Here is a 64,246-nt window from a genome sequence, read left to right on the forward strand (position 1 = left end):
AACAAGTGAATCCCTTGATTCAAGATATTATGGCCTTTTGGTTTTTCATTTTATATTTATCATCTTATTGTGTCTTTTTAAGTTTAATACCTAAACCGACTAGTGTGAAAATTCCTCACACTCAATAGCCAACTTAATCGAGGTAGCAGGAAGCAAGGTTTCAAAATATTCTGTAGATTTTATATTCGGGTCTTCCAAAGAATGTAATTCATTATACTTGACTTTTGATTCAATCCTTCATATATAGAATTTCTCAATCAAGTCCCCTGCACTGATCTGCGCAATATTTAGGTGTGTTTTCAATCTATGCTTGTAGTGACAGATTAAACAAGCTTGAAGAAAAATCAAGAGAAGTGGAACGATGAACAACATTCTCATAGATACTTTATTCTTAGGCATTTGCTCTGTTTCATCATTCTGTTCATCAGAAATTCTGTAGCTTCACAGACACGGATTACAATCTTGGCATTCATGGAAATAGGATTTATAATGCGTGATCTGAATACTTTATTTAAGATTTTCTTACTATGATTGATGAAATTGAGAAAGGTTGAATTAATAGAGACAAGAATGAAGTCAATTTCCTGAGCGGTGTAACGAAAACCATCCACATTATTAATTCACAAAAATTTGATATATATTGTTTTTTTTTTCTTAATCAGCTTGGTTCCTTTTGATTGAGATTTGGATCAAGTTTAATTTTTTTGTTAGATTTTTTTTATAATCAATATATGTGCATGTTCATTGATAATTTTAAACTATTAATTATTATTTTTACCAAAACAATTCTCTTGAGGATAAAAGAATTATTATTTTAAACAATCATTTAGCACATTTAACTATTCAATACCAATACGTTTCACTAAAAACAATTTTACTAGTCCTCCTTTTTGACTCGCAGACCAATCCTATCTTTTTGTGCCATTTTCATTGGAGGAATTTATGGGGTTTCAACTTTCACGTGGCTCTTCTCCTAATCGCTTGGATAATATTTGTGTGTGTATTTATTTACTTAAAATTAAAAGTTGAGAGAATTTCATTCTAGGACATGGCAGGCACTCATTTTTCAACTGCACCCACCCAATATTTCTGAAATAACCTTACAAGTTTTGAAGTGCCACACGAAATTAAGTTTGATAGCAAAATGACATTATTACCCCTGTTGTATAATCAGAAGTAAATAACATTTAAGAGTTGTCTTTGCAAGTAACATTATGAATTTGACAAGCAATGTGAGATAATTTATAAATAATATTATTAGTGCAATATTTATTCTATATAAAATTATTAATAATTAATTAAATTACTAACATCACTTGTAAATTGTGAAATTTTAAGTGTAAATTTTCTTATATTGTTTGTTAAGATTAAAATATTATTTGTGCAATGTTTATTTTGTGTAAAACTATTCATGAATTGTTAAATTACTAACATCTCTTATAGAATGTAATATTACTTATAAATTATCTAATGTTACTTGTTAAATCCATAATGTTACTTGTCAATAGGACTTCTTTTAAATGTTATTTACTTTTGTTAATTGCTAGGGTAATAATGTTATTTCACTATAAAATTTAATTTCATTTAAGTCTTCAAAACTTATAATGTCATTTCAAAAATATTTGGGTGTAATTAAAAAAAATATGTTATGGTCCTAGGATGAAATTTATTTGGAGAATGATAAAAATGTCACAAAAAATCAATTAATTCAAGTTAGATGTCACAAAATAATCAATTAATTCAAGTTAGATGTCAAGTGTTAATTTTAAAAATTTACAACTCAATCTTTCTATTTTATAACTGCATTGTGATGAATTATAACTTATTTTTTAAATTTTAATTTTGTTAAAAAATAAGAAAAATTATTTTTTAAAATTTAAATTATAAATTATAAATTTATTATAATAAAATTAAATTATAAATTCTTAAAATTTACCCTTTAAAATCTAACTTGAATTAAACCAAGCAAGAAATGGTTCACGTGAATGCTCTTGAAAAGCAAAAAGCTTTTGGATAAGACTGAGAACTTATCGACAGCTAGTAGTATAAAGTTCTTCAAAAGGCTTCATGTGCAGTGATGCATGGTATTATCTTGTACATTATTTTACTAGATATCTGAATAAATTTATTTTAAAAAAATAACTAAATGTTCTCTTTAGTCTCATAAATTAAAAAAAAAAGTTACCCATTCAATTTTTTTTATAAATTATTTTTATTAATTTTATCAATATTAAGATAAAAAATATAAAGAATAAAAGAGCATAAAATTTAAATATGCTCATGCATAATAAATTTTAAAAAATAAAGTCATATTACTTTTCTCTTTCTTAAATAATAATTTTAAAAAAATATTTTTAAGTATTATTTAAAAAATTACATCATAATTATAAATAAAATTAAATAAAATTAAATAAAATTTTTGAAATGTGATTTATAAATAAAATGAAAAGGCGATTGGGGGGAGAGATAAAATGATAAGACCACTAACAATGTCAAGTGCCACCCAGTCCCACCGCCCAAGCATAATAACTCAACACATCAACCACATGTAGTCAGTGAAAGAATAAAGAGACAAATAGAAAAGAACAGACAATTTTTCATCAATAATTGCTGAATGTTCAATCAATCACACCCAGACTCATCACAATAATTCATCAATAACTTAGCTATAGATCTCTCTCCTATTAGTTATCATATGAAATTGATTAATGGTGATAATGATTCAATTTTCTTTTTTTTTTTAAGTCAAATAGTACAAATTAAAATTATCTCTGTACATTATACTTTTATTACTGAATTTCAACTTTTTATATAATTTGTTTGTGTGAATATATATATATATATATAATATATGATATTTGTCTATTATATTACAAAAAAAAACTAAATATAGAAATATAAAAAAAAGAAAAAATTACATCCAGCCCCTTCTCAAGGAAATTAATTATTGATAAGGATTAATGCAGAATGAATTATTGTTAAAATGAAAACATGACTTCTTCTTCTTCTTTTTAATAGGACTTGTTAGTAATCATTATCTATAATTAATTTTTTTTAGGAGAGGGTTGAATGTGATTCTCACTAAAAAAAACTTGATGGAGGGTTATGACTTCAAACATTGTTGATAAAATGGATAATACATTTGTTGATGAAAAAATGATCCTTAACCCATTACTTAATGCCGTAAATTTTATATCAAGTAAAGCTTTAAAAGATATTTCATATTTTACTATATTGTGATATGGAGATAATATTTTTTGGTATTGGTTCCATATTTATCACTCATTTTTTATTTTATGTCCCATACCCACCTTATTATAAAGCTTTTATAATTTTTTTTATTTACTATATAATAATTTAAAATTACTACAAAAAATATCAAAAGCATTCCACATTATTGTTAATGGTTCATGGTAGGCGGAAAAGAATGGAAGATATATAAAGAAGAAAGAGCCAAGAAATAGGTATTGATTTTAAAGATGTTCACGAGTTCAGTTGGATTTGATTAAAAACAAAAAACAAAACCAAATCAATCTTATCAATTCACTAAAGTTTGAAATATATACAATTTTTTTAATCGATTTAATTCGATTTAATTGACATTTGAATCAAGTTTAAATTTTTTGTAAGATATTTTTTATTAATTAATATATATATTCATTGATAATTTTTAACTATTAATTATTATTTTTACAAAAGCAAATCAATTAGAATTAAAGAATAAATATTTTGAACAATTAATTATCATATTTAATTATTCAATTATACCAATACCTTTAGCTAAAAACAATTTTACTAGTTCATTGTAACAATTCTTTTTATCAGTAAATTATAAATAACTAAATTTTTAAAAAATAAAAAACTTTAAAAAATTTAAAAATATTTATATAATAAATATAATAAAAAATTATTTAATTTAAATTTTAAGAGAGAAAAACCTAAATCAAACCAACTTAATTAATTTTATTAAAAAAAAACCAAATTTTATTTATAATCTATTTATGTTTGGTTTAGTTGGACATGATTTAGTGCAATTAATTTGGACCGGATTTTAAATGCCCTTTACATTGTATTGAATGATTTCTCTTCTTTATTTCACTTCATAGTCCTCGGATTCCCTTCGTCTCTAGTCTCTGCACCTCTCAACGTCATCTATCATTCCTCTGATTGAACTTCTCCTGTCTCCCTCTCCTTGTCGTCGAGTAATGAATGTTAAATTTTTATTATATAATTTTTCTAACATATTAAATTTCATTTTTTTTATTTTTACAATTTAATATATTAAATTTTACTTTTTTTGTAAAAAAATATAAAATATTTTTTAAGACGTTAGATATTTAAAAATGTGAACCATTTTTAATTTTTCAAAATAGAATTATTATTTTTTTTCAAAATACCTTTATTAATAATTATTTTATATTTATTTAGAATATTTAATAGGAATAAAAAATAAAAAGATTGATTAGGTTAAAAAAGTAACTATTTTATTAGAGAATGAGATTTGAGTAAAAAGGGCTTATATTTTTAATGGAAGGAATATGTTATTTTAATTTATTTTATTTTTAACCGTTTCTAATATATTATATTATATATTAAAAATTATAAATTATTATAAATTAACATTTTTTTTAATTATTATATATTTAAAAGCATGTTTTAAAAGCACATATTATTATTAATTTAAACAATTTTTAAATTTCTAATTTATTAAATTAATTTTTTTAAAAAATATATTTAAATATAAATTTTATTTTAACTGATTTATATTAAATAAATTTTTAACAAATATGCTAAATTGAAAACAAACGCACATGAATTGACAGACGTTGGATTGATAAGGATAGACATGAAGTCACATTAATGTTAATGTTTTTGTCGTATGCGGAAAAGAAGAAAGAGCAAGAAGTTATAAAGGAGTTGTTATTCCTCTTCTTTTCATGCTCATGTCTTTCTGTTTTTGTCTCTTAAAATCTGTTTGGTTTAAAAAAAAAAAATAGATAAAGGGAGAGGGGGAAAGGAACTTTTCCTTCCCTTAAATCAAACAAACCTTTAAAAACGATGAGCCACAATTTTATTTTTCAGGACAATTACAGCGATGGCCTTTAGAAGGTAAAACTTGAAAACTTGGTTGTGAATATCATAATATTTACTTGAAAATTTTCTGGACGACTTGTAACAAATAAAGAGCATGGAATAATTATTTTCCACTTTCATACGTCACTTGAATGTTTCAAAAGTCTTTTTTCTTTTTTTTTTTGCCAACGAATTTTTCAAAAGTCACCAACTTTTTTTATATTATTCTTAATTAAATTCATTAAATTTCAAACATCCTATTTTATCGTTTTTTTATAATCAAACATCCTATTTTCTCTATATGTGAAAATGAGAGTATCATTTAGAAAATAACAATCTTTTAAATGATATCTTCATTTTTTGTGTGATTAGTCTCACGATTACTACTTGTAAGAATATTCTAAAAAAAACTAAAACAATATAAATTTCAATTGAAGGACGTTTCTAAGAAAAAAGAACTATATTTTAGACATTTCATGTTGTGATTCAGGCATAGAAAAAGAAATATATTGTCCGTATAGAAATGGTTTTTTCTTGAACAACCGCGAACGGATATTTGTTGATAATCTCTCTCCCCCCTTGCCCATGCCTCCATGGCATTATTTTCTTCCGTTCGTTCATTCTTCGTGTGAGCCCCACCATTTTTGTAAGTGACTTTATTTAATTACATAAAACACGTAATAATTTACTCTAATTAGAGAAAATAAGGGTAGACTATTTTATATTTGCCGGCCTGAAAGAAAATATTTGTTTCAGATGAAATATTCTCCCTCTAAATTAGTAAATTTTGATTTATTATGCTAAAGATCAATGATGTTAACTATTTTCTATGTCAACTCTCTAAATTTATAATTTAACCTTCTAGATTTTACAAGTGTCCTTTATCTTTGTAAAGTTGTAAATTTCAAAATTTATTTTGTAAATTTTTGTAGAATATTTGTAAATATAATAGATTGACTCATAAACATGAAAAATTAAATTATACATTAAGAGATTGAGTTGTAAATAATAATGGATTAATGAGTATTTTAAATCTTGAAGTATCATGCAAAAAGCACCCTAGATCTTAAATTTTTAAAATATGTAAAATAAATTATAAATTTTTAAATTTATAACAAGTTACCCCCTATTGTTAACTCATTCTTAACACCATACTGTTCACCATGGGAGCTAGTCAAATGCTGACATGACAATTTTTTATTGATGTGTCATTTGTTAATGAGCACCACAGACTCTAAACCGTTACGCAAGTAGCATCCTAAACGTTGAACTTTAAAATTTTGAGCAAATTACTCCATCATTTACGTATAGAACGTTGATTATTATGTAGATCAAAATAGCTTCAACGTGGTTTGCTATAGTGAATGCATCATTGGTGTAATAACCTTAAAAAAAATAAAAAAATATTTAAAATTAAAATATGTAATAATGTGTATTGATTATAAATATAGTAATTATTGGAACAAATATGTCGAGAAGGAAAGCTGGTGTAGTGATGGCTGTGCAAGTATTTTCCTGATGGGTCCCAAGTTCGAATAAGCTAGAAGGAGGATTATTTTTGCCCTTTCCTCTGCGAAATTACCAATTTGCCCCTCTCCCAAATCTGATATATTCTCCTCTGCTCCTCCAATTTTTCCAGACTCGCGACTGAGAGAGAGAGAGAGAGAGAGAAGCTCTAATGCTCGGTTCTTCTGCTTCATCTTCTCCTTCATCCTTCCGATTACAACTTCGCCGGCGTGTGTATGTTTGTCGCTGTTCCGTCCGGTATTGATCCAGCAACTCGTGGCTTCTGTTCCTTTCTTCTCCTCTGTTCCAGCTCGCCGAAGCTCGTTCTTCTGCGCTGTCGGTGACTGTATGGATGAGTGTAAGATGGTTTGCTTTCTTTTGTTTGTTTTATCAGTCACCGATCTGTTCATCTCTTCTCTGCACTCAACGACGATCTCCTTTCCTCCTCTGTACAGGCTCGGTTTTTCTTCCTTTCCCTGTTCGTGCGTTTGGGTTTATATGAGGTGAGGAGCTTTGATTTCTTTTCTTTTCCTTGGATAAATTCTGTGCGTGTGACTGGGTGAAGTGATAGAGATGAAATTTCAAATTTTTCTTTTGGTTCTGCCTTCGTCCGTGCTGTGTAGAAAAAAGAAATGAAAATGAAAATGAAAAGTTGAGTTCGAAAAATATCTTATAGGGTCATGATGGTATGTGGGTCTGAATTTTATGATAAAGTAATTTTGTTTGGATTGATTGATTTTGAGGATTTGGTGGGATGAAGTTGGAAGGGAAGGGTTTAGGCATGAGATTGAGATTGGTGCTTATAAGTGTTCGTAAGATGTTTGTTTGAAGAGTTTTGCTAGATTTAGACTTTTCTGAAATTCTATTTAGTAGGATGAGCGGCATGACCGATTCAAATTTTTATTTATATGAGTTTTAACTTGAGCATTGTAAGAAGTTTGATTCTTGAGTTATAGTGTGGTTAGCTGAACTTTTAGGAGATTTATGTTGAGTATTTTATAAATTCATACGAAAAAGGGTGTTTATCATTCGATCTTGAGAATACATTTTAAGATATTTGAGAAATGAGCAAAATAAGTATGATAAATTTAATTGTAGGTGTTTGGGAATTTTACACCCAAGGTGTTTGACACAAGGTATAAGAAAAATTATATCTCATTTAAATAGAAGTTATGATTGGTATGATATGAGGTAACTTGGTGGTAAGTGATGATGTTTGGAGACCATTAAGATATAAATTTTGGTTCTTTTTGAAATTTTGAATACTTCTAAGTGGTTGGGATTGTGTTGGTAATGGAATAAAGTTTATATAACTATAGGAAGCAAACTGAGGTTTCATTTATTTATATAGGGTATGTGGAACATGAGTCTCTTGATAAGAATTGAGGAAGGAAATCATTGGGTTTGGAATTTAACAAGTAAGTGAATAGTATCCTAGTCAACTTGTCAATAAAAGTCTTTCATTGAAATTATTACATTTTTTTATGCATATTATTTTTATTAACAATTATGATGAATATTAGTTATCTTGTTAATTAAATTATGATTTGTGTTAGTACTTTTCTTAAGAGATATACTTAAAAGATTGATGAAAATGATTTTTACAAATTTTAATGTTCCTTTATTCAATAAAGATAATCATGAAAATTGGTGAAAAAGTTTGAGATGTTAGTTATGAATTTTTACGCTGAAAAGATTGATTATTTTGAATTGATTCATGCGAGTTTGGTACTGAAAAGAGGATTTTATATTTTGAAAAGTGATTATTTTCTCGCATGTTTGAAAATGAATTTGAAGGGGACTTTATACAGAACACTGGTTGCTAGCGGCAGCTCCGTTAGCCCTTGGCACGCCTTGGTTAATGACTAGCTAGTTTGGTTTTCGTGAGCTATATTCTCACGTTTGTTATTCGCGAGCCTCGCACTCGCGTTTGTTTCGTGGCCTTGAGCCGCGTTTGGTTACGTATCCTCATGGACTGGTGTGTCCACGTTTGTTTTCGTGGCATAAGCTGCGTTTGGTTATTTTACCCTCGTGGACTGTGTATCCACGTTTGATACTTGTTCTGCAAAAGTCCTTAAAAATGTTAGCTTTTAATTGATTTATGAATAAATGCTTCATTGGTTTTATTTAATAAAGGGTTCTTTTATTTATTTATTTATTTAATTTTCTTTACCAGCACAAAGAGTTGAACTATTTTGTTATTATTAATTTGGTGATTTAGTACTTTGAAGTTATATAGAACTTCTTAATCTTCAAATTCATGATTATATTATATTGATTGTTTTTAGCTAGTATAATTGAATTTTAATGTTTGCAGTAAGTTTGCTATTTTTACTCAATTATGAGTAAATTATCCTCCTTTAACATATCAGATTTGAGAAATTTTTACGCATTCATGTTTTATTATTATAATTGATATTTCTAGATATTGTGAGTTATTAATCTGAATTAATTTCCTTTCAATGATTTTACATAATAGTAAGTTTATTATTTTACTAATTTTACTCTGTTAAATTTTATTTTTGGGGATGCTGTTCACTGGAAATTATTTTGGTCTCAGATTTATTAATTGACGCTGGATCTCTTGCCGACCTTTAAGGGCCTGCAACTATGCTAGATAAATATTTATTTTTGTAAATCCCTTCTCTTTTAAGGTAAATATTCAATTAGATGTTATATAAAAAAAAATTTTGTGCTTTAGGAGCTCTACGTTAACTATAGTTAGGATCTTGATTTTTGTTCTATTATGTTGACTGTTTATATCTGGGAAATATAGTTTCAACCTATTGAACGCATACTATAATAATTTCTGTTATAGAGATTTCGAAAAATTTTATTTATAAAGAAGGTTCTGCCGAAATTTTTATAAATATTAAAACAATCATTGTTAAAGATATCATAATTTCAATAAAAATATAATTATGTTTTTGAAAAGTGAAATTTTACTTAGAGGCTTAAGGGATGTATAATACAATTCACATTTTATGTCGGTCACTCTCTGTTTTAGGGGTTTGACAATTGGCCACGACAAATGACCCATAATTTTGTAAAATGAAGTTTCTGACTTTTTTTTGAAATATTTTTTATACGATTAGTATCACATACTTTTTTATATTTTATAAATCTAATTTTATCTTATTTTGAATAATATATATTATTTAACGGTGAGAATTTAGGATTTTATTTGAAAATAAGTTTAAATATAAGATAATTTTAATTAATCAGTTAATTTGAGGTTTAAATTTGTTAATAAAATTATTAACTTTCATATTCATTGTTTGTAAATTTGTTGATGAAAAAATGACCCTTAACCCTAATGCCCATAAATTTTATATTAAATAAGATTTTAAAAATGTTCTATATTGTGACATGAAGAGAATATTTTTTAGTATGGTTCCACATTTATCACTCATTTTTTTATTGTATGTCCCATACCTACCTTATTATAAAACCTTTATAATTTTTTATTTATTATAAAATTTTTATAATTTTTTATTTTTATTTACTATACAATAATTTAAAAATTACTATAAAAAATATCAAAGCATTCCACATTATTGTTAATGGTTTGATGGTTGGCGGAAAAGAATGGAAGATATATAAAGAAGAAAGAGCCAATAAAATAGATATTGCTTTTAAAGATGTCAACAAATTCAGTTTGATTTGATTTAAAAACAACAAAAAACAAAACCAAATCAATCTTATCAACTCACCAAAGTTAGAAACATATTCTAAGTTTTTTCTAATCAATTTAATTCGATTTAATTGACATTTGAATCAAGTTTAAATTTTTGTAAGATATTTTTAATTAATCAATATATATATTGACTGATAATTTTTGACTATTAATTATTATTTTTACAAAAAAATCAATTAGGATTAAAGAATTAATATTTTGAACAATTAATTAGCATATTTAAGCATTCAATTATATCAATACCTTTAGCTGAAACAATTTTAATAGTTCATTATAACAGATTTTTCTTATCAGTAATTTATAAATAACTAAATTTAAAAAAAACTTAAATAAATTTAAAAATATTTATATAATAAATATAATAATTTTTTTGATTTATTTTAAATTTTAAGAGAGAAAAACTTGAATCAAACCAATTTAATTAATTTTATAAAAAAAATAAACCAAATTTTATTTATAATCTATTTATGTTTGGCTTGGTTGGACGTGATTTAGTGCAATTAATTTGGATCGGATTTTAAAAACCCTTTATATTGTGTTGTATGCTTTCTCTTCTTTTAATGGCTTTCTTTCTCTCTGTGTCAGTGTCTGGTTTAAGCTGAGGGGTCCTCTTCCTACTGCTCTCTCTCTCTCTCTCTCTCTCCCCCCCCCTCCCTCCCATTTTCATAGAAGGAATTTAAGGGGTTTTTCTTCAGCCAAATTCTAATCAATTATTTAAATAAAATTTAAATTATATAATTATTATTTTAACATTATTAACTCCATTATAAATTAAATAATCAATTGAAATTTTAAAAACTCAAATTATATCAAATCTTAAATTTTTTATCATCAAGAAATTAAAAACTAAAGAAAATATGTGATTAAGAAAAATATTTAACATTTATATAGTCTGAAAATGTTTGAGATCATACTCAAGGTATCTATTATGGAATCCCATTTTTAAAATTTTGCTTACTCTCTGTCTTAATTTCTCACCGTGCACTGAGTGAGAGGAAGACAAAAAGAAAGAAAGAGGAAGTGATGCATGCAAAATAAGAAATGAGATTGAAAATAATAAAATAAGTTAGTTGGCTTCACATTTCGATATCCATTCTCTCTTTCTTCTTTGTTTTTTTTTTAAATCTTCTTCCTTTTCTTTTCAAAAATTAATAATCTGTAAACTCTACCCCCACACACATATTATGTGATTTTTATAGTACTTTCTTAACATCTTAAAAATTAAACTCTACTAGTGTATTTTAATAAACACAATTTCTTTGATATTTATATGATTATAAATTTTTTATTTAGATTTGAAGAGTAAAAATAGAGATGTTATAATAACTTTGTGTCATTCATAATATCCTGATTGATAATTTTAGAGATCCATGGTAATTTAGTATCATTCATGGTATAACTTAAAATACGTTAGTAATTTTATTATTACTTATGATGACTTTGTATCACTCAGAACATCTCATTTAATGATTTTAGAGTTTTATGGTGATTTGTTTGATTAATCCAAGCGTCTAATGTTGTATTAGACATTAACATTTTAATTTCAATTGATTAGGAACTTTAATTGATTATTTAGCCTTTAATGGAGTTAATGATATTGGAATAATAATTGTATAATTTAAATTTTGCCTATAATTGATTTGAACTTGGCTGAAAAGAGAAGAGAAGAGATATGTATTTAATTTTTTTTAAATTAAATAGAATTTGGCTTGATATATCTAACAAAAAAACATTGGTTGAAGAGAGAGATGATGGGACAGATGTTTTTTTATATTAAATAGAACTTAGCTTGATAGAAGCAAAGTTTTATGTACGTTTTGACAAAAAAAAATTTGAAACTCGATGCTAATCAAGCTAACTTTTAAATTTATAGTATCTAAATAAATACTATTAAAGTGTCGTATCGTGGGAAATAATTTTTTTTTTATAGTATGAAAGTCAATTTGCCTCAGACGAAAAAACTAGAGAGGAGATAAGATGATGAGAACACTAATTGCAAGCTGGTGCCGCCCCCACCCAAGCTATAGTAACCCATCAACAATATGCAGTCAGTGAAAGAACAACGAGACAAATATAAAAAGAACAGACAGTCAGTGAAAGAACAACGAGACAAATATAAAAAGAACAGACAATTCTTCATCAATAATTCCAGAATGCTCAATCAATCACACCCAGACTCATCACAGTAATTCATCAATAATCTTGATATAGATCTCTCTCATATTAATTATCATATGAGACAGATTAATGGTGATAAAGATTTACTTTTCTTTATTTTTTCTTTTTTAAGTCAAATACTGCAAATAAAAAATTAGTGTCTGTACATTATACTTTTATTACTTAATTTCAACTCTATATAATTTTTTTGTGTAGTGAATATATATATATATATATATATACACGTATAATATTTTTTTATATTATATATTACAAAAAAACTAAATATAGAAAGGAAAAAACTTTGATGGAGGGTTACAATTCAAAAACACCGTTGATAAACAGTGAATCCCATTAAGCTTTACTTGTATAAAGATAAATATTTAGATGTCATTGAATCCATTAAGCTTTGCTTGTATAAAGATAAAGATTTGGATGTCATTGCTATGATTTCAATGTGATGCTATAGAGAAATAAAGAATAATTAAGGATGAAAAGTGAAGTGCAGCACAACAAAGATAAAAACAAAAGGAAAGGAAAATAATTGAAGATAGAGGAGAAGGCAAGAGTTTTATAATCTTTTATTTTTCTAATGTTCCCTATTAAATTCACGAAAATATATAATTTTTTTTGATTAAATTCACGAAAATATATAATTTTTTTTGAATTTTAAAACAATTTCACAAAACTTCTTTTACATTTAAAAATTTAAAATTAACTTTCTTAATTTTTTATTTTATTTTTTTATCATAGACTTCCCTACTAATATTTTTTAGTTATCTTATTAGCAAGAGTTATCATACTACATTGAGAAAATACATATAATATAGGGAAAATCATTCTCAAGTCCCATGGAAGTCAAAATACGCTGAAGTTTTATAAATTCATCAAATAGCTGTCAGATCTCAAGAGACTTAAGAGTGAATAAGTCTGAAAATAAAATTATTGATTTGTCCTCTACCATTAAAAAGGAAATTTTGCTGGAACACAAATATCACAACACCCATGATTAGCAATACTGAAGATTGATGCATATCCATGATTGTTGATCACGATAGGGTAATTTTCACTTCCTCATATCTATGATTACTGCCCTTGTCTTTATCTAAGTGAGGTGCGAGTGTTCATCTGCGACTGTAGTATTTCATCGACAGAAAATAATACAGTGATTGTTGAGTGAGTAAACGATTTTTCACGCGTTAATGATTTCATTGTTATTTAAAGATAGAATAATGCTTTCTAGGTATGCCTGCGATCATTTGATTTGTATAGTTAATTGGTATAGATTTATCTATTGCGACATTGATACGTTGAAAAATATCTTATACGAACAACTCTACATATTGTTAATAGTGTATTCTTGTATTATCAATATGCTATCGATAGTTGTTGATACATTGTATTGTGCAAGATAACTTGTAAGAATGCTTATACCACCGAAAAATATGTATTATGTTTTTTTTTTCATATAAGGGACATTTTATATATTATTCTCAAGCATGTAATGTAAGCTTCTTTTGTTAAAAAATCTCTATTATGAAACAACACTATATCTTGTCAATAGTGGATGAATGTGTTGACATTATACTGTGTGTAGTTGTCAATATATTGTGTGTAGTATAGGTTAACTTGTAAGATGGCAAGTTCTTCTAGAGAACATATATTATAATAGTGGATGAATGTGTTGACATTATACTGTGTGTAGTTGTCAATATATTGTGTGTAGTATAGGTTAACTTGTAAGATGGCAAGTTCTTCTAGAGAACATATATTATATTTTTTTTCATGTAGAGGGCATTTTCAAAATTATGACCAAGGAAGTATGCAATATGTTAGGGAGAGTGTTGGAACAAAAACAATAAAGGAATGGACAACATATGAAGAGTTGACAAGAATAATATCATCAAATGAGTAGCACATACATGCTTTTGTTTAGCATGACAAATGAGTAGAATACCTTGTGTACATGCATGTGTAGCAATCAAGCTAATTTATGACAATGTCTACAATTTTGTGGATGAATGTTATAAGTTTACTGCTCAAAAGAAGATATATGCCAACAACATGAGGCCGGTAGCCACACATGACCATCCATGTCCATAAGCATTGACAGTGACAAATTTATTAACCCAAACCTACTTGAAGCTACCAATGATTATAAAGCCTTCGGGCAGGCCAAAGCGTAAAAGAAGGGAATCTCAAATCCAAAATAAAAGGGTTTATCGTTGTGCAAGATACCATAAGATTGGTCATACCTCCAAGACTTGCAAAAATCCTAATCCATGTTAGAAAATATCAAGTGTACTTTTTTGTTTATGTATTTGGAATTTATTTTTTTGTTTATTGCACCTAATGTATCAGCACTTGTCAATGAAAAATGCATAGATTGTCAATGAAGTGATAACTTGTAGTTAATGGCCAGTCAGTTCTTGTAACTGGTTAATTTTTAAAGAAAATTATTACATCTAATGTATTAGCCCTTGTCAATGAAAAATGCATAGCTTGTCAATATAATGATAACTTGTAGTCAATGACCAACAGTAAGTAGTCAACAGGTTCTTGTAACTGGTTGATTTTAAAAGGAAATAACATCACTTAATGTATTAACACTTGTCAATGGCAAATGCATAGCTTGTCAATATAGTGATAACTTATAGTTAATGGCCAATAGCAAGTGGTCAACAGGTTCTTATAACTAGTTGATTTTTAAAGGAAATAATAATACTTAAATGTATCAACACTTGTTAATGGTGAATGCATAGTTTGTCAATATAGTTATAATCACTTCTCAATTGCCAACAGGTTTTTGTAACTTGTTGATTTTTAAAGGGAATAACAGCACCTAATGTATCAACACTTGTTAATGGTGAATGCATAGCTTGTCAATATAGTGATAACCACTTCTCAATTGCCAACAGCAAATAATCAATAGGTTCTTGTAACTTGTTGATTTTTAAAAGGAATAACAGCATCTAATATATCAGCACTTGTCAATATAATGATAATCACTTGTCAATTATCAACAGCAAGTAATCAACAGGTTCTTGTAGTTTGTTGATTTTTAAAGAAAATAATAGCACCTAATGTATCAATACTAGTCAATAGTGAATGCATAGCTTATTAATAACGTGAAAACCACTTGTCAATCACAGTTGTCTACTTGTCAATATTTAATTAATAAAACAAACTATTTGCCACATTTACAAACTTGTAATCACCATTCATAATAACATTGTCTAAGTTAACTACACAAAATAGGTTAACTACATAAAAGGACATGATTATCAATAAAGTTATATCCTAAAGTTCTATCAATAATCTTCTATTTCCTCTTCTTCCTTTCCTGGGATCTTTATAACAAGGGCATGGCTTCATGCTCCTTCCTGTTGTTACAATGACTCAATAGCCACCATAAAAATTCTATCTTCTTTCTATAGGGGTCATCCTGCACTACAAGTCAGTCTTATGAGGTACAACAGAGATTTTTCAACAAAAGAAGTTTGCATCACATGCTTGAGAATAATATATAAAATGTCATCTATATGAAAAAAAAACATAATAGAATACATGTTTTTTGGTGGTATAAGCATTCTTACAAGTCATTCTGTACAATATAGTATATCGACAATTATCAATAGCATATTGACAACACAAAAATACACTATTGACAACATGTAGAGTTGTTCATATCAGATATTTTCAACATATCAATGTCGCACTAGATAAATCCATACCCATTAGCTATGCAAATTAAATGATTGCAAGTATATCTAGAAACATTATCCTATCTTTAAACAATAATGAAATCATTAACGCATGAGAAATCGTTTACTCGCTCAACAATTACTGTATTGTTTTTTGTCAATGAAATACTGCAGTCACGGATGAACACTCCCACCTCGCTTAGATGAAGACAAGGGCGGTAATCATAGATATGAGGAAGTGAAAATTATCCAACCGTGATCAACAATCATGGATATGTATCAATCTTCAGTATCGCTAATTATGGATTTCGTGAGATATGCGTTCAAGCAAAATTCCTTTTTAATGGTAGAGGATAAATCAATAATTTCATTTTCATACTTATTCACTCTTAAGTCTTTTAGGATCAGGCAGTTATTTGATAAATTTATGGGACTTCAGTGTATTTTGAATGTTTTCATGAAACCTTAAAATGATTTTCCCTATAATATATGACATCAAATATAGGCTAATAATAACTTAAAAACAGTTATCTATATTTTTCTGTTATTACTAACTTATATCGAAAGACACATAAGCTTTTACACATCTTTTTCTAGTTTGAGTTGCCAACTTCTTATTAAGATGATTAAAATATAATAGTAGAAAGTATGTGATAAAAAATAAAAAATTTAAAAAATTTAATTTTAAACTTTTAAATATGAGCAGATCATTTATAATTGTTTGAAAATATAAGCGTTGCAAATTGATCATCAAACTATGAAAAAAATTTTAGTTATCGAAATATTATACTCTCTCTATTTCAAATTATATGGTATTTTTAAAGAAGTTTCTCGATCCCAAAATATAAAATGCTTTAAATAGATTAATGTTTCATTAAATGTATTAATTTTAATATTACCACCCTTCACTTCTATATAATTTAGTTTTGTTCATTCTTTTTTTAATATATTAAATAATGAGTATTTTTAAAAATTTATATTTATATTTTAAAAATATAAGATTGTTAGATATGCTTGATAAAATTTATTAACATGTAAACTTTTATTTAAATTTTTTTTTTACAATTTGAGATGAAGTACTCTAAGAAATATTTACTATGTTCATAGATACACCAGTCACTTTCTCTCCACCAACACCGTCCGTCTGCTGCTTCTTTTTCTCTGTGATTTGTGACAGGGAATCTCCCAACCCGGGCAAACAATTCTCGCCCCACTTTCTCCCTCATACGTATAATACAAATGTAACGCTCCCTCAGTTTAAAAAATATAAAATATTTTTAATTAAATATTATTTTTAATAAAATAATTATTTATTTTTAAATTAATTTTACTTTTTTATATTTATTTTTATTAAACATCCTATAATAAATAAGAAATTATTTATTAATAAAGATACTTTTAAAAAAAATATAATAATTACATTTTTAAAAAGATTAAAAATATTTTATATTTTTAAAAGGAGAGAGTGTAAATTATTTAGATAAAATACATATTTACAGTATATAAATCTTAAATTTTAACTAAATATTTTTTAAATAATTATAAAGATGTTGATAAAAATTATAATTTTTATCATTACATGATTCATGAACTTGGGAAAGGTTGAATTAATATAAGGATCATAAGCACGAAGTCGATTTCCTGAGCGGTAATGAAAACCATCCGCATTATTGTCGATGGTTTTGCTTGAATGGGGCAAAGAGGCAATAAATGTCTGCCATGCTTTTTCCTTTATGTTTTCATGGCCCTCGTCATCTCTGAATTGACGGGTCCTCCAGACGCAGACATAATGAATGATTTGGACATGGTGAATGATTTTCAGACTCAACATAAATAAGTTGAGCTGTTTTCCCACTGGCCACTGTTGAGGTCCTTAATTCATGAGAAGTATTTTGAGCTAAGCCGGTGCACTCTCTCCATTCACGAATCACCACAACTCCTTTCTCTCACCAATTTCTGTGTTCCTTGTGGTTAATTTCTTAGAGTTCGCTACTCAGTTACAATAGTTTCTGTTGATCTTCTTCTTTCTTTGACACTCAGTGAGATCTATCTTGTTTCTGTTTGGATCCTCCCTGATCTGTTTGTCTTCATTTATCAACAGTCTTTATTGACCTTCTTATATATTCTTGTTCTTCGACACTTTGTTTGCCCTGCTTCTTAGTATTTGCATTATTCCTCTCTCTTTGATCTATCTAGAGTCCCATTGATTGTTGTTGTTGTTGTTTTAGAAAAAAAATTAGGGAAAAAAAAAAGACGATCTGTGTGCTCTGCTTGCATATTTACTTTGATTTCTCTATAGTTGCTGTACCCATCCTTGTTCTTCTTTGAAAAAGGGAAAAAAAAAAAAATTCAGTGATTAGATCTCTCCATTAATCACTGTTGTTATTGTTCTTCTTTGGAAAGAACTTTTTTTTTTTTTTTTGGTTCTCTGCTTGAATTCCTGATGATATCTGTCTCCAAATCCAATTATTTTAATTTCTGCTGTTAATCTTCTTGTTCTTGTTCTTCCAACCCCAAAAAAAAAAAAAAAATCCCTGTCCAGAGGGTACCTGCCCATCAATCAATCGTCGTTGTTCTTTGTATTGGTTTACTGTTAAAAAAGTAAGGAAAAAAAAAACAAAAAAAAAAAGAAGGGAACAAAAAAGAAAGAGAAGGTGAAGAAGAAGGAAGCCATAAAAGCACACTGAAAAAGGCGTTGAAACTTGAAATCACACAGGATAATAGGTAAGTTTATATCATTTTTTTGCAATATTTTTTTGTATATTCTTATGCTTTATTTTGTTACTTCATTTTGAATGAGTGATAGCCCAACTATATTATATAAAATTTTCATAATTAACTGTAAATATTAAATAATTTAGTTGAAATTATGTAAATATTGAATAACTTAATTATAAATAATAGAAGATGGATTGCAAAATTATTACAACTACTATTTTTTTTAATTTATGATGTAAAATTATAAGTTGTATATAGCATATAAGATGGGTTTGTCAAAATTATCCATAATTTAATGTTTTAAAAATTGAGTTATAAATTTCATAGGATCAATAGTAAATAATGATCAATTATAAAGAAAAGAAAAATTCTTTAACATTATTTATTAGTCATGTTATTAATTTTATTATTGTATATTTTTCTCAATATTTCTCATTAAATATTGATGAGGGAAGCTATATTATAATTTTTTTTTATTATAAATTATATTGTTCCTTGTATATGTTAAAAAATATAATATATTTTTAAATTTTTAAAATGTGATTTTTGTTCTTCTTTTAAAAAATATCTCTTATTAAATGAATTATTTTATATTTATTTTAAGTTAAAATGTTATATTAAATAGGGATAAATAATATTAATTTAAAAATAATTAATTGTTTTATTAGGTTGACATTTAATTAAAAATGTGTCTCCTACTTGCATGTCCATAGATTACCTAATCATATTCATTTTGCTGATGAAAGATTTTAGGTATTTTTCTTAATTTTTACCTTCTGTGCTTGTTTTGTCATTTATTAATGAAGTGTCTAGTTTTACTCAAAAAAAAAAGCACCTCATAATTGAACAATTAATTATATGATAAAGCAGGTACTTTAACAAAAGTATTAGATTATTAACATTATCTTGATTTTTACTCCTATGTAAAAAAAAAAATCAAGGCAAAAAACTTTTAAAAATAGAAAACAAATTTATTATTTTTGAATATTTTTTCTTAGTTTCCTTTAATTTTTATTTTTCTACTACTATTCCTTCCGTCTAAACCAAACCTTAGCTTATCTTTTGCTTCCTTTTATCCTTAATATGTGGCAAACTTGATAAACCTTGTCTTTGTTAAGATATGGCAGTTGTGCCTTAAGATTATTTTTAAAAAAATTATTAGTTTTACTTTTTTATAATTAATAATAAAAATAAATTTTTTATAAATTCAAACAATAATAAATAAACAAAGGGTAAAATTAAAAAATATATTAATTACTTTAAGTTTGTCTTATATTAAGAATTAAATTATAAATTTTTGAAATTAGTCTTATATTAAAGATTGGGGAGTAGATTAATTATATTCCTTCTACCCCACAAAAATAATGTGTTATTGTTAAGGTAAGTCATAAATATTTCATGTAATATATAATATGTTATATGTAGAATATTATTTTGTAAGTTAGGTTTTATGATGATGGGAGAATCACATTCAAGGATTACTCAAAATCTTATTTGCAGGCAGAGATTAATAATAAGTTCTATTCCACATACAATAAGTTCATGATTTCATTTTAATAAAAATTCATTTCATATTTATTATATTGTACAAACAAGTTTTTTGAATTGTTTTTGGATATGATTCTCCTTATAAAGATCTATAAATAATTGATTAGTGACTCGATAAAATATTTATTAAAAATAGGTAATAATTTTTTTTTTGGGTTGCCAACCGATAATAACTCTTATAACTTGATGGTAACATTTATATTTATATTTATAACTTTTTTCCAATGGCATCTTTCCGATAAACTGATGCAGTAGCTTACTTAAACGTAATGTAAAAAATTATATAACCTGGCAATAACATGCTTAATATTGGTGGTAATACCTTATTGAAACTTCTTAAATTTATTTTGAATCATTCAAATCCTGTTACATTTCTTGCTGCTGATCAGTAATTAAAATTAAAATGGAGGGTCATTTTTCCTTTTAACTTTACATGAAGTGTTGTTGGGCATACTAAACTCAATTGTGAATCAATTTTATTTTTTAATATTAAAAATTCTCTCTCTCTCTCCCCTTTACATTAAAAACACTTAATATTCATTTGAGGTCCCTCCATTTTTAATATATTATTATTATTATTATTCTATTGGGTTGATGATCATTTTCACCCTTCAAATTTTATTGAATGGTTAATGAACATTTTGAACTCAAATATTTTATGATAAAAAATAAAATAATATAACGTGGGGTTAACTAATGGTAAATAGATGATGAGAAAATGACAAGATGAAAAAAATATTTTTTAATGTTGAGGGACAATTAATTCCTAATTGAACTTAGGATATTCAGAAACCCTTTGAATAAAGCTGCATGGCATGAAGATGACCTTTAATCCTTTAAATTATTATTATTTTATTATTTAACTAAGTGATACTTTTTGTATTAAAAAATATAAGATATTTTTAATCGAATCACACCTTAATAAAGTAATTATTCATTTTTAAATTAATCTAATCTTTTTATATTTGTCTTTATTTAATAGGGTGTTTCATATTAAAATAAATATAAAATATTTTATTTAATATGGATATTTTTTAAAAATAGAGTAATGATTACATTTTAAAAATTAAAAATATTTTATATTTTTAATATTTAATTTTTTAAAAAATGTTGTATATTTTTGACGGGAGAAAGTATAATGTAATAAAAAATTATTATATTATTATATTTTTTAATTATTCTCAATATCATGGGCGTTATGTAATTATTATTGTTGTGCTTCTTTAGGAAAAAAAACAAAAATCACAGAGCGGACCTTGGCTGGTGGTAAAATCTTTGGGAAAGAGGTTAGTTTCTGAATCTTCGTACCAAAAGTGCATGAAATGCATACAACCAGTATTATCAACATATTTTTTTAATTTTAAAACTGTTTTAAAGTTAATGTCACCGAATAGATTTTTATTAACATTTTTTTAAAATAAAAAATGAGAATAGAAACTAAACATGCTTTTATTTTTGATATTTCTTGTTTTTTATTTATATTAGTTTTTAAGTTGATTTTTTTTTTGAACTTGATCCTACCACTTCTATAAATCGAGTTTTATGCAGTATATATTTAACTTGTTCAACTCAATAAAAAATCAATGAGTTTGTCAAATTTAACAAGCCACTTATGAGTTTAATTGAATGGGCATCTAATACGAGTTTATTAGCTTTTTAATATAATTTTGAAAGTTAGAAATTAAAAATGATAAATTTAAAGTGTCAACTCGTGAATTTAATTAAATTTATATTTAATTTAAATTTATCAATGAATTAAAAATCATGTTCATATAATATAAGTTAAACATGTAAAAACTGTAAATTTGGATGGTCAACTCATGAATTTGACAAAAATGCCTTTTGGTCTATTATTATAATTAAAGTATCTCTAATCATTTCATCGGAATTAAAGAGAGGGGATCAATAATTTTGTTTGAAAACAAAATTAGTTTTTAATTTTATAAAAAATTTTAAATTTACATTACATTTTTTTCATAATTAATAATTATAAAATATAAATAGGATAATATTGAAAAACTTTTTTACTGAACAGTTTGTTCTGTTTTCACTCAAAAAAATTGGAGAACAAAAGAATGAGATTTTACATTCAAAACATGGACACCTCCGATCATTAAAGTTTCTGCCCTTTCAAGGCAGTCTGTCGTTTCCTTGTATTTGAATTCTTCCATTGATGCTTTTGCTTCGTTAATTGTCTTAAGTTTGGGGCTTGGGGAAAGAATTTTTTTTTTTTAAAAAAAAAAGCCCCTGGGCGATGTGAAAATAGCATAGTTCTATTTAAGATCTGTTATGGAGAATCAGGCCAGCAAATATTTATTCATGAAATGATATGGAGATGAAAATATAAGAAGAAACTAATAAAAAATATAATAAAAGGAAAAAAGAATAAAAAACACATTTAATTTTGACAATACCACATTGTTTCAATATCTGGACTTATGGATTTTTAAGAGTGATGAGGGCAATGTAGTATTTTTAAATTTATATTTTCATATTTGGTCTTCTTAAATAATAACTATTTTTAAGATATTTTCCAATAAATATTATTTTCTCTGGATCCTTTGTTAATTTTTTAAAGTAATTAGTTAGTTATTTTTAAATTTTATCATATGTTCTTTCATTTTCAAAATATTCTCTCTTATCTATTATATCATATTATTTTCTAAAACTATCTAAAGTTTTTTCTTAAAATAATAAAAAATTTGCCTTTTCTTTTTCAAATTTTGATCATTTTAAGAGTTTAAATGAATATAATTAAAATATACAAATTAACACCAATACAAATTAAAATATACAAATATAATTACTACTGTTAAAAATATTAAGTATTTTAATATTTAATAATTTAAATACTATTATTTAAAATATTACACCATTTAATTTAATATTTTTGATATTTTATAATTTTATATTAAAAATAAAAGGAATGAATCTCTAAATTCATGAACAGGTTATTTTTTCACTACATTTTTCTCTTCTTAAGTAACTTTTTTGGTAGCACATTAATGAAGCAAGCAATATCTTTTAAATAAACGTTTTTGTTGACATATTGTTAGTCTTGATTGTCATGTTTTTAATTTTATTCCTAGCATTTTTTTTAATGTACAAAGAGTATTATTAGGATAGTGTAATATTTTGGAGGAATATCATTAATTGATTAAAAAAAAGGCAGAAAATGATCAAAAAATTTAAGAAACTTAACAAGTGTTAAAAATATAAGTAAAATTTAACACGCACGCGTAATGATTTGGGAACTGTTTTAGAGAGAAAATCAAAAATTAATATATAGAAAATTTGTAAATTTTGAATGAAGATTTATAAATAATAATATTTAAATTATTAAATATGAAAATATTTAATATGTGGACAATATTTGTTAAATTTTATTTTAATAAAATTTTAAAATACCTAATACTTCTAGAAATAGGCTTTAGAGTATCCAACGCTCTTAAAAAGAGAGTTTAGGAACAATTTAGCATCAAAGACATTGTTATAGTTTTACTTGTCATTGTGCATGAGCCTTATACATATGCCACATTAGTAAGAAACAAAAAAAAAATTAACAGACTCTTAATAGAAGGGCATTTTTGGACCTCCTCCAAAAAGTAGTTTAGGGAAAAGTTATCCTACTTAAGAATATAAGGTGCCCAATATTTTTTAAAAATAAATATAAGAATAAAATTAAACTTTAATTTAATATATATATATATATATATATAGATGTCATCTCATCTTTAACATAAAATGAAGTTTAAAAAGTTTTTTTAATACTCAATATAGGAGAAAGTTAGGACAATCAATAATTTTTTTCATTTTATCCCTTGTTTATTTATAATCATTTGAGTTTTTAAACAACAATTTATTATGTCAGTAAAATTGAAACGTTACAATTTTTTTTACAATATCAAATTTATAACGTATAACTAAAATCGGCCAAAAAAGACTTATAACTAACATTTCTTATTAAGTGTGAAATTAATTAATTTTGTATAATGTTAAAGCCTAAAATAGTATATTGGTGACATATTGTACTTGGGCTTTGACCTTTTTATATGTTTTCGTATTTATTAATCTCCTAAACGTTTTTGTTTTTCATTTATCGAAACCTTCATTGGCGGCATGAAGATTTCAATTACCATTGTGGCCCCACCTCCCCATAAATTTGAGATTTTTACTTTACCTATTTTTTTAAACTATGACATTTGCAAATGTATATTTTGGCTAATAGAATAATGTGATACTATTGATATTTGACTTCTAAAATAATGTGATTATAATGGGCAGGTAAAAATCCCAGTTATAGTGGTTTAAAAAATCATAATTCGTTGAATTCAATTTGTTTTGATATTAATTTAATTTTTCCTGTTTGACGCAAGAAATTCCTTCTATTCATTTTAATTTTGTTTTCATATTTCATATATATATCCATCAGTCATTTGTAGATGCATAAACAGTGAACGTATATGATTCATTTTATTATTATTATGAAAGAGACATGAATTGAAAATTTCAAGAAGACAAATCAAGCTTTGATTAGAAAATTAATCGTAATATATGATTTCCTTTATTACTTATACTTGTTTTCTTATTTTTTAAAATTTTAAAATTCATTGTTTAATTTTTTTTAAAATGCGAAACAGTTTTTCATTATATAGAATTAACAAAATTGTTGACAAATTAATAGCATTAAAATATTACTGTGTAAAAAAGTTGTTTCAAATTATTTCAATGACTAACAACTTCTAATACAACGTATAAAAAATTTAAATAATAATTTATTAACCACTAATAATATTAATACATCTGTAACATGACAAGATTCATAATTATAATATTTATTTTTGGAAATAAAATGTATTGAAATAAAATTTTTCTCACTCCTAATACCTCAACTTCATTATTTTTATTCAAATTTTTTAAGTTATTGTTATTCAAAATTCATTGTACTTTTGATTTATTTCTAATATCGCACGGAATTCAATCTAGTTGTCTTTAATACTTCATCTCTCTCTGTTTTTTTTAATCTTTTTTGACCCAATAGAAAAATTCGTCATCTTTATGTTACTCCACCAGTGTTTTGATGGTTATGATTATTTCAAAGTAAAATTTTATTCTTCCAACAACAAAATGAATGGCTGGTTCATATATGATGATATTATAATATTTTTTATTCTAATAATATGAATAATCTAAAATAAAAATAATAATCTAATTATTATTTTGTAAAAATTGAATTTATTATTTTAAAACTGTCAATAAAAAATTAAATTTAAGCAATCTAAATCTAGTTTGAATTGTGTAGATCTCATTGCAATGATGAGTAAAGACTAGTGTGCAGAAAATTAAATTTAAATGCTTTTGAAACGCATGTAAAATTACCTCGTCTTTGAAAGCAATATTTGCACTATGTCCATGTTGTTGGGTTAAGATTTAAGACAATGTTGCTTTTCAGCGTTTCCAAAGCAATTTAGAAAATTAAACCCGACAAAATAGAATGAATTAAAGTCATATGATCTATTATTAAAAAAGGAATATCTTTTTTTTTCCAACAAAAAAGATGTAAGAAAAATGCTAGATATAGTGAAGAAAAATACAAGGAAAAAGAAGATTATCGGAATATATATATATAGTCAAGATATGCTAGATATAGGGAGATGAAAATGCACGAAGAAAATAAACAAAAAAAATAAGAAAAAGAAAAGGAACAAGAAAACACTCAGAAAATTCTCAAACTTTCTAGGTTTTCCTAAAAATGGAAAAGTAAACCAATCATATTTTAAACTTACCAAACATCACTAATAAAAAAATATTTTCTTGTATGATTTTGAAAATTTGAAATCCTAGAACATGGTCGGTGCATGCATGTGTATGATACTGTAGTGAGTAGTACCTAATTGTATCATATGTGCATGTTAGATGTCAATTATAGAGAACGTCGCTACCCAAGCTGTTGAATCATTGGTGGATAAAGCAATGAATGAAAACCTGAAGTTATTACCACCTTTTGCTTAAATTAATCCAAATTTCACTATTGATTGATAATAATTCAAACTTTGTAAGTTGTTGAATTAAAAAATTATAATGACTGGGTTTTTTTTGAGTTAAGAAACTATAAAAAAACTAAAGTAAAAAAATTATAGATTGAGCTGTTATAAAGAAATAAACTATCAACACTGCATTATTCTTTTTGCAAAAAATAAAAGATTTAGTTATTCCAAATCAATGATTGAAAAAAGTTCAAGAATTAAAAATTATATTTTTCTGTGGTAGCATCCGGTAAAACAAATCTTCCCACTTTTATCCAAAATTTAAAGAATTTAAATTTACAATTCATCTATCTTAATTTTGTATTCAAGTTAAATAAATATTTTATCTTAACTAACATACTCCTATATAAATAACCACGAAATATCTTTAAAAAATCCAAAAAGTATTCAATAACAAAAAAAAAATCACAAATAAAAGCGTGTTCTCATAGCATGAGAATCACAAATAGGCAATTTTTTTTAATACAAGTTAAATACTTTTAAGAAGAGTGCAAATTGGAAAGAATATTTTTGAGTTGTAGAGGCGTAAAAAGCATCCAACTTGAAGAGGATTTTTTTTTAAAGAAAAAAATTGTTGGAAAAAACTGCACTGAAAGTTAAAACACTGATAATTTTTACAATATAGGTAAAAAAAACTAAAATTTTGGGTGGCTCCAAAAGACATTAATGAATATTAACAAATATTGGATTTGCAACCAATCCAATAAAACCAACAAATATTAGTGTAGCTGGTAGTGATTTATTTTATAACTTAAAGTTGTATGAATCACTGCCTATATGAAGATTTTATTAATAAATAATCTGTAAATATATTTTATTGGTTAGTATATTCTGACCCTAACGAGTCTCTAGGATATATCAAACTTGTAGATAAACTTTCATTTATATATATATATATATATAACCAACCCAGAAAAGAATCAACTTTCATTTAATGACCACGCTTTTGCTAACAATGCAACTTATTATTATTATTATTATTATTATTATTATTATTTTTTAAAACAACTCTTTTTGTCACACATCCCGTCATTGGGGGAAATTATAAATAAAGACCTCAAATTTGTAAAGATTATTCTCTGTAACCTTCCCCCCTTAAATATCATAAATAGGATGCCTCTTGAAATTAATTGCTGAATTTAAAAGTAATACTGAGCTTGTAATTTTTTATTATTTATAGGTATTCTCTTATTAAAAATAATCATGATCAGGCAATAGACATAGACACATCTTTTAATGAGGATTCACATTTTAGTTTGTCATGTTGTCAAAGATTAGTCTCATTGGTAGCTTGTATTTTTATTTTGTATGACTTGTAAATCTTTTTATGAGAATTTTTAACACTTATTTTCCTTGTAATTTGTGAATTTCTTGAAAGAACTCGTGGATTTTGATCAACTCCCCCACTTTTGAAATTGACTACATTGAACTTGTGGGTGACATTTGTAAATTTATTTTGTGTAACTGGCAATTTGTTTTAAAAAGAAAAGAAAAAAGATTGAAAAAAAAAACAAAAAGAAAAAGAAAAGGAGGCTTTCATAAGTATTGCAATTACAGTAGCCATATAAATCTTTGAGAGGTAAGTATTTCATATCCATACTCCATGACATGCATTATATATTTTGCATCTTCACACACACACACACAGTGCCTCTTAAACTTTTTTTTTTTTATTTCTTAGATCTTGTTGGTTGGTCGCGTGAAGCATATTTGAAGATTTCGATCCTGTTTCAAGGTGAGTATGCATATTTTTATAATTGTAAATTCTGATTTATTCATAGAAATTGCAGCTTTCTTTAATTATTATAAACCAGGATTGGGTTATGTATATTAATTTTAAAGCTCTTTTCATGTTTTTATATGTTGAACATTTGAATAATTGAAGAAAGAAGAATGCATTCATGAAGATTGAACATTACAACATCTCAATCCTTAACTTTGAAGGAGATACAACAATTCATTCCTTATTTAAAGGGTGAAATACAAAACCCCAAACTATGGGAGCTAAACCTTGAGGGATTACATTGAATTTCCCTATCTCAACACAATGATGTGGCTCCTTTACATAAATTTAGAGATACCACCTAATTAGGTGATTAGACACTAATCACATCCTAATATTCCAACATTATATTTCATATGAATGTTGATATTGACATGGTTTAGCTTCCTGCAGCCAGAAAGTTTCTTGTTCAATATCATGTCAATATAAAAAGAATAATTACTTACATTTTTTTAAGGTTTCATCAATGGTTTAAGTAAGGATGTAAAAATCACAATTAAAAAAATTTATCAACAAACTTAGATTTATTTTTTAATTATTGAGACTTTATTTAAATTGAATAATTATGGTGCAATTTTTTTAATTTTCAAAAGTGATTATTTTATATGGTTAATTTAAACAAAGTGATTTATTGTTTAGAGATTTTATAAAAAAGAATAAGTTATTTTAAACTTATTACAATAATAAAAACACTTTATCTTAAACTTGAAAGTGCCTATATTTCGTGAATCTTTTTGAAAAAGGCTTGTTTTATCATGAGAAGTAATTTATATGTGTGTATGTATTAGTTACATATTGTACTTGGGCTTTGACCTTTTATATATTTTTATATTTAATCTCCTAAACTTTTTTTTATTTTTATTTACCAAAACCTTGATTGGCAAAAAATATATCATTCCAATAAAAAAGAATGAACGGTTCATAATAATGTTACTTTATTTTATATTATAATTTTTAATATCTAAAGTAAAAATAATATTCGAAGTATTACTTTTGTAAAAAAATGAACTTATTATTTTAAAAAATATTAATTAAAAATTTAAATTTAAGCAATCTAAATCTAGTTTGAACAGTCTCATCACAATAACGAGTTAAGAATAGTGTATAGAAAATCAAATTTAAATACTTTTGAAACACACATGTAAAACTACTTCATCCTTAAATAAAGCAATGATTGTTCTATGTCAATGTTGTTGGCTTAAGACAATGTTGCTTTTTAGAGTAACATCCAGTATCCATATTATAGAGTAGTTCATATGAAGAAGAAGTCAATTAATTAACTCTTAGAGAATGGTGCAGTGAAGAACTGTCTCTCCGCCTTTAGTTCTTTTGTAAGGCCTACTAGAAATGAGAGTACAAGTAAAGGAAATTAAAGCTTCCTTATGGCCGTTAAGAGCAGCCAAAAACAGATGCATCTCTTCCTTCTTGTTGCGAGCTTCAATCATTTTGTGGTTACCTTAGCTACTTCAACAATGCACGCACATATCTAGAGGGACCCTCATGATGTTGCGTAGTGCAGTGGGGTAGCGCCTCGACCATTCTATGTTTTCCTGTGCCAATAACAACCCTTTTCTCTCCATTTCATCTACTAGCTTCGCCACCATATCTCCTCTATCGTCGTTCACCACCACATGGAACGTAGTGTCATCGGAGCTGATGATTGGTGTCCTGTGAATACTTCCATCGCTTTGGTATTTCCCCAGAACACTACTAAAAAAATACAAATTAGCAAGAGAAGTTAATGAGTGATTGTTTATTCATCTTTAAAATACCAAATTAGCGAGGAAATTAATGAGGGATGTTGATTTTGTAGCTTAATTTAAAATTAATGAGAAAATAATAAGAAACTGTCAATTCCTATTTAAAATAAGATAATTAGTGAGAAAAATAGCGAGATGCTACCAATCCCTTTATAAAATAAGATAATTAGTGAGATATTTAGTGAGAGATTCTATTCCTAACTAATTATTGCAAAAAAAAAATTTAACTTTTGATAATGACTTTTAATTATATATTTAATTATTTTTATTTAAAAATAAAAATTAAATAAAATATTCATAACAAAATTATTTAATATTTAATATTTTTTATTTTAAGTTGATTTTCATTAATAAAATAATATTTTATTAAAAATATAATATAAAGAATAATTTAAATAAAATATAAATATTTTCAACATATTAACAATTGAAAATAAAATTTAAATATATGTATGTGTATTTTTATAATATATTATTTGATAAACTTATGTAGTTAAGTAATATATATTTAATTTCTCACATAACGACTGCAAGTCTCTTTCAGTTCAACTGCTAAAGAAAGAGAGTATAAGGTTTGAAAGGTAGGAGGTCAAAGGTTTAAGTTTTGACTTTAACGTAAACATAATGAATATGTGACATGATAAGGAGCAAGTGATATGGTGCAAGATAAATAATGACATGTCATGAGTTGTCGCACATATGGCGAGTGATGAGGCATGAGAGGGTAGGTGACATGGTTGTTGACGAAGCACAAGATTGTTGGTGACATGTCACAAGTTGACGCATACATAGCAGGTGATATGGTATCACCATTTTTAAATGTAGGTATATTTAGCAACAGATTAGTGAGGGATTTAGTGAGGGACTATCCCTTGCTAAAGTTAATGAAATTTGGATAGTATTAATGAGGGATGTGGCCCTTGTTAAAAATTAGTGAAGAATTGAATCTCTTGTTAGTTTGCGAGGGAAATATGATCCCTTGCTAAATTTAACGAGCCTTTTTTAGTTATGATTTTTTGTGAGAGACAAAATCCCTCATTAAAATGCAATTTAATAAGGAAAATTGGCATTTAGTGAGGGATGTTAAATTTCATTTTTCTAATGGTGAAACTTCATTCAGTTTACCTTGTAGCATGAGTTGTATAAACTGTGCATTATCATCATAATATCCATACCATTATCCTCTATAAATTGCATTTTGCAGTGATGTAAGAACCAACAACCATGTGTGCCTCTGTGTGTGTTGAACACTAGCTAATTGAGATAGTGGTGGTGGTGGTTGTCACTTAGCTCTCAAAACTCTTCATTTATCCACTGTATTGAACAAGGATGAAGGTAGACATTAAAAGTGAGTCATGAAGCAGGGGTTGAAGAAAGCATCGCTAGGCCCACAAAGAGAATAAATGTCCGTTTGTTTAGATTTAACAAAAGGTGTTGGGTGCTCTGATTTGAATAGTTGATAATTTATTTTACACCCTTTCATAGTATAGGACACCAAATGCTTCTCGAAAAATAGTTTACTATTAATTTACACCTGTACCTTATCGACAAATATACAATCAAGAAATATTAGATAAGGAGATGAAAATAAAAGAAAAAAATAATATAAAAAAATATAAGGAAAAAGGGAAACAAGAAAACATTAAGAAATTCTCAAACTTTCCTACTCCTTTCACATCACATTTTTTGTGATGTATGTTTTTCTAAAAATGTAAAAGACAACAAATCATATTTTAAAACTTACCACACATAACTAACAAAATATTTTTCCTATATACTATTGAAATCTTGGAACATGGTCGATGTAGTTGAAACATATATATATATATATATATATATAGTAGTTCCTAATTATGTCACATGCATGTTAGATGCAAATTCCAGAAGGCGTCACTACTCATGTTGCCGAATCATTAGTAGATAAAGCAATGAATGAACTTAAATACTTGTGTTGTTACAAGAGCTACGTTGATGACTTTGAAGGGGAAAAGACAAGTTTGAGTGTAAGAAGAAACACAGTCCTTAAAGATATTAAAGAAGCCAAAGACAAAAATAAAGATTAGATTAAGGATGATGTCTAGTTGTCGCAAGACAAAGCCAAAGGTCTCAGACAAGAAGAAACAAAAGAAAAGAAGAAATGGTTTGGCTTAGTTACTAATTGCTTTTGGCAGTACAAGCGAGGAAAGGAGTTGGAAGGGAAGACACAAAGGATTAGGCAACTAATTGATGAGAGTAAAAATTTCACTCACGTTGCACGTTCGACTGGGCCTCCGGATATTAAGTTCTAGTCTTCTCAAAATTTTATGCATTTTGAGAATAGAAAGTTGAAATTCAAACAACTTAAGGAGGCATGCAAATTGAAAGATGACAAGAAGTGTATGGTTGGTTTGTATGGGTTAGGGGGGACAGGAAAAACCATAATGGCAATAGAAGTAGGTAAAGAAGTTGTAGCATCAAAAGATTTTGATAAAGTTATCTTTAGTGTTGTCTTAAAGGATCCAAACTTGAAAAAGATTCAAGAAAACATTGCAAATCAATTAGGCTTGCCAATAGGTGAAAATAATAGGTGAATCTGAACAAGCACAAAGTTTGTGGAAGAGGATATTTGAAGGTGGAGAAAATATACTTATAATATTGGATGACATGTGGGAAGCGCTTACACTTCAAGACATAAGGATTCTTCCTGGCAATCATGACAAGGGTTGTTGTGTTGTTTTGGTGACCACACGTCAATGGAAAGTTTGTAGAGACATGGGTTGCCATGAGATTATTAAACTTGAGGTCTTGAATGAAAAGGATGCATCTAATCTTTTCCTATCTTTTGCTGGCATCAACACGGATAGTTCTTCCAATGATTTTGAGGATATGGCTTTAGATATTGTGGATGAGTGTGGAAGATTATCAATCGCAATTATAGCAGTGGCAAAAGCATTGAAATTTAGGCCTATAAAAGATTAGGAGGATGCTCTGGAAAGATTGTGAAATTATGAGCCAATACATGATGTTAATGAAGATTTGAAGGAGGCTTATAATTCTTTGAAATTAAGCTATGATAATTTCAAGAATGAAAAAGCCAAACAACTCTTCCTCTTATGCTCTCTCTTCCCAGAAGATTATGAAATACCTATAGAACTTTTAACTAGAATTGCTATAGGTTTGGGGCTTTGTGGAGAAGTTAATGGATACTCTAAAGCAAGAAGTCAATTCACTCCAATTAAAAATGAGCTCATAGATTCTTGTTTATTATTGAAGTCTGGACATGAATATGTAAAGGTGCATGACTTAGTTCGAGAAGTTGCTCTGTGGATTGGAAACAAACAAGTTCAGGCCATCATGGATTCCAACACAACTTTAATAGAGAATATCCAATATTCATCGTGGAACATAAAACACTTCCCTAGTCATTTTCGTGGTGGTAAACTTGAAGTTCTTTTAGCTTGGATAGATGGAAGTGATGAAAAACAAGTTTCAGATGCTTTGTTTGAGGAGAGTAGAGACCTTAAAGTTTTGGTTTTAGAAAAACTAAATTGGCTAAAATTGCAAATCTCAGCTCTATCTTTGCTTCAAGCACTTTAGGCATTAAAAAATGTTCAAACTCTAACAATAAAATCATTTGAATTGGGAGATATATCTATTCTGGAAAGCTTGAAAAGCCTCATTAGTCTTGAATTGATTGAATGTTCAATTATTGAATTTCCAAATGAAATTAGAGAGTTGGAAAAATTGAGATTGTTGGAGTTGAGGGATTGTGAAATTGAAAGAAATAATCCTTTTGAAGTGATTGGAGGATGTTCGCAGTTAGAAGAGTTGTATTTTGTTAGTTATATTGATCAACTTGACCATGAAAAACTTTCTCAAATTACAACCCTTCCAAAATTCCAAAGGTATCATATCAGGATCTCAAGTGATCGTGCTTATGAAGTTGATTTTTCAACATCTAAATATTTCAATTCAGAAAAGTTAGGAAAAAATTTCTCTGATAAAATATTTATATTCTTAATAGCAGGAGCAAAAATTTTGGAGTCAATAGAAAATAATGATAACAGAGGATGGGCAAATATTGTTCCTAATGTTGTTCCTGTAGAAGAAAAAGGCCTGAAAGATTATTTAACTAAGCTTTATTTGGAATCTTGTTTTGAGATAAAGTGTCTGGTTTATACAGAGCATCTTCGATCTACTATAACTATCTTTTCTAAGTTAGTTGAGCTGCAACTTCATGAAATGTGTATAGGAGAATTATGTTGTGGCCCTTATCCTGTTGACTCTTTGAAGCAACTAAAGAATCTAAAATTAATGGGATGCCAAAAACTAGAAGGGACATTATTTAGGGGAAAGCTAGAGCTGGATAATCTTGAGTCCATAAACTTAGAGGATTGTTCAATGACATGTCTTTTTCATCCATCTACAATTCAAAGTCTTAAGCAGCTAAGGCAATTGGAGATTTGTGAATGTTCTCAATTGAACGCATAGTAGAAGAGATGATAGATGATCATGATGATACTAAGCAACAGAGCTATGAGGTAATCTTTTCAAAATTGGAATCTCCTCAAGTTCAACTTTGTGGAGAACTAGAATTTATATTGCCAAGTTGTTTTTGTGAAGATTTTCCACTAGTTAAAAGTGTGGAAATCATGAAATGTGAGAAGCTCAAATACATATTTGGGCAATATCCAAGAGAGAGAGATTTGCATCAAATGGAAAAAGAAACTGTGCTCCAATTGCTAGAACAAGTGATAATCTGTGATGTACCAAATTTCATAATCATGTATGCAGAATGTTATCTGCCCTTGCCTTGTGCTGAAGTGCAAAAATTGAAAGAGGAAAGCAACAGTTTATCAAGGGGTCTTCTTTGTTGTTTTTGGCCAAAATCAAATGCCTCAACTATACATCACCCTTTCTCTTCTAATGCCCCTGATCTCAACCACATCCAGGTACTCATCTCTCTCACTTTTTCCCCACAATTGGTATACAATTCTTTGCATTAGGAATTAATACAATCGAAAATGAAAAATTACACCACGGCATATGGAGTTTATAAATTATTAATAACTTTTAAACGATTATGAGACATTATATACTTGTAAATTAATCACCTTATTCTTTATTTTTTTTTAAGTCTTCATGATATTGGATGAGTGGTCCAAATATTCTTTGTTGAACTTTTTATAGTAAGATAAGAATAGGAACAATTAGTCTTAAGTGATAAAATTATTAATTTATGTATTTTCTTTCATTTAGGACACTGGATGCACGTAGAAAATTGCAAAAAATTGTCCAAATATGTGCCGCGAATTACTTGTAGTTTCTTTATGCTCCAGACTTGTATTTTCGCATCAAGCTTACTATAGCGTTTGTTTTTGTCCTGCAGTTTATGTTATTTAACATAGATCCATGAATACGGCCAGGCTTCATAGCTTCTCATTTAAATTCGTTTTTCTGGACTTGCATTGGACAATTGAAAAATTTTAGTGTAACTGAATTTCTTAGCCCACCCTATTTAAGCATGTAAAAAAAAGACTCGGGCAGCTCATTTGGGCCTTTTAAAAAGGGGTTTGAGCAACCCATTTATGCCCATTTTCATTTTATCCCTAAAAAATTATTTTAAATTTTTAAATTAAATATATACTTTAAATATATGTTTATATTTTTAAATTAGAATTAGTATTATTTATTTTTAATTTTGAAAATTATAATTTGTATTTTATATTAAAAATATGTAATATTATAATGTAAAAATTAAATTTTAAAAAATTAAAAATATATAAAACATATAAAAACGAGCTTATAAACTTGTCCTTGAACACATTGAATAAGAATCGAATTTCAGAAAATAGTTGATTTTAGGATAACCAAGTTTATGGGCTAAAACTCATAAGGGCATGAACTTGATCCATCCATCTTCTGACTCTAATTTTAACAAAGAAAAGGTAATATGTCAAAATCAAAGTGCCTGGTGGTAGTTCAACAAATTTAATTGTGTATGTGTGCATATACAACTTCCTATCTCTTCTGTAGGATATTTTTTAGAAACATTTTTTTTCCTCAAAATAAGACATACTTTGGGATATTAATTACATTTTTTAGTATTATTTCTATTTAAATTCATTAACTATGAGAAAAAATATAATACAAATTTAAATTTTTTTTATTTAAATAGGAGTAAAATTGAAAGTTTATTATATTTTTAAATAAAAAGAATAAGTTAACTACGTATCCTTAATTCTGAAGAGATAATTGAATGTGCCTTATAGTAGGGATGAGAGAGAGTATATATCAATGATTGTGTGAAAGAACTAATTGTTTATATATACTGTTCTTGTTCTATTTATAAGAAATGTTTTGTGCAAATAAAAATGAAAATAAAATGTGATTTGAATTATAAGGTGTCAAACAAAAAGATGAAATGAGATTCTAATTTGATCGTTTAACTTTAGGAAAAATATGCCCAAATAATAAGACTCACTGAATATAAAAAATAATAAGGACTCTTAATGGGATTGTAATTCAATTAAAAATATTTTATATTTTTAATAGATGGGGTGTGTGTGTATAGAAACTATTTGTCTTGGGACATGTTATGTTTGTTTGAGTTGGATTTTCATTTTCGTGCATATAATATAATGCAAACGGTTGAGCCATGGAGCCAGCTCCTGGCAAATTCTTGCCTCATTATTCACCGTTTTAATGAAGTTTTTAGAGTATTGGAAATTTGTTCTTAATAATTTAACAATTTAGCATATGAGGTGTAAGTGGTATATTTTAAAGTAATTTTGGCATCTATCTTTGTTCAAATTGAAAAGAATAGAAAATGCATCTTGAACGAAAAAAGAATGCTTGAACTTTAATTTCTTTTATATATATTTGAAACTAAAATTTAGATTTCTTTTATATCCTAATGGACCGCTTTAGTCTCTTGTAATATAACGAACCAGTGTTCGAATTCCTAATGAAAAAGATCTCTGCATTTAATACCCTACATGCTTCAAATAGGATTATCTTGAAAACTAACAGTGTTATATATTTAAAATTAGAATGGCAGAAAAAAAAAATCAAATTTTCAATGCAAATTAATTGTCAAATTAAGAAAAAATAAAAATTTCTCTCAAGCCTGACAAATGTTTGAATGTAATACAAGCATCATCAAAGGTGAAATATGTCGTGGAGAGAGCTAATGAAATTTTTACACCACCTTTATATCCATACAATAGTTTGAGAAAGATGCATATACAAAGATTTTCTGAGTCGAAGTCACTCTTTACCCTCTCTGTTGCCTCATCATTAAAATTTTTGGAAAAGTTAAGAGTGAAGGAGTGCAATGCACTGGAGCATATAATAATAGACGAGGGGCGTTATGGTCATGATGATATAAATGTTAGCTCCATCTTTCCCAAATTAGAGGAGTTTAATGTCTATAACTGTGGCCATTTGGAATATGTATTCCCAGCTTTTTATTCAAAAGACTTCCAGCATTTGAAAAATGTGACCGTCGATGAGGCTGAAAAGATGAAATATGTATTTGGAGGATGTGATGCGGATCTGAATCATAATGTTGACACTACTTATGAACTTCATCTCCCAGCTCTGGAAAGCCTACACCTTTACAGTGTACCAAACATGTTTGGTATTTGCACTGAGAACTATTATGTGAAGGCACCACATCTACAAGATATTAGTTTGAGAGAATGTCCGCAACTTCCCTTGCAAACTATGGAATTTTGAGTTGATGTGCAAACTAAACAGCAAGATGATCTCTTCAGGAGAAAGGTAAGCCTCTTTATTCAACTTGTTTTTCCAGTCTATTAATATATACCAAAAGGATATTAAATTTATGGTTTTTTAAATATTTTCGCATGTCAGAGATTTTATTATTTATATGTGGCACCATGCGTGTGTTGATTTTGGTTTCTTATCCAAGCATATGCCCTCTAATACCTGCATGTACCTTTTTCACATAAGGCTTTCTTCACTTTAAACATTTGTGACTCTATTTTCCCTCATCATTTTGCGTTTTCTTTTATTGAAGTATTTAAAATGTTGAAAATTTAGAATTTTCAATATAGAATATAGCATATATTTACAATATATAATTTGCCTCTAGGTATATTTGTTTAAATTGAAATGCATAAAAAGAAAGAGGGGAAATTAAACTTCTTTTATATTTAAAGCTAACTAGCATTTTTTATTTGGAAGAGGATAATTAAACGAGAAGTTAAAAAGCTTGTTTAAATGTAAAATGTTTTAAAAATTATATCCCATTTTTCTTTGGTCCCACTATATATATATAGACAAAACAATACTTCTTATTTTTTTTTTTCAGTATACAAAAATATTAATATATTATATTTTAATCTTTTGAAGGGATAATTTTCAATATAGAATATAGCATAGATTTAAAATATATAATCTACACCTAGGTATAACTGTTTAAATTGAAAAGAATAAAAAAAGAGGGAAATGTCAGTTTAAAATTCTCTTATATTTAAAGCTATCTAACATTTCTGGTTAGAATAATAGAATTAGATGAGAAGTTAAAATAGCTTGTTTAAATGTAAAATGTTTTAAAAAGTTAAAATGGAATTTTTTTTTATGAAATTAAATTGCTTTTAAGGTTCTTCACTAATATATTCTTAGAGCTGGTAATTGGGTCAAGCCCAACAGGCTAGCCTGAACCAGCTCAAAAAAATTTAAGGTTGGGCTTAAAAAAATATTATTTTTTTACCCGAATAAGCTCAAAAAAATTAAGGTCAAGCTCGATCAGGTTTAGCCTTGACCCGAATACCCAAATAATTTTTTAAATATATTAAATATTAATTAATTTTTTAAGTATCAAAAAATATATTTATATTTTTTATAAAATAAAATAATTAATTTTAAAGTAAAAATTTAATTAAAAATAATTTTAAAAAATTCAGGTATTCAAGCCATGCTTGACTATTTGGACTTTTCAGAGAGTTGAGCCTGTTAGGTTCGATCTAATAGGCCCATCCCGCTCAAATTCTCATCTCTAATATTCTCCATATTCCATTTTTCTTTGGCCTCATCAACTTTTATATATATATATATATATATAGACAAAACAGTACTTTCTGACTTATTTTGTAATATACAAACATATTAATACATGATATTTTAATTTATTGAGGGGATAATGAAATTTTTGTTTTCTTAAGCTTGCCCTAGTCGATTTTGTTTTAAAAGTATAATCTTTATCGATTAGGTTTCTAAAATTTCATAGCCATATGTAATTAATCCTCATGGTTTAAAGAGAAAAAAATGCTATGAAAACTAATTGTATTTGATTATAAAACTTTAAAAACTTGATTGGTAAAAATTAATTATTTGTGAATGAATTAAAAGTTTTATTATCTAGTTATTATAAAGAATTCAAATGTGTTGAGAAAAAATAATAACATGTTTGGACGGAATGCAGGAATCGAAAGTCAGGAGTGATCTTAATAAACCTCATGGATATTTTGTTCCACCATTATATCAATGTAATTTGAGAAGTATATGGATAGAGGGATTTTCAGAGTTGAAGTCACTTTTTATCCTCTCCATTGCCTCATCCATGAAATTGTTGCAACGGTTGGTAGTCAAGGAGTGCGATGCACTGGAGCAGATAGTAAAAGATAAGGGGCATCACGGTCATGATGATGATACGATTATCATCAGCTCTATGTTTCCCAACTTACGCCATGTTGTAGCCTATAAATGTCGCAACTTGAAATGCCTATTTTCTATGTCCACGTATTGTAAGCTTCCAAAACTACTGGTGTTGGACAAGTCTTTGAATGCGAGCAAGCAGTTAAATTCCAAGAGCCGACCATGACAGATGTGCTTCCAAGACTAATTGGAATAAGACTTGCAAATCTGCCACCACTTCATACTATCTGTCACGAACTTGTTCTCCAAAATCCCAATTTCTCTTTAACTTCAGCTAATGACAGCAGTAAAGAACGTAAGTATTAGCATAGATGTAGTTTATCACAGTTGCTGAATGCTATGATTTGTTCCTCTCTACTATTGAAATTGTTTTTGCTTAATTGCGCAGTGTATGCTTTGGCTTCATCATTATTTCGTCGGGAGATTCTCTTGGAAGATGATCACTACTTCTTTTATGAAAAACTTGTTCAGCGTTGGACTTTCGAGGTGAGTACCAAACTTTATAAAATAGCTTAATCTGATGGAAGAGAAAAAAACACAAGGATGCCATAAAATAACCTTTTCACACCAAGCTTAACTAACTTATATCAAATTCATCAATACATAAATATAAAATTTTGCCCTGCTACTACTCATTTTGGTATAAAATCAATAGGTCCACAACTTTTCCTATTGTGTGGGCCAGGATTATTACTAATCATCATTTTCTTTATATCATGTTCAGGCGTCGAGAAACAGGACAAAGCCAGAACAGGGCAATAGTTCTTCAAATCTAGCAAATGTATATAAATTATACCTCCCTCTACATTTAATAAATCCAGTGCCTATTCTTTTCTCTTTTATTTTGTGGGCTAAGATTATTGAAGTTTATCAGTGACTTCAACTCATTTGATCTCTTTGTATACGTTTGGTAATTGCGCAGAGGGAAGAGGCATCCCAGGAGATTGTTGAAGACGACTCCGCAATCCACAAGCAGTATAGTAGTTTGCCAAATTTGAGAGAGGTACGAACATAATGCTTGTTTTGATAAAACAGCCTCATAACCCAACAAACAATTTCTCTCTCTCAATAAACCACAAATAGAAGCAAATAAAAATGTTGAAGACTGATTTTTTTATCTCGAATTAAGATATTGTGAGGGTCATTCCTCAACAAACAATCATGATTGAATCACTGGCCACAAGCAAGATTACCATGTACCTTTTCTATTTAAAATAAATTACTTAACTTTATGTGGCCTTTTGAATGTTCATCTTCATGAAGAATAAGTTTGCTAGCAAAAAAGCTAAGAATGAGAGGATCATGATTTATAAACAAGCATTACGATGAAAAAGACTTTTATTTTCGAATGTTCTATGATTATGATGTTCATTAACGATTTCACTTGTTTTACTTTGTTTTTTTTTTTAATAACTCTTACTTCTTTATATCTTCTATTTTTCTTCAGATTGAAGAAGAAGGATCTCAAAATATTATCAGAGAAGACTCAGCAAGGCTAGAACATGCAAATGCTTCACCAAATTTGGAAAACGTACTTACATCATATTTTTCTATATCTAGCAAACTTAAGAGACCAACTAATGGTAAAGGAGAATTATACTTCAAACTCATTTTATTTTCTTTTTATATTTTTTTCTGTTGTTTAGAGTGAAGAAGCATCAAAGAGGATTGCTGAAAAAGACTCCACCGCACACAAACAGAGCAGTAATTTGCCAAATATGACGAAGGTCCGTGCATTGTGCTTTTTTCTTAATATAATAACACAGACTCAAACCAATAAGTAATTTCATCTTGATTAATCAATAAGTGGTTGTTTAGTAACTTAAACATATTTTATGGTTGCGCAGAATATGAATGCAACAACAAATGAAATTGTTGAAGAACAAGAACAACTTTCTAGTTCACATACAGCGGCAACTTCCTCGTCTAATTTGGATATGGTAAGGGTCATTTCTCAACAAATACTTTCATTAGAACTTATTGAGCTTTTTCCAATTCTTAATAGTAATGACTTTGTTTTATATATAAGAGTTGGTAGGATCCTTCGATGCACCACTTGGTTATACATTACAAGTTTAGCTATTAATGAATACTGCTTCTGAATACATGGCACTAACTGCAAATTAATTTACTATTATGTACTATGAAATAGATTGTTCATGAAAGCTTAGAGCTAAGTGTTCAAGAAGGTTCTAAATTAGATGGAGCTATCAAAGAAAATCAAATCATGAATTCAAAATCAGGCAATGCATCACCAACATCATCTATAACTCCTCGGGAAATAAATCTCCACCTATAAGAATATAGTCCTTCCTGATAGTGTCACAGAAATATCAAACTTACATGTCATTTGGTGTTATGCAGGAAGTTGAAGCTGTGAGAGAAGGCCTTTCATCTGAGAAAAATGACACAGTGAGTTCATCGACTCCTTATGAACTAAAAATCTCAACTCCATGCTCATTAACTTCTACGTACTTGAAGCTTACATCAAACTAATCTATTTCTTGGTGGTTTCTTCTGTCATAGAACAAGGAGAAAATAGAGGCAAGTGCTCAAGAAAGTCCAAAATTAGAGGAAGCTGTAATGTCAAATGAAGTCCAGGATTCAAAACTCAAAACCATACCTGCACCATTTGGTAGTCCTTTACAAGTTGAATCAGCACAAGTAAGATTATCATCTTTTATTTTCATATACAAATTGATGCGGTGATCTTTAAATATTCATGCTCATATGGGCGATGAGTTTGTTAATTGTGAGCAAAGATTTATAAAGTTTGTTAGGTTGCATTTAGATGGGTGGATTTAAATTGAGAATTTGAATTTAAAATCTCATATTTGAAATTGATAAATTTTAAATTTTTTGTTTGGATGATGTAAAAAAATTTTAAATTATAATATTAAAATCCTTTGTTTGAATTCAAAGTAAAATTCTTAACTTTAAATTATATATTTGAATTTAAAAGAAATTTGGATAACATTGGCAGTTAGTTCCTAGTCAAAGTCGACTGTTTGAATGGCCAGCTTTTGTCGGGACTAGACTGTTAACGCCAACTGGGATTAGATTGACAATGATGATTGGGATGAGATGGTTGACTTCCATCAAAATTGGATTGACGGTGATGACTAGGACAGGGCCAATGGCAATAATCGGGATCGGACGGCGGACTTCCATTGGGATAGGACTGACGGTGAGGACCGAGACCTTACGGCCAACTTCCACTAAGAGGTTACTGGGATAGGATCATTGCTGCCAACCAGCATTGTGCTTGCAACTAGGATCAAATAAACGGCTCGCACCGTGACTGGGTCAACGACTTTGGCTGGGACCGAACTAGCGACTTCGACTGAGATTAGATTGCTAACGATTTGCTCACGGTCAGCGCCGGCTGTCCAATCCTATTCAGCACAAATCGCCTGGTCCCAATGGAAGTCAATCGTCCTGTCCCAGTTGTCGTGGTCAATTCAGTCTCGGTAGATGTCGACCATCTTCTCTCGGCCATCGTCATCGGTCTGGTCCAAGTGGAAGTTGTTCATCCAGTCCCCATTGTTGCCTTCAGTCCAGTCCCGATAAAAGTTGGTCATCTCATCCCAATCATCACTGTCGGTCGGGTTTCAATGGATGCCGATCATCAGTCCAGTCTCCGTGGATGTCGGCGGTCCAGTCCTGGTCAACTGCACTCCAATCCCTACTGGTGCATCGGTGGTCCAGTCCCAGTCAACTGCACTAAATCCCTACTGGCGCAAGCGGTTCGATCCCAATGGTAGTCAGCTATCTAGTCTCAATTAGAGCCGGCGATTCAGTCTCGATCAACGGTGGCAGCATTGTTCCGCAACTTCTGCGGTCCGGTCCAATTACAATTGCCTAGCCAATCAAGCCTTCGTGGATTTGGATCAAATTACACAAGAGATTGAGTTAGGATTTAAAATGATAGGGGTTTAGAAATGATTTCAAATTATAAAGAGATTGATGTAGAAATTGGATCTAAATTCATACATTTTTAATTGCCTAAACAATGGCTTTGGCTCAAATCCAAATCTAAATCTAAATCCATATATATCCGAACATAGCATTAGTGAATTCAACTCATTTTATTTCTCTTGAGATTGTTTACAATAATCTAAAGAGGGTCTTGAAATTCTTTAGAAACGCATTCATATTTTATACAGAATCAATAATTCCATCATCTGATCATTTGGACATTATGAGGGTCTTTCCTTAGCAAATGCTTTCAGTTGCATGTCCATTGAGCATTTTTCAATAAGGCAGCAATGTGGGAGTGAAAATGGCTTAATAGTAATGGTTAATTATGTTCTTTTTATGAGTTAGTAGGAGTTTCTGATGCTCCGTTGGGAATCAGATTTGATGTTGACAGTAAACTAATCATTTCTTAATTTGTGATTTACTGGCATTCCACAAACTAAGGAAACAATGGAGGAGGCAAATGTTCTAAAAGGTCAAAGATCAGGGGAGGCTGTGTTGGCAGATGAAGTCATGGATTTAAATCTTAGCAACATATCCTCGCCATTTTCTAGTGCTTCACAAATTGAATCACCACAAGTAAGATTATCACCTTTTTAATATAAATTAAATGACTTAAAATTTAGGCAGATTTTTCAATATTCATGTTCATGAAGGATAAGTTTTCCAGGGAAAAAAAATTGAGAATGAAACAATCATGATTGATCAGCAAGCACTAGTTGAAAGAGGGTTTTATTTCCATTAGAAGATTAATATCTTTGTTAATAACCTCAAATCTTCCTTCTTCTTTGTTTTTTTGGTTGAACAACTCTTTTACTTCTTTATATATTTTATTATTGTTAACAATGAAAAAGAAGCATCATAAGAGATTGTTGAAAAAGACTTGACAATGCCAAAACAGAACAATGCTTCCCCAGATTTGGACAATATTGTACACATATTATGCTTATCTGTAATCAAGCATAAACCAAATAATGATTTCTCTCTTACCTTATTTTCCTATTAAATCAAGAATTTTTAATTTTGTATGCTAAGATTACACGTTAAAGAATATAGCTTTTGAAGAGATGGCATTAAAAGTAAATTTCAAACTAATTTACTATGTACCATATATATGCTATGCAATAGGTTGCTAAGGAAACAATGGAGCCAAATGTTCGAGAAGGTTCTAAATTAGACGAAGCCAGCAAAGCAGATCAAATCATGATTTCAGATTTAACCAACACAGTCCCAACAAAATCCGCTATTCCTTCAAAAAATAAATCTCCACATGTAAGAATTTATATGGGCCTTCTTGACATGAGTCGAGTTTATCCTAAATGCTTTGTGATGGTTTTTGCTAATTTATGTTTGTTTAGGTTAATTTGGTTCACAAAGTAAGTCCATCAACTAATACACAAATGATCTCTCAATGTGTAAATAACTACTTTTATCACTCCCCTCCATTACTGTTATTACTTTATTGATTTTTGTTGAGATTAATTTTTCTGGCTTTGTGGTCTTAGGTCCCTTCAATCTCTGCTCATGGCAAGCCTCAAATAGAAACTTCAACTGCTCCCTTAGAACTAGAGTGCTCACATTCAGACCTACCAGATATTTCAGCAACTACTGAATCGGCACAAGTCTGGGTTTACTGCATTAGTTTTAGGATGTAAAATTTTTCTTCTTTTGAAATTTTATGTACTAATGCTGAAATAAAGTATAGTTTGATGTCATCAACTCGTATGTATGTATGAATGTTAAATACATAATAAATTTATTTTTAATTTACTTGAGTTAAATATATACGTAATACAAGATATTTCATGCTCGTAATTAATTCTATTGGTGAGAATGATCTTCGTCTATTCTGACTTACTCTAGGATAAGATTTGGACTGATGAAGAAAACAAGTTTGGCAAGAAGTCTGAACAATATGAAGAACATGATCACATGAGATTATTCCAAATAACAGAGGAAGGTGCTGATATGGAAGTCCACATGCCTTATGTTCATAAAATCATTGCCGATCTTCAACATCATGATGAGGTGGCTAAGGCCCTTGCTGACTTGGCAGCCTCATTGAAGATGGGTTTAAATGAAATAGCTACCTCGAAGGAAAACAGACTTGGCCATGAGAAAGCTCTCACCATCTTGTCCTCATATTTTTCTGATGATGGACCTCCCTCTAATGGCCTTCAAGCTGCAATACACTCCATGCATCAAGAAATCCAAAGTATTGTATCTTCCTTCAGCCAAGCCTACGACACCACGGACACATTCACCAAGCTCGAACAAAAAGAGAAGCTTATGATGGAACAACGCTCACAGCGAAAGGAAGTGGCCACTGCAACTTTATCTGAAATTCATAGGACTGAGAATTTAATGGTTGAGGATCAACTAAAGGAAGCAGAGCTGAAAGAGCGTATCTCTAAGTTGCAGGCTGAACTAGGTAGCACGAAAATGGAAATGGAGGAATGCAAGACCAAACTGTCATCTCTTCAACAACAGGACAGGCAGAGTGCTTCTGATGACATAGGATTCATAATGGAGTATGAGGAAGTGAAGAAAGAGAGGTCAGGCATGGTGGAAGCACAAATGAAAGCAAGGGAACAACTGGAAAATATGGACACCAAGTGGTCTTCATGTTTATCTGATTTTATGAAAACCACACTGCTGTTGGGAATTCATCTTAAGCAGAAACTTTGATTGTTGGAGACTCTTATTTAAATTTCGTGCAAAAAAAAAAAAATCTAGAGTCAAAGTTAGTAGCTGGGTTGTTGTATGTATGTGTTTTGGGTTGAGTATTATTGTTGCGGTGATTTTCTCTATGTTGATAGTAAGTAAGGGTAGAATTCTCAAAGGGAAAAAAAATAGGGGTGTGATTAATATTTATTGAACTCATTGTTGTATACATTGATTTGATGATAGTGAAGTTTTTCTGGACTTGGTCCCGTGGTTTTTATCTCTCACATTGAGGGAGTTTTCCACGTTAAAAAATTGTGTGTTTTTTCTGTCTTCTTTATCTATAGTATTTTGGCCTTCTGGTTGCTAAATTGTGACATTTTGAAGAAATTGTGAGTTTGTCACAGCAATCTATTACAAAGACGATATGGTTGTAGGTGAAAGCGATTCCCGTACAATTTAGATTTATTATCAAATTGTTATTGTCATTTTCAATTTATGATACCTAGACTTAGCAGTTGGAAAGTATATTGACTGAAGAAATGTGAAAAATGGCATCATGCTTCAAGCAAGCCACTGATACCCTTGTAAGATTAAACAAGCTTGGAGAAAAAGAGAAGTTGATGGATCGATGAGAGGAACATTCTCAAAGGTTTGACATGTATAACTAGTTATTTGTAAAAGGTATGTTGCTTGAATCTAAACAGGGATATTTTGAGCCTGTTTGGTTTCTATTTTTATTTTTTATTTTTAAAAACCATTTTGTAATATGATTTTTAAAATTATTTTTCAAAACAAAATAAAATAAAAATCTTTTTAGTTATGTCAATTAAAAAACAATTTTAAAATTAAAAAATTGGTTGATAGTGATGGTTATAGGTAGTTAAAGGTAATGATTAATAATAAAAACTAATTAAGGTAATTATGATTTTTAATAATTAAATATAGTGTATTTTAAAAATAAAAAAATAAAATAAAAATAACTTGAAATTGTTTCTATGTTTTGTTTTCAAAAACAAAAAATGAAAAAAGTTTTGAAAACAATGAAATAAAAAAAATTATTCAAATAAATTTTAAATTTTTCTGTTTTTAAAAATAAAAACCAAACAGCCTCTTTAATTCTCACGCATTTGCACTGTTTCATCATTCTCTTCATCACAAATTCAGTGCCTTCACAATCTACAATGCGTGGATTGAATCCTTTATTTAAGATTCTTTATTTGTACATGATTGATGAAGTTGAGAAAGGTTGGATTAATAAAGATAGATAGGCATGGAGTTACATTATTGTTCATGTTTTTGTCGTGTGAGGAAAAGAAGCGAAGAGAAAAAAGAAAGAGCCAAGAAATTAGAAAGGAGTTGTTGTTTCTCTTGTCTTCATGGCCATCTCTCCCTGTCTGCATAAACTGAGCTGCTCAGGACAATTGCAATGAGGGCCTTTAAATAAGGATGAAGGATCATTGAAAAAAGTTTATATAAATTAAAGATTAATTGTTGTCATAATTTAAATAAAAAAAGTTAATAAATTATTATTAATTTAAAATAAATTATTATTAAAATTTAAATGAATATATGTTGATAAAAGACTAACTCAAATTGACAAATGACCATTCAAATTTTGACCATAAATAATCTTTAATTAATATAAATATTTTTGCGTGGTCCTTCATCTTTTAAAAGAAACTTGAAAACTTGCATGTGAAAATCATAATATTTACTTGATAATTTTCTGGACGACTTGTAACAAAGAATATGAAGTAATTATTTTCCACTTTCATACGTCACTTTTTAATCATTCAAACCAAATTAGAAAAAGCAACATATGAAGTAGTTTATGTTCGTGAATTTTTCAAAAAGTTACCAACTTTTTAATATTATCCTTAATTAAATTTATTAAATTCCAAACATCTTTTTTTTATATGTGAAAGTGAGAGTATTGTTTAGGAGATGATAATTTTTTAAATGATATTCAGACTTTTCATGGGATTAATCTCACTGGTTGTAAAGATATTCTGAAAAATAAAAAAATAAAACTATTTTCAATTTAAGGACTTTAGAGAAAAAGAACTAATTTTTGGACATTTTTCAGTCAAAAAAAAAATTTAGACATTTTATGTCGTGACTCAGTCAGGGATAGAAGGAGAAAGATATTGTCCGTATGGAAATGATTTTTTGTTGACCAGCAGCCAAAGTATAATGATTGATGATGTCTCCTAATCTCTCCCATGCCCATATATCCGGAGCATTATTTTATTAGGTTCGTTATTTTCTTCGTGTGAGCCCCACCATGATTTTATTTAATTCGAGAAAATAAGGTAAATCAAAACCAATGGCCAAACATTAGACTATTTTATATTTGCCGGCCCGAAAGAAAATCTTTGTTTCAGATGAAACATTCTCCCTCTAAATTGCTAAATTTAGATTTATAGAGCTAAGAGATTAATGATGTTAACTATTTTCTATGTCAGCTCTCTAAATTTATAATTTAACCTTTTAGATTTTACAAGTGTCCTTTATCTTCATAAAGTTGTAAATTTCAAAATTTGTAAATTTTGGTAGAATATTTGTAAATCTAATGGATTGACTCGTAAATACAAGAGATTAAATTATATATTAAGAGATTGAGATGCAAATAGTAATTCATATGTTTAAATCAAAATACTTATAACAATTTACAATTTAAACATTAGATGAAAACACAAAGAAAGACTTAGATACTACTAATCTTATATATTTAATATATTTTTATTTAATCAAATTAAGATTAGTAAATTTTAACATATCAATAATATTAATATTAAGAATTTGTTATAAAGTAAAAAATATTATAAAAGAAAGATATGCATGTGTCTTTGTTTAATTGACTCTTGGCTGAAAGAAGCGAATACCATGTACGGTCTGAATAAACAGTACTCACACACATGGACCGCTCTTCCAAACACATCATTCAACGTCGGAGCCTACCGTTGAGATAATTGATTGTTCATTGTTGTGAAGAATTGTAAACAAATATGGTCTCTTTATTTGCTATTCACTACAGCTTCTGCTTCCTTTCAGCAATTGCAGTGTTCAATCTCAGTTATAATGGTTTCTGTTGATCTTCTTCTTCTTCAGATTCCCTACTCACTATTCAACTTCAGACTCTGGCCTCGCTTCTTCAACACTCTCTCAGATCTATCATGTTCGGATTTGGATCCTTCCTTTCATGTTTTTCTTCATTTATTAACTATCCTTGCTGTTGCTATTTTGATTTTGCTGAGCTTCAGTCACTGTATATTTCATTGTTGTCCTTCTTATATATTCTTGTTCCTCAACGCTTTGTTTGCCCTGCTTCTTGGTACTTGTATTCTTATGGCGTCTTTGATTTCTATAGTCCCATTAATCATTGTTGTTTTTGTTTTAAGAAGGGGGGGAAAACAATCTATGTGCTCTGTTTGTACTTCTAATCTGATTTTTCTCTAGTTCCTATAATTCTTCTTCTTCATTGAAGAAGGTAACAAAAAGTAAAAATAAATAAATTTTCTCTTAAAGATACCTATCCAGTGATAAGAGTTTTGAGCTAGATCTCTCCATTAATCATTATCGTTCCTACCACTAAACGCTTAGGTCAACTGGATAAGGAGTCATCCTAGCTTAACCAAGATCTTGGGTTTGAATCTTGGGAATGTAGCAAGCATTGTAAGTCTCCCAAGGAAGTTGTGGTAGAGGCTTTCTCCAAAAATGGACCAACTTCGTCTCAGTTCGGATTAGTCTGGCCCCATGAGTTAGTGGGCTAGGAAGCCAAATGCTATATGCAAAAAAAAAAAATCATTGTTGTTCCTATTATTCTTCTTCTTTATTCTAAAAAAGAAAAAAAGAAAAGAAAATACAAATTATTTGGTCTACTTTAAGTCCCAGTGTGTGTGTTGATATTTCTCTCTAGTTACCTTTTAGTTTTTATTGTTCATCTTCTGGTTCTTGTTCCTCCTGAAGAAAAAATCCCTATCAAAGCTCTTTATTAAAAAAAATAGAGAGAAGGAACCCAGAAAAAGGACCCCAAAAAAAGGAGAAGGATAAAGGAGGCATTTCCAATAAAAGCATAGTAGAAAAGTGTTGAAAGTTGAGGTAAGTATATCCATTGTATGAAAAACGGGATCGGACCGGCCGAATCAACCCGTGAACCAGTGACCTGGCCTCTCCATCGATCTGGTTTTTATTTTGACCCGGTCAGCGAGTAACCCGTTATGACCTGACCAACCTGGGGTCAACCCGGTGTAAACTAGATAACCTGACAGGTTAGCTGGGTCAACTGGGTTATATATTTTGCACTTCAAAAACCCTAAAAATTCTTATTTTGCCCTTTAAAATTCCCAAAATATGATGTTTTGGGGGTTTTTTTAAAAAAATAAAAAATTGAAAAAGTAAAAGAGCAAAGAGGCTTCACTAGTTTTGTTTTTGAATTCTAAAATTAATTGATCTAACCCTACCCCCACTAACTTTGAACACTCATCCCTAGCCTTAGCTCAAATTGAACCCCACCCATTGGTCATCGACCATCATCACTGTCACTCTCCTGTGCTCCTGGCTTTCTTAGTTTGAATTCTATCTCTCTTGTCGTGTAGTAGAAGTGCAAAACTTACCGTGATCATGATGCATAACTCATGTCGCTCTCAACTGTCCTCTCTCTCTCTCTGTGAAGCAAAACTTGCCGTGAAGCAGAACTCATCATAATGTTGTTATCCTCTATCTCTCTCAGTGAATCTTCTCGTTGTCTAGTCATTAGTTTCCTGATTGCCATGCCTCTTCCTTCTCTGCATTTTTAATTCAAACTAAGTGATTTCTACATTATTTGCTGTTGTTAATTTGTCTATTGTTGCTTAGCATTTCTAATTGTTTTTGTCTATTATTATTTTTTTATTATTGTTAGACTTTTAAGTGGTTATATTTCTATAATTATTATTGTATTGATATCTTGTATTAGAGATTAATCTTGAATTTGGTTGAATATTTTTATAATTAATATCTTTTTATTTAAATTGTATTATTTTAATCATGATCGGTTTGCCATCGATTTGACCCCCGGTTGAACCACTAACTTGTGATCCAATGCCTTGATCGATCCAATTTTAAGTATATTGGGTATAACTGTGTTTAGATTATTACTCTATTTTGAAATTGAGTATTTGATATGCATTTATGAATTTTCTCAATATGTTTATTGCTCTTTCATCGTTTTTGAATGAGATTTTTTCTCCTGAAAGAGATAGCCCTTAGCTTCCACAATATATAAAATTCACTTAATTAGTTGTGAATATTGAATAATTTAGTTATACAACTTAGTTGATAGTTGCAATTTGCAAATTATCACAAACTAGTTTTTGTGTACTCCCCCAAGTCCCATTTTACAAGAAACAGTTTAGAATTTTAATTTTTATATAAATTTTTTAAAATATTTTACATTTAATTAAAAAGATATATACATATATAGGGGTGAGCATTTTACTCGTAAACTCACCCATACCCGCCTGACCCGTTGCTAAACGGGTCTATCCATACTCATATATAAAAGGAAGAAAACGGGTATGGGCGAGTGATTACCCGTTTAATGAAAAACGGGTAGGTAACGGGTAAGGGCACGGGTGGCCCGTACCCGCTCGTATATATATTTTTTTTAAAAAAATTAGACCTACTTAGGCTTTGCCATTAGTCCACCACCCAATCACACCTAACCGGCCAACCCTAACTTCAGTCTCCTCCTCTGTTCGAGTCCCTTCCAACTTTCTGGCTTCTTCTCGGCTTGAGCCCCTTGACCAGCGGCAGTGATTACCATCATGATCGTCAATGTGACTTGACTGACTTCTTCTTCTCGGCATCATCCCCTTCTTCTCTGTTCTTTACTGTTTGAGTCTTCTGGCTTTTTCTCATTCTCGACATCTCCTCCCTTCATCGTCTGCGTTGCTGCAAGAGAGCCTCACAGTTAAATGACACACAAATCTAGATGTGCTTCGACTCGCGCACACATAGATTTACTTCAGGTTCTCCATATCTGCTTCTCTTTGCACAAATCTGCGTCAATCTACTTCACACGAATTCACTTCGCTCTGTTATCTTCTCCATTCTTGGTCTGGTTTGAGCTGTCTTCCACGATTTGCCTCAACTTAAGCCATATCCTCAACGAGTTGCTTTGACTTCGCTGGATTCAATTTGAGTTCAAGTTGCTTCCACATTAGATTTGGTTTGAATGTGTTACTTGAATCCTGATTTGCCTCATGAATCAAATGGAATGAGAATTTTTTTTGTGTTTTTTATTAAGACTATGAGTACTGCAGGTTAAATGGGTAACCCAAACTCGCCTGTACCCGCCCAGACCCGTTTTGACCCATTTTAAAACGGGTGAAAACGAGTGTATGCGGGTGCGGGCGGGTGGTTACCCGTTTAACTAAAATCGGGCGGGTAACGGGTAAGGCCACGGGTGGCCCGTACTTGCCTGTGAACAGCCTTACATATATATATATATATATATAAAGAGTGAAATAAAAAGATATAATTTTAGAATTAGTTTATTAATTATTATACTTCTCAAAACATCTTATATAATGGGACGTTAAATCACTCCAAAAAATATATCATATAAAATGTGTATAATTTTTATATAGCATAAGATGGGTTGTCATAAATTATCCAAAATTTAATTTTTATAAATTGAGAAATTTTTTTGCATAAACGTCATCCATATTTAGTTATAATAGAAACTGTCATAGGATCAACAATAAATAATGACATGTTGGCAAAAAATATACTCCCTCCGCTCAAAAATATAAGGTATTTTTTGAGGAGTTGTATGTTCAAATATATAAGACATTTTTAGCCTTTCGAGGTGTAATCATTGCCTTTTTTCAAAAATACCCTATTAATAGTGACCTTATATTTATTATAAGGTGTTTAATATGGATAAATATGAAAAGATAAGGTTAGCTTGAAAGTAGGTAACTACTTTATTAGGAGATAATATTTGGCTAAAAATACCTTACATTTTTGAACGGAGGGAGGATATATATATATTATATATATATGACAATGTTTTAAAACACTATTTAGTCCTAAATATTAGACAATGATATACTCCCTCTGTTTTTTTTAAGTGAATATTCCCTTTGTTTTTAATTATAATAGAAACTGTTCTAGGCTCCCCTTTTTTTTATAATTAAAATTGTACATTTCAAAAATTATTGATTACATTTTTTTCAAATTGATCCCATGAAGTCAAAGTTTATTTTTATGAGACAAATTTATTTTATTAATTACAGGAATAATTTAGTCAAAACTTTTTAAATTCAGATATAATTATTAGGGTAAGATTTACATTCTTAACTTTATATATTCAATATTCTTTTATCCAATCAAATATGTGCAAGTAAGCCTTCATTTTATTGATTTAGTTTTCGGATGCAATTGTTTTTTGTTTGAATGTTATAGTAGAAAATTTGATTATCAAGAGGTACTTTTTTTTTTCCTCTCTTAATAGAGCAAGTAGTGAAGCAATCAGAGACCTCCACTAGCCAAAGAAATCAGGTTGGATCAAGGAAACCCTCAGCAATTTGCAGAAGATGATCTGATGAGATTATTCCAAATAATGGAGGAAGGTCACATGCCTTATGTATCTAACATTTATGTTCCTGAAGATGCAAGTGAGGTGACTAAAGCTCTTTCTGACTTGGTAGCCACATTGAAGATAAGTTTAAATGAAATAGCTAGCTCTGAAGAAAGTAGAGTTGGCCTTGAGAATGCTCTCAACATCTTGTCCTCCCATTGTTCTGAAGAAGGACCTCCCTCTCATGGCCTTCAAGCTACAATTCACTCTCTCAAAAAAAACCCAATCTGTTCTATCTTCCATCAACCAAGTCTATGCCACCATTGACACATTCAACGTGCACGTGCTTCAACAAAAGGAGAAGCTTATCAATGAATTGCAGGATTTGGAATATGTAAAATTAAAGGAGAAGATCTCTAACTTAAAAGATGAACTGTATAACAAGGTAAAGGAAATAGAAGAGTGTGAGATCAAACTGTCATCTCTAAAGAACAAAAGAAGAAGTGTTTCTGACACAGTGGAATTCATAAAGGAGTTTGAGGTAGTGACGAAAGAAAGGTCTCACATGGTGGAAGACCATATGAAAGCAAAGCAACAATCACAAATATGGATGTTAAGTGGTCTTCATGTCTATCCAATTTGAAGAAGACTGTGCTGTTGCTAGGAGTTCATCTTAAGCAAAAGCTTTGACTATTGGAAACTGCTATTAAATTTCCTAAAAGCAACATCTTAAAAGAAATCTAGAGTGTAGTTATATTTATTAGTTGGGTTGTTACCTATATGTGTTTTGGGTTTTTGTGTATTATCATTGCAGTGATTTTTTACTGTGTTGACAGTTGGTAGTGCTGGAATGTTATGGTCCAAAAAAGGAAGGGAGAAAAAAAGGGTAGGATAAGCGTGGTCAACAACAGTTTAAGACTCATTATTGTACATTTTTATTTGATGGTAGTGAATTTTTTCTGGACTGGGTCTTGTGGTTTTTATCTCTCATATTGAGGGAGTTTTCCACATTAAAAAATTGTGTTCTCCTACTTTTATTACTTGATGCATTTTTTATTTAAGATTTAAATTATTTTCTGTGTTACCTTGGTTCAATTTGCTAAAAAAATTGTATCTTTAATTACATTAGTGCAAATTTTTGTACTAGATGGAATTGCAAATGTGGTACTTGAATTTTTTTTTTTTTTTAGTAATCAGTATGGCAAAATTGATTCAATATATTTATTTATAAAGACATGCAAACTGAAGAGCCTTGAATAAGCTTACGTTCTGAAATTGCGAGCAAAATTTATAGAGTAAACTTTTCACCAACCAATAAATCTCCTTAACAATTATTTCACACTTTATAGTCGCGGGAGAATACAAATGACAAAGTGAAATATGGCAGAATATATATACTAATAATCCTAAGAAAAGCATCCCTGCAATAAATATTGATGGTTGCTTTTTAGTAAATAACTTGAAATTTCAAAAAATGAAAATAAAGATATAAATCAATTTATATTACAAGAAGTCTAGAGCATATGTATCAGTTAATCATTTCCATATATACATCGCAAGAAGAAACACAAGTTACGGAATATTGGAATGAAAGGAAAGCAAAAGTTAAATTCGAAAAAGAACCCCCAAGAAAATATATAATGATATTTTATAGAATTATTTGCTTCCCATGACTGCATTACAAGCATAGAAGTATTAGGAAAAAAAATTGGTTTTTTAAATGAAAAAAAACATCTAATATTATCAGATCACTGAGATTTTATCAGATGAGCACATGGACTAATAACATGAAATATAGCCTTTAACTTGACGCATCTTTAAGCTTTTTTGTATTTAATTTGGTTCACCCGTTAGTCATAATAATTAAACCTAAGTGATCATACCCATGTACTCATTCTGCCACACAATTCAAAATCCATGCACAATAACTTTAAAAGTTGAAGCCTACATCAAACTAATCTATTTCTCGGTGGTTCCTTGTGCCATAGAACAAAAAGAAAGTAGAGGCAAGTGTTCATGGAAGTCCAAAATCAGAAGAAGCTGTCGTATCAAATGAAGTCAAGGATTCAGAACTAATAAGAACCTTGTGAGCAATAACTACACAACTTTACATCTGTAGTTTAAGGACGTGGTGGTTAATCACATGGGATGAAATGAATTATCTTTTCATAGTATTAGTATATGATGCACCTATCTGTATCCCTGAATTACAGTGGTATTATTGCCAAAAATATTTGGTGCAATGGTGCCCCAATCACTAACCATTGGCTTAGTACTGCTTCGTACAGCGAATAAATGTAAGGGATATTTACATATGCTTATTTTAAATATCAACATGGAAAATCAATATTTTTTTAATTTTTTTTCTTTTTGACAAACTAAAAAACCATCGAAATAACCGGTATAGAAAGTTCATCAATTTATTTTTTACCCAAAAAAGTATCAAACTTTCTATATTAGTTCATAAATAACTGATGTAGATATAGAAAGTTCATCAATTTATTTTTTACCCAAAAAAGTATCAACTTTCTATATAGTTCATAAGATAACTGATGCAAAAAGTAGTTAAGAATCGTCAATTAAAGGCCGAGCCCGTCAGGTCGACTCTTTTAAATCCAAAAAAATTTAGGGTCGGGCCGTCTCTTTGAAGTTTAAAATGGTAAATCAAGCTTTAAGCCCAAAAATAAAAGGTCGGCCCTTTTAAGCCATTTTACTTTTTTTAAAAAAAGTTAATATTAAAAAAAAAGTGAAAACACTAGTTGCCTCTTAGTCTCTCTTAAAGCTCTCATTCACGATTTCACCTTTCATGCACGAAGTCGACCCTGTGAGTTTGTGATTTGCAAGTGGTTGCAACAGTGCGATTGTAGCCTTACTTTGTTCGTCCTTCCTCTGCGTCTCGCTTCATCTATCAACCAACTTCAGCCACGGCCAACGGCATCAACTTTCCTTCCTTTGCGATCTGTCACTGCGCTAGTCATCTACTCCATCCTTTATCCATGGCAGATTCATAGTCATCCTCCTCACTACTCTATCCCTCATCCTTGCTCAAAGCTCGAGTCATCTACTCCATCCTTTATCCATGGCAGATTCATAGTCATGCCTAATCTATCGCTCAGTACAAATAATGATGAAGAAGAAGGAGGATATGAAAAGCTAAATATCGTTGCACCAATGAGGCTCCACAAGAAAAAGGATTAAATTATATTATATTGATGATAATGAAACTCATCAAGACTTAATTGATAATGCTAACAAAGTTTAATTATATCAGTGTTGATTTAAATGTTGCTACTTTTGTTGAGACTTAAATTTGTTATTGTGTGTATTATCTTAACTTATTATGCTAGACTTAATGTTATGTGTCATAACTTTTTTAAAATTTTAAATATATTTTTTTTTAAATTTTAAATTGAGAAATTGAAAAAAATATATACATATATCGATAGGCTAGGCCTTTGAGCCAAGGCCAGCCCGACCAAAATGGTACACTAAAGTAAAATCAAGTTAACAAGGTCAGCTCATTTAGGCCCTGACCCTTCAAGGATTGGCCCTATTGATAATATCTTTTATACACCAGTTATCTATATAATTGACGTAAACAATTAATAATTAAAAAAACTGGAATGTTTTTTACATCGGTTAGTTTTAAATAACAAGAGTAACAGTCAATAATTTTTAAAATTTTTTAAATGAAAAATAATTCTCTACTGGTTATTTTTTAAAATAAACGGTTCATTAGAGATTTTTAAAAAATACTTTATTTTTTTAATTTAATTATATTAAAAAACTTAAAAGTATTAATTGCCCTTGTAATGTATTTGTATGTTCTCTCCCTCCCCTCCTCATTAAATGTGAAAATTTTAAAATAAATAATTTAGGAATTTTGTGATCAAACTAATAAAATTTAAAGAAAAGAAAGCCAAATTATACTGACTAATTTATTTTTATTATGCATTACTTTCCTATTTCATTAAGCTTTTGCATATACATGTTTAAAATATTATTTTAGATAACTTGTGTATTTATCTTTTAAAAATAATTAAATAAATAATTTTTCAAAACTAAAAAGTTTAAAATATGATTAAATTTTTTAAAAAAATATTTGCATTACCATTTTTTTTAGATATATTGAATGATAAACATCTATATTTAAATAGACTATTTTGATTCAATATATGACTTAATAATCAATTAATAATTGAGTGAATGAAAATGAAAATTTTAAAATAGAAAGGAGGTTTTTGTTATAAAATTATAATTCTAATAAAGGTTCGTGTATGTTTAAAAATAAAAAGGATGTATATTTAATAAAAGTAAATTAGAAAAGAAGTTAATATATTTTACTTTTTTAATTATTATAATATATATATGGATGAAAATTCAAATTAAAATTGACAATCTTTTCTAATCATCATATATTAAAATTTTAATTTATCCAGCTTAAAATTTTAAATTTAAACTTAAAGACTTTTTTTAATTAAGAACTAAAATGTTTTATTATTAACTACATTATATTGGCAATCCCAAATAGTTGAATCTATTGACCAGTATTATTAACTTATCCTACTCAAATTATAGCATGTCAAATTTTAAATTACTCCTCAAATTTATGATTAATTTGAGAGAGAGAATATTTTACCAAAGATATGTTTTAGAGATAATTTTTTGTACATTCAATTGGTCGATATATTTTTTACTTTTAACTTATTTGATAACATATTTGAATTTCAAATCTCATATTTATTGATTAAATAAAATGATTAGTTACGTAAAAATATTATTAAATTAATTAATACTATTTTTAGTAAGAAAATATAAATAACATTATTTAATTGGAAAATGTTAGTATTTTTAGATTTAAAACTTTACACAAGAAACAATCATTATCTTAACCTTATGAGAATATTAAATCTTATGAAAGTTCATCAAATTCTAATATTTCACAATAATTTGAGTTTTAAAGATTTAAATATAGATGACGATGGATAAGAATTATATTTTTAAAAAGATATACTATAACCATAGTCTTTTTTGTTCTGTATACATAAATACTTAAAAATTGAGTTTAAATATATTCACAAATTAACAATCAAACTTGATTTTTAAAGTATAAAATCACTGATAGAATATCAAAATAAAATCTTACATTTATATAAATCCAGTCATACAAAAAGACTCAAGAATTTATAAAATTAATTAAAGGATTAAATGATAAATTTGCATTTAAACTATAAGTCCAAAAGCATTTGATACTATAAATTATTTTTGGTGCAATGTCTTCCTTCAATCTTTTAAAACAGTGTAATATTATTCCTATAGTTAACTAATAATAACTTTGATTGTTAGTTTACTAAAAAATTACTAAAAAGAATCTCAAAAATTATAGAAAAGAAACCAAGAAAATTTTCTTGTCCTTTTGTGTATTTTTTTAGTCATTATCTATATTTTTGAATCTTTTACAATAATTTCTTTTCAGCTAACATTCAAAGTTAATTTTTATTAATGTTTAAAGTGATATTACTCTTTAAACCCTTAATCAAATCCGTAAGTGTTAAAAGAAAATAATAAGCAATACCACTTATTTGTAATTGGTATAATATCTAAATGGGAGGAAAATTTGATTTGAATTTGATATCTTTATGACTATATTGGTTGAAGTTTTGAAATTTAAGTAGAATTTTTTGAGATCTATTGAAATTATATTAAATATTGTCAACCATCTTTTTAAAAATTTATATAGATAAAAAAAAAATGCATTAATTTAAAGTGCTCAAAAAGAGACACGTGTCACAATTTGAAATGTACACAAAATGATATGTGCATTTAAATGACTACATATTAAAATAATTATTGCTTAGTCAATTTAATAACTTTCTCACAACATCTCACTAGATTATTTTATACATAAGATCAATTTAAATAATTAACATAAATTTCAAAATTTGAATTTATATTCAGTATAAATAATTATTTTGAGTAACTTTAAATTTAAAATTTGAAATTGAATCCTTCTTTAAAATTCAAGTAAATACATCTTCAAATTAAATAAGATAAAATTTGATTACATTAAATAAGATGTTAATCCATCAATGTAAATATTTAAAATCATATTTTAAAAATAAATCTAGATATATAAAATATATTGTTATATATATATATATATATATATTGTGACCACCCCTTTAGTTTATTTATAAATATTTAAAAATTTAGTCTGAATCTATTTACAAACTAAGAACAAAGCCTAGCTTTCTAAGCACAAAATTATATAAGAGATGCATATAAAGCTATTAATATGAGTTGGTTTGACTTTTATAAGCTTGGCCTTTAAGTACTCAAGCTCATAAATTAACTTTTTCCTAACTTTTTTTTAAGTCTGACCTTTATTAATAGGATTTAAGGCTAAGCTCGAAGCTCATATAATTTTAATTTTTTTAAATTAAAATTTTTTTATTATACTAATAGATATATATATATATATATTACAAAATACCTTAATTAAATATCTAAAAGAAAATAATAAAATTAAAGTATAATTAAAATAATACCAACTCTAGAATATAATATAAGCTATATAGTCCTAGCTTTCTATCTTCCAAAATGTAGATATATATTAAAATACTTTGATAGAAATGTATTTATAACTAAACCTGTAATATGACTTGAAATTAATTAGGTGTAATTTAACATATATTCAAAATTTAACTGAAATATATTTTTTTATTTTGATATGAATCACAGAATTACATCCAAAAAAATGTATTGGTGACTTTAAAAAATTCATATAATATTGCATACATAAAATAAAAATATATAAATAAAAAAAAAGCCATTTAATATAATAAAAATAAATAAATTCAATTATTAAAAAATATCTTATAAAATAATTCCTTTCAAAAAAATTAATTTTAAAAAAAAATTATTGTTTAAAAATAAGACAAAACAAATTAAAGTGAAAATACTTTTGAAAAACATGGTAAAAATAATTAAATTTAAAAATCTATATTGTAATATCTAATACAACAAAATATAATAAATAAATAAAACATTTAAATTTTTAAAAAATCCTAATTATTAGAATGAATATTTATATTTAAATTGATTAGTATTATATAATATATTTATGTATTTTATAAAAAAATTTAAATTTATATAATTTTCGTATCCATTTAAATTGATTAAAATAAATAAACTTATATATTTTATTATTTTATTTTTCAAACCACACCAATCAAAAAATAACTAAAATTAAATGTTATTATCGTACAAAAATAAAAAATAATTTAATTAATTCATTTTAAATTGTTCAATTTGAAATTCAAATACATAAAATAGTTAAATTAAATAAAAAATAAATAAAAATGATATGCCATCTCAAACCTAACTTTACACCTTAAATCTATCAAATAAATAGGTTCAAAAAGATAAATAATTCTTTCAATTTTATTTATTTTATTTGATAAGTGAGTCACACATATTAAATAAACAATTTATTATTTTCGAAAACTTGACATATTAAATAATATTGTCATTACTTCACTTTCTAATTATCTTAAACTAATTCCATATATTATATAAGTTAGTCGAGAACTTGTTATATAAAATAAGATTATTTAATATATGAACATAATCTTTATATATTAAATAATATTAGACAGTTCACAATTAAAGTTTTTGAATTGATAATAAAGAATTAAGATAGGGAATTATATAAACATGCTAAGTAGAGTTTTCAAAGAACAAATTTAGAAATTTAAATACATACCAATTAAGTAATTATCATTCGTTGCCTTTCTGTTTGTAAGTTTTGGAATGTTAACAAAATTAAACTCAAAATGATAGATGGATGGAATCCATCTTAGAATGCAATTTCACATAAGAACATGAAGCTAATCTTGTAAGAATAATTTGTTATCCGATAGGATTAGGAGCACTGGAAGACATGCAATATATCTCCAGAACATCTTACAAAAGGCTTTTAAATGACTATAGAGATTCGGCCACCCTATAGTAATGTTGTCCTACAGATAGGATAAATATTATATATTGAATGTAATTAATGGGATCCAAATTATAAGAAACAAATAAAAAAATATAAACACTTACTAAAACATCCTGGAAGATCAATTCAATACTCGTTAGATTTTTTGAATATATTCCTACCTAGTAATATCTAAACATGAATCACCCTAACCACAATGCATCAATCCTTTTTTGTTGTATTAATGATGCGAATTGCCTACATCTTAGATGTAGAAGCCATTAATAGTATGCATAACAGTCGAGAAAAAATAAACCAAACGTGATTAGAGAAGTGAGACATATAATAATTGAATAAGGCAATTGACCTATAATAATGTTGTCCTACAATAGGATAAGTATTATATATTAGATGTAATTGACGGAATCCAATTATAAAAAACAAATACAAAAAATATAAAATTTACTCAAATTCTAGAAGATCAATCAATATTCATTGGATTCTTCGAATATATTCTACTTAACAATCTCTAAATATGGATCACCCAAACCACAATGTGTCAATCATTTTTTGTTATATTAATGATGTGAATTGCATTCATCTTAGATGTAGAAATCATTGAGAGTATGAATAACAGTAGAGAGGAAAATAAACCAAAAGTGATTAGAGAAGTGAGACGGGCGTGAAGGTGTGAAATGTGCTATTCACCTAATCTAGTAATTTATAATTAAATAAGGCTAAATTGGGAGAGAAATTAAGGGGTAATTTTGAAAAATCAAGATGATAGATATTAAATATTTATTTTTGTGAGTACAGATATTTAATGCATTTGAATTTTAACAAATTTCACGAGGGCCTTTTCAATATATTAGTATTAGTTAAAATTTAATATCTCAATATTCTCCATAAATAACAAATGATAGTTCTAAATACTTTATTGTTAAATAAATTAATATCTATATTATGAAATTTATATATGTAAAATTTAACATCATGAGATCCAAATTTTTAATAGATTAATATCTCTACTTATTATAGTTATAATTCTCTAAAATCATGAGGATAGTCTAAATATTCAAACACATATTCCTTTTTCTAGATATTTAAACAAATAAATATTAGTTTAAACTTGAATACCAATATATTTGCATATATATACTCAATCATATGAACTTAAATTTTTGGCAATCTTTAGAGTGGGTGAAAACTTTAAATAGATAGATATTAATTTGAATTCAAATATGATGAGATTTGAATTTTAAATAGGTAAAAAATAATTTTTATATATGTCTAAAATTAGTAAGTCATCTCACACATAACTCTAAATCTGAATAACATATTTTATATATATATATATATATAAAAAATAATAATTAGCTTGAACCTAACCCTAAATCTAACTTTAGAGTATGGAATCGCAAGAAAGATATCCCGAAGTACAGAATTACGACAAACCTAAAAATGAACACATGACATTTTCTTGTAGCTTTAACCCTATTTTTATATATATAATGATTTCAAACATTAAATGTTAGTTGAATATTTAATAAGAGAATATTTTAGGAGGGAATAAGTCAGGCCCTTAACAGAGGCCTACAGTTTGACTTACTTCAAGCCTAACTTAACTACTTATTAAATAAGTTTAGGTCAGACTCAAGCTTTTAATTAAGCCTATTTAGTTAAATAAATTAGGCCTATTTTTTAAAGGTATTGCTTACGAGTCAAACAGGCCAGCCTATATATATATATATATATATATGGAATATATAAAAAATACATCAGTTTCACCATATGTTTTAATTAATTTATTCTTTACTACTTTTAATTATATTTTCAATCATATTTGACTTATATATTAATTTTAATATTGTTACTTTATTGTCATATTATATTGTAGTTAATAAGTCATTTTAATTCTTATATATTGTAATTGATAAATTAGGTTATATATTAATATTATAATAGCCCTAAAGTATATTTGAGACGTTTAAAATTAAAAATGCGAGCCTATTTAAAGGCTTTACTTTTAGTAGATTTTTAATAGGTTTGTAGATTAGGCTAAATTAAGTAGGCTAAGTTTGAGCCTTAAAAAAAAGCCTTATATAAAAGCTTCAGGCTTTTAATTTATTATGCAGGTTTAGGTTCATAAAACCTAACTCAGTCCAGTTTATTTTATCCTTAGAAATATCTATTTTTTTAAATTGACATTCTATCCTTAATTTTTTTGCTTTCTTCACATGAGTTTAATTCATAGTTTTCAGATTCTCTTTTGTCTTTACTTCTCTTAACGTCATCCACCATCTTTGACTAACTTCTCGTGCTTCCTGATAAATGATAATTTTATATATTTTATCCTTTTAATTTAGACTTTTAAATATTTATTCGAGGCTAATTGAG

At 27.9% G+C, this 64,246-nt stretch overlaps 1 protein-coding gene and 1 long non-coding RNA gene across 7 annotated transcripts; both read left to right on the forward strand.

Annotated features, from left to right (window-relative positions):
- The first annotated feature begins 6,616 nt into the window (after nt 1-6,616).
- LOC129285778 (uncharacterized) lies at nt 6,617-14,848 on the forward strand. Of its 2 annotated transcripts, XR_008587298.1 has the most exons (3): nt 6,697-6,937; nt 7,035-7,082; nt 7,931-14,848. It is a non-coding gene; the product is annotated as an uncharacterized LOC129285778 (long non-coding RNA). The 2 variants fall into 2 exon arrangements; XR_008587297.1 differs by having other exon boundaries at nt 6,617-6,937; nt 7,035-14,848.
- Nucleotides 14,849-17,796: 2,948 nt separating this feature from the next.
- Nucleotides 17,797-45,404, forward strand: LOC129285278 (uncharacterized). Of its 5 annotated transcripts, none has more exons than XM_054920878.1 (18): nt 17,797-18,861; nt 21,631-21,689; nt 28,132-28,185; nt 34,767-34,924; nt 37,438-37,757; nt 39,424-39,951; nt 40,045-40,142; nt 40,381-40,437; nt 40,579-40,659; nt 41,104-41,187; nt 41,303-41,383; nt 41,504-41,596; nt 42,021-42,068; nt 42,183-42,320; nt 44,079-44,213; nt 44,763-44,906; nt 44,993-45,010; nt 45,140-45,404. In XM_054920878.1, the coding sequence occupies exons 6-18, from the start codon at nt 39,819-39,821 to the stop codon at nt 45,287-45,289; spliced, it is 1,260 nt and encodes a 419-aa protein (XP_054776853.1). In that variant the 5' UTR covers nt 17,797-18,861; nt 21,631-21,689; nt 28,132-28,185; nt 34,767-34,924; nt 37,438-37,757; nt 39,424-39,818; the 3' UTR covers nt 45,290-45,404. The 5 variants fall into 5 exon arrangements, with proteins under 5 accessions (XP_054776853.1, XP_054776852.1, XP_054776854.1 ...); XM_054920877.1 differs by having other exon boundaries at nt 37,516-37,757; nt 44,993-45,049; XM_054920879.1 differs by lacking the exon at nt 44,993-45,010.
- The last annotated feature ends 18,842 nt before the right edge of the window (nt 45,405-64,246 follow it).

The sequence above is a fragment of the Prosopis cineraria genome, unplaced genomic scaffold (genome assembly GCF_029017545.1).
Source record: "Prosopis cineraria cultivar Desert tree isolate PC_DT_omini unplaced genomic scaffold, ASM2901754v1 PC11, whole genome shotgun sequence".
In the NCBI taxonomy this organism is placed as follows: domain Eukaryota; kingdom Viridiplantae; phylum Streptophyta; class Magnoliopsida; order Fabales; family Fabaceae; genus Prosopis; species Prosopis cineraria.

Coding starts and splice junctions, on each gene's coding strand:
- LOC129285278 (XM_054920877.1), top strand. CDS start 39,819: ATGACAGATGTGCTTCCAAGACTAATTGGAATAAGACTTGCAAATCTG. Junction 40,143..40,380: donor TTCAGCGTTGGACTTTCGAG/GTGAGTACCAAA, acceptor TATCATGTTCAG/GCGTCGAGAAACAGGACAAA. Junction 44,214..44,762: donor CACAAATTGAATCACCACAA/GTAAGATTATCA, acceptor GCTATGCAATAG/GTTGCTAAGGAAACAATGGA.